This window comes from Cajanus cajan, chromosome 9 (genome assembly GCF_000230855.2).
Source record: "Cajanus cajan strain Asha chromosome 9, NIPB_CcT2T_4, whole genome shotgun sequence".
NCBI lineage: Eukaryota > Viridiplantae > Streptophyta > Magnoliopsida > Fabales > Fabaceae > Cajanus > Cajanus cajan.
In genome coordinates this window covers 28,611,454-28,672,838 of record NC_138525.1, presented here as the reverse complement: position 1 = coordinate 28,672,838, position 61,385 = coordinate 28,611,454, and the positions used below count along the sequence as shown (strand labels likewise).

General features: G+C 31.9%; 1 protein-coding gene, 1 long non-coding RNA gene and 1 pseudogene across 2 annotated transcripts; all 3 read right to left on the bottom strand.

The window, feature by feature from the left end:
* Positions 1-23,400: 23,400 nt before the first annotated feature.
* On the bottom strand, positions 23,401-28,025 carry LOC109788226 (uncharacterized). Its single transcript, XM_020346906.3, has 2 exons — positions 27,677-28,025; positions 23,401-24,248 (listed from the first exon to the last, which is right to left on the bottom strand). Exons 1-2 carry the CDS (start codon positions 27,842-27,844, stop codon positions 23,715-23,717), a joined length of 702 nt encoding a protein of 233 aa, XP_020202495.1. The 5' UTR covers positions 27,845-28,025; the 3' UTR covers positions 23,401-23,714.
* Positions 28,026-41,383: 13,358 nt separating this feature from the next.
* LOC145951793 (uncharacterized) lies at positions 41,384-46,161 on the bottom strand. The gene is made up of 4 exons (XR_014429725.1): positions 45,686-46,161; positions 45,020-45,100; positions 44,467-44,547; positions 41,384-43,887 (listed from the first exon to the last, which is right to left on the bottom strand). It is a non-coding gene; the product is annotated as an uncharacterized LOC145951793 (long non-coding RNA).
* Positions 46,162-57,638: 11,477 nt separating this feature from the next.
* Positions 57,639-61,385, bottom strand: part of LOC145952059 (uncharacterized) — a 20,328-nt pseudogene continuing 16,581 nt past the window's right edge.

Sequence of the window (61,385 nt, the reverse complement as noted above, 5' to 3'; positions counted from 1 at the left end):
CTCATCATATATATATATATATATATATATTTATATATATATATATACCTTTTTTAATATATGATTGTCAATTTTCGTAAAAAATTCTTAAATTTTTGACAAATATAAATTTATCGGACATATTCCATGAGTAATATAACTTTTCCTACGAATTTTCCATTAAAAATATAAATTTTTCGACGATAAATTTGTCATAATTTAAAAAAAAACATATATTCTTTAATTCTGCATAATTCTTACATATAAAAATTTCATAAATAAAATTTAATATTTTGAGAGGGATCAATAATTCCTTACAAATTTCGTAGCTATTTGTGACGAAATTTGTGACAAAATACAAATATTGACAAAAATTTCGTCACAAAATCCGTCACTGACTTATTTATTATAGTATTGTGACGCATTTTTGTGAGGAAATATTTATAGAAGAACTTAATCTGTCACAAAATCCGTCACTAATTTTATTTTTTTATTCAGTGACGAATTTTATGACGGGTTAAATTTTGTCTCTAAAAAATCCGTCACAAAACCCGTCACTAAATTTTTTTTTATTCAGTGGCGAAAATTGTGACGGATTTTTTAGAGACAAAATATAATCCGTCACAAAATCCGTCACTAATTTTATTTCTTTATTCAATGACGAAATTTGTGACGGATTTTTTGGAGACAAAATTTAATCTGTCACAAAATCCGTTACTAATTTTATTTTTTTTATTTAGTGAAGAAATTTGTGATGGATTTTTTAGAGACAATTTAATCTGTCACTAATTTTATTTTTTTATTCAGTGACAAAATTTGTGACGGATTTTTTAAAGACAAAATTTAATCTGTCACAAAATCCGTCACTAATTTCAATAAATGGCATTCCGTCAAAAAAAATAAAATTCTCTCACAAAATTCGTCACTATTAGTGACAATATTTTTTCCGTCACAAAAATTCATCACAAATATTAATTTTTCTAGTAGGAAGTTGTGTTCTATGTTACCTTGGGCACAATTTTGGTATAACACTTCCTTTCACCATAGCTTAGGCATGTCTCCTTTTAAAGCAGTTTTTGGCAGGGACCCTCCTATAGTGCTTCCTTATGAGCAATATGCAAGTGATCCTATAAGTTTGTTGGAGACTTTAAGAGCTAGAGATGTTCTTTTATAACAATTGAAGTTGAATTTAATCAAAGATCATAATTATATGAAATTACAAGCAAATAAGAAGAGAAAAGATTTTCAATTGGAGGTGAGAGATTTTGCTTTGGTGAAGTTACAACCATATAGGCAAAATTTTGTGGCATTAAGGAGAAATATAACACCCCAATTTTTATACCTTATATTAATAATATTTTAGAAATTATTTCAGTATGTTAATGTATTTATTTTGAGATTTTTGGTACTATTTAAGTATTCATATGAGCATTATTTTATTATAAAACATGATTTGTAATTATTTTAGAGTTTTGATATTATTTAATTAATTATATAAGCTCTATTGTATTTACAAAACATGATTTGTGATAATTATTTGGATTAGTATTATATAGGTAACTTTTATGAAATGTATTTTATTAATAATTATGCTTATGTTATTTAATTAAAAGGAAGAGGTATGTTTTAATTATATTAATTATTTTATAGAAGGGAAGGAGGGACGTGGAGGTCTTTCAATATTTATTATTAATATTTATTTTATTAATTGAGAAAAAGGGGGGTTAAGAGAGGTTATCAGAGATTAAGTCATTTCACGTATTCACTTCTTCCTGACTCGTTTTCTTTCTACGCTATCTAAAGACCAAGGAGAACCAAGAGAAGGAGACTAACTAGATTCTGCTTGTGCTTCATTTTTTGCTCATCCAGGTAAGGGGGAGTGAGAAACCTCACTCGGGGGTGTGGGAGTAATTGTTGGGTAGCAGGGTTGACCCCCAATTCCTTGCTTGATGCATGCTTCTAGGAACAGGCAAAATATGAATGTTTTCTGTTTTGATGTATGAGTTTTATGTTGTGTTCTTGGTTGGATTTGATGCATGAATATGTGTTTGATTTCAAAATTAGATAAATTTTGATATGAATTAGAGTGCTCTGTAGGTTCTTGTGGGAAACCCTATTAGAAACAATTAAGGGTATGATCTTTTGACAATATTTGAGGTATTTCATGTAAAATTGAGTATGGATTTATGTTCTAAGTGTTATTTGGAGGATTTTTAGCGATTGATTAATATGATTACATGTTGGTTGTGAAAAATCGTCTGATTGTGAAGTGTAGGTTCGCACTAAGGCCGTCGAGCCCAGTTCTTTGCATCGGGCACAAATTAATAGTTTCCCAGGAAAATTAAGCCAGGCTCAGGAAAGTTGTGTTGGGCGCAGGAAAGCCACACCGAGCGCGTGTGAAGCTGCGCCAGGCTGGATTCTCCGCTTTAGGCGTGACATTAAATTCGTTGCGCGCGCAGGGCGTGATGCTCCGCTTTTAGTGCGATATTTAATGCGCCGGACGCGAGTTGGGGCGCGCCGGGCATGATCCCTATGATGTTTTACCTGCTTTATGTCTTGTTTGATGGTGCAAATTGTGTGCGAATTGCCTTATTACTATGTTAACATAAGTGTTGTGTTTTATGAGATATGATGTGAAATACGTGCTATTGTGAACACTATGAATATGAGAATGTGAAACGTGATGAAATGAGATAAGTCATGAAGTTCCATGACAAGTAAAGTGATGAGTCCATGAAGTCTGAATGTGTGTTACATGCATCATGTGCATCTATGTGACGGGTACGATATGGAGTACACCGTTAGGGAAGGCCCTCCTTGTGTAATAACTTGGGGGAGTCCTAGGGGATAGTGCAGTTTGGATGTCTCGATTCTGTGCGTTTGTGAGCCCGAGACGTAACTTGTGTAGCTTCGCTATCCCAACCAGACCCTAGCAGTACATCTTTCTAGTTGAGAGTGTATGGGTAGCTCCCTACATGTACTCCTAAACTACCTTAGGTGTGTTGTTTAGGCAGCATACCAGTGATATGTGATATGTGATATGTGATTGGCGCCACATGCATGCATTTATGAGTCAAGTCCCTGACATCATTGCATGATAAATGAGTGTGCATGTGATACTGATTATGTATGTGTATTGTTCATATGTGATTTGTGCTTATAACTTGTATTATGTTTGTTGTGTGTTTCCTAACCTTTATTTCTGCACCTGAACCTGAGTGAGATGTTTCTCACTCCCTTGTTGTTCTTTGTATGTGTTTAAATTGTGTTGTAGGTGATCATCAACATGAGGATGTTGGTGATGAGGCTTAGGCTTCAGTTGGGTGTACTATGATAGGATATGTGACATCGGGGCATAGTTAGGCTTAGTGTAGGATTTCACTATTTTTATTTTGTTTTGGAAAAACTCATGTTTCATTTTCTTGTAAATTCCGCATTTGACCATGATTTAAGTTTATAAATGTGAATTCTCTACTCTTATGCTAGTGGAACCATTGTTTCAATTCTAAAGATTTTATTTACTCCAAGAATATATTTTTTATAATTATTATATATGTATGTTGGAGTAGAGGGTGTCACAAGAAATCAGAAGCCGGGAATGCGAAATTTTGGGCCATTTGAAGTAGTGCAGAGGGTGGGAGCAATAGCTTATAAGCTCAAGCTATACCTGAAATGGCTAGAATACATCCTGTATTTCATATTTCGGTGTTAAAGAAGTTTCATGGAAATTCAACTCAGTAGTGTTTTCCTTTACCTTTGAGTACAACTGAGGAAGGACCTATGTTGCAGTCTTTAAAGGTGTTGGATATTTGAAATATAGTGCAGGATTTGCATTAGAAAACTCAAAGTCTTGATTCTGTGGAATGTGGCAGATGCAACTTGGGAAGATATGGAGAGTATCAAATCGGTTTATCCAAGTTTTAACCTTGAGGACAAGGTTGATATAGGTTGATATTAAAGGGAAGGGTATTGTAACATGTGAAGGGAGCGCAGAAAAGGAGAAGGAGGTAACAAAATGAGTTACAGCAGCTAGACACGTGGTAGTACCTGAAAATTTGGAGTTAAGGAGAACCTATAGGAAAAGAAAGAAAAATGTGTATTTAGCTAATTTCATGCAATGAGGAGGAAGTTAGTTGGTCATTGATGTTCTCTCTTTACATGCTTTCTCTATGTAATTCTTTCTACTTCTTGAATTCTTTTCGATATTCTAATTGTTTGGAAATTGATTCTTGATGGATTAAGTGTTGCTTGTTAAAGCCGATTCAATTCATTCAAATTATTTATTGCACTGTGTTGCTAGATTCAATAAAACAGACGTAAAAATTCAGTTGTTTCAGATAGCTTTAATTCATGATGATATTTTATCTTCACGTACGAAATTCTAGAAAACATTTTTCGAACTTTTGTGTATGCTGATGAAGGGTCTTCAGAGGTTTAGAGCATGGGATATAGGAGTACGATTTTTCTTCTCTTTACTTTTGTTTAGATAATATATATATATATATATATATATATATATATTAAAATTAGATAGCTTAGTTGTAGGATGAAAGGGACATTTATTATACCTTTGTTTTCTTTAATAAATATGTTTTATTAAAAAATATTAAAAAGGGTTTTAATCATTTGTTTCTTTATTTTTTTTACCCTACATATCTATTTCTTTTATAGAAAATAAAAATAATTTTGACTTATACAATAATTTGTAATATTAATTGAGTTTCTATCTTTTAAAATTATAAAAATTTATAAAATAGTCATTTATTATCGTGAATTAATAACTTGATATTAAATATTTAATGAAAATGTTAATGTGGTGGATGAATATAGACATGGATGTGAAAGTTAATTCAGATTGGACAATTAAAATAATTGGAATTAGGGACGTTTGAAAGGTGGGAGAAGGTATAGGTAGTATTTATTTGCTACATCTTCTGTTGAATAAATATTTATTCTTACATATTTTTATATTTGTACAGTTATTCGTTAAATGGGTATTTACATATTTATTTTTAATATATGTAGATATTTATTAAAAAATAATTTTTTTCAAAAATATTTAATAATAATTTTTTGTTTATTTTAATAATTTATTTAAAAATAATAGTTTAAAAGTTTATATTTAATTTATTTTAATATTATAGACAATTTTATTAATCAAGATTTTTCAATTTAAAAACTAAATTTAATTGTTAAATTACTTTATTTTCATAAGTTTAAACAAGTTTAATAAATTAAATAATTCAATTCCACAATACTAAAATAAAAGTTAAAAAATTATAATATTTCAATCTCACAAGTCTAAATAAAAGAAATTTAAGTAATATATGATATTTTCACTTAACCAATGATATATATTTTAACAAATAAATTTAAGTAATTTTATTATAATAGATATTTAACAGGTACAAATATATCAATTTAAATTATTCATGAATACCTATTTAAATGTTCATTTATTATTCATTATAAATTTTAAGCTTAAAAATATTTTTAGTCCCTCAAATTTAGGGTAATTCTGTTTTTGGTCCCTCAAATTTAAAATTGTTATTTTTAGTCCCTATAATTTCAAAAAATATTATTTTAGTCCTTATATTCAAATTTTGTTAAGAAATTTATCAAATATTATTGCATAAAATCTACCTATTGGTGTCCTTATTAGTAAAAATATCACATTAAATCCGGTTGATATTTCATAACTGTCTTAATTAGATTAAAAAAAGACTTTTAAAAATTACAGGGACTAAAAACAACAATTTTAAATTTGAGGGACCAAAAACAAATTTGTCTTAAATTTGAGAGACTAAAAACATATTTAAGCCTAAATTTTATTTACAAATATATGTGAGCCGGGTATAAATTTTTTTGTCATCCATAATTATAATCAAATTTGCAAAAGAAATAAAAGGCTCAAATTCGAGAGACATTAATCCTCTAATAGTAAGATCATAACTAAAATCAAACTTTTACTTTTTTATTTCTTATATTTTTTATTATTTTATTTTAGTCTATTATAATTTAAAATAAATATATTTTGTCTCTATACTTATTATTTTTTAATCCTTTTTAGTTTTTATAGTTTAAGACAAATTTATCAAGTCTCTATAATTACAGTTTTTTAATCTTTTAGTTCATGTCGGTAAATTTTGTTAGCAACATTGTCTATTTTGTATTGATATAATCAAGGTATTAATTTAATTATGTGTCTTATGTTAAATTTATTTTTGTCATAATTACTCTAAATTAAATTTCTTGATGCTTTATACCTCTTTTAAACCTTCACATGCAAGATTTGTTGTTGGGATACATCTTCTTTTATTCTTACAAAATTGAATACCTCTAAAAGGGATTAAAAACACATAAGGCTCATTGTTGAACACCTTGTTTTTACATGCCAATACAAACACACAATATTACAAAAATTAACAATAATAAAAGGATTAAAAAATTGTAAGTGTAGAAACTAAAAAGTTTTATACAAAATTACATGAACTAAAAAATATTAAAAAACATAAGTATAAAAATTAATTTCAACTATGAAGACTAAAAAGTAAAATAAATGAAATTATAGGACTAAAATAGCATTTTAACCTATTTTGTTTTAGAACTTTTCAAAATTATACTTCATTTAAAAACTTTCGTTCTTAAAAGTTAAGTTAAATGCTATCTAAATAAAATTAAAACTCTTTGATAAAATATCTTTCTTTTTTTTTCCCTATAGAATATATTATTTAGAATTCCTTAAGTACCTCTTGTTTAATATGACCTCCCCTAAATACCAAAAAATTTTGTTAAAGAAATGGTAAGAAACTACATTCTTAATGCCATGTATATTTTTTCCCATTGTTCACACCAAACCTACACAAAACCGTCAAAAATGAAATTCATAGAATTTAATTAATTTTTAATAAAAACTTTAAATTAGGATAAAACTGTATGCCAAAGTCAAAGGTATCTATCAATTTCTTTTTAAAATTTTTAATAAAATTATAGATAACTTATTTCATCTTCAATATAAATTTGTATGAAAAAATATAAAATAAAAAAAAATTGATCTCAAGTATTAACTAATACAAATAGATAAATTTAACTATATGTATCACTGATACTAATCTCGAATGATAATTTTAATTTAGCTTGTGTTTAGTAGAGAAGAAATAGGGTGGAGATGATGGAAATAAAAGAGTATAAATGAGAGAGATTCTTTGCTTGAAGAGAAATAGAGATGAGAAAAATTAAAAAGTAATAGATTCTATCTTTTTATTTATTTATTTCTCTCTTCTTTCTCTTATATATATCATCTTCTTCTTCTTTTATTTATTTTTTTTATACATATTTCTCACTTATTTTTCTTTAATCAAATAAATAAATTTTTATTTTATTTCTTACATATTTTTTTTATTTTTTTATTTTTCTTTACTTTATTTTTTATTTTTTGTTTTTCTTTATTTTATTTCTTATTTATTTCTTTCCTTTCCTAAATAGAACATTAAGGATAGGAATGTGTCACTTAGGTGCGTCGGATAACACGCAATGCATTGTGCATTAGGTAGCCCTAACAGTAACTAGCTGCCAAACATTGTGGTACATATTGCGTATGGCATCAGAATAATTTTTGAAAAATATTCTTAGATATTATTGAATTTTAAGAATAAAAAGCATTCATATTTATTTCATTTCTTATTTTCAGCGTAAAAAAAAATATCTTGTATTTATATATATATGAGAATAAAAATTGTTTTCTTCCATGACTACCAATTACTTTATTCTTCTATATTCCTTCTTTTATTTATATTTCTTAATTAAATAACTTTTTTTTATGAAATTACTAAATTCCAAGAATAATATTTTTAGATATAATATTCTTAGGAATCTTTTTTTGTCTATACCAAGTATATTTTTCAATGAAAGTAATTATGTTTGATTCTTCTATGAAATTACTAAATTCCGAGAATAATACTTTTAGATATAATATCTCTAAGAATATTTTTTTGTCTGTACCTGGTGTATTTTTCATTGAAGGTAAAGGTGTATTTTTTATTTGAATGTAAATTATGTTTGAGTTAGATAGAATTGTACTATATATATAATCAACAAAATTCTTCCTATGAATGATTAACATAATTATACATCTAAGATTTGTATTTTAGATTATCGGAAAAGTTAGAAAATTTTTATATTGGAATTTTTACTATTACAATATCAATTATTATCTATTTATGAAGATTATTTTTCTTATAGTTATTTTAGTTAGTTAAAGGATTTTATAGAATATTATAAAGGTTTTTAATAATTTAAAGAAATTCTGTTTCTTTAGGTTGGAACGGACTGTTCCAAACAATGAAAATATACTGATTTTGAAGTGGCAGAATAGGCCGTTCCAATGTAGTAAAAAGACTCATTTTGATTTCTCCAGAACGGGCCGTTCCAAATGTGACACCCTCTACCCCGTTATTAATATACAACAAATGTAACAATAAAATATTTCTTATCTTCTTTTTGGGTAAATAAAATCTTTCATAGTTGACAAATATTTCAAATATAACAAGGTAGAAGATTCACATTCGTAACTCATAAATCATAACTCCAGTGTAAAAATTATAAAAGAAAAGAAGTTAAGATTTTCAATACAATTTAGTGTAACACAAGAAATCATATATATACAAATAATAATAAAGGAAATATAAATTAACTCCAGTAAAGGTGGCAGTGCCTCCTGGTTAGGAATTAATTTATACTCCCAAATCATATAATAAAAAATATAACAAAAATGTACATCTTGGTCTTTTATCAAGAACGTTCAAATTACAATTCTTAACATATATTTTCCTTGAATTATATATGTTATCTACGTTATTTCTTCGTTAGAAATTACAAAAGAAGAGAAACTAAAGTTATAAAAACAATAACATATTAAACTAAAATAACTATGCCCCGATGTCACATCCTATCAGAGCATGCCCAATTGAAGCCTTTAAGCCTCATCACCAACATCCTCATGATGCTGATCACCTGCAACATAATTTAAACATATACAAAAACAACAAGGGAGTGAGAAACATCTCACTCAGTTACAGGTGCAGAAATAAAGGCTAGATAGCACTCACACACACAACAAATATAAGTCACTTATAAATAATACACATACATCATCAATATCACATATATATTCATTTATCATGCAATGATGTCATGATCTTGACTTATAAATGCATGCATGTGGCGCCATAAGGAAGTTTCACATATCATCACTGGTGACCCTAAGGCACACCTGGTTACATCACTGGTGACCCAAAGGTACACCTGGTTACATCACTGGTGACCCTAAGGTACACCTGGTTACAAGTTACATCACTGGTGACCCTAAGATACACCTTGTTAGCATGTTACATCACTGGTATGCGGCCTCAGCGGCACACCTGTAATAATATATGCATATGATGCATGTCATACCATCATAATCTCATTGACTCAATATTTAACTTTTTACATGATTTCATTTAGTACATCATGTCCTCATTTGTCATAGTCTCATAATCATAGTTTGTCTCAATAGTCAATTCTTAGGTCTCATGTCATTTGTCCATATTTCACATGGTCATGTCATCAATACTCCTCTTAAGGTCCGCATAGGTATTCACAGAGATCCAGAGAGCATTCTTATTCATATTAAAACTCATTTATTATTAACATTAATTTCATATTCATTTATTACTTTCAACAAAGAACAAGGTAGAGTAAATAGAAAATCAGACAGAACAACGGCACTTTCAACAAAAACAAAGTAGAATAAATAGAAAATCGGACAGAACAACGGCACCTTCAACAAAAAGCAAAGTAGAGTAAATAGAAATTTAGACAGAATAACGACAAAGGATTGGGGGCCAATCCGACAAACAACTATCCAACAATTATCCCTACACCCCTGAGCGAGGTTCTCACTCCCCCCCTTACCTGGATAAGCGAAGCTGAACTTAGGCAGAGCCTCCTCCTCTGGATTCCCTCTTCCTTTCTCTCTCTCTTTCTTTCTCTTTCTTTCTCTCTCTCTCTCTCTCTCTTCTCTTTCTCTCTCTAAAATTTCACTTTCTTCCTCTGTATAAAAAAATTTCACCCCCCTGCCCCTATTTATAGGCAATCTGACGCACCCGGAACGGCCCGTACTGATTTCGGAACGGCCCGTTCCGGATCCTTCAAATCTGGGCAAAATTTGTAACTGGAACGGCCCGTTCCAAAATCGAAACGGCCCGTTCCCAAAAAACCAGAACGGCCCGTTCTGAAATCAGAACGGCCCGTTCTCAATCTCAGAAGAACGGCCCGTTCTCCTTCCGGAACGGCCCGTTCTCCATACCGGAACGGCCCGTTCCAAGGCCGTTCTGGGACTACAAAAACCTCACATTTTCAACATTTGGAACGGCCCGTTCCACTTTTGGAACGGCCCGTTCCAGAACCCAAAATACCCCTATAACTTTATTAAAATTACGAAAATGCCATTAAAATAATAATAAAAATTTGGGTGTTACAATTCTCCCCTCCTTTTAGAAATTTCGTCCCCGAAATTTACCTGAAAACAGAAATGGATGAGCTTCTCGCATCTTGCTTTCTAATTCCCATGTAGCACTTTCTTCAATATTTCCTCCCCAAACGACCTTAACCAAAGGGATTTCCTTTCCTCTTAGTTGTTTCACTCTCTTGTCATCAATCCTTAGAGGAACCGTTTCATAAGTAAGATTATCCTTCAACTGAATGTTGTCAGACTCAATGATATGGGAAGGATCATGGATATACTTTCTGAGTTGGGAAACATGAAAGACACTATGGAGATTTGAAAGAGATGGAGGCAAAGCAATTTGATAGGCCACTTCACCGATTCTTTTAAGAATTTGATAAGGACCAATGAAACGTGGAGTAAGCTTACGGGATTTCAGTGCTCTGCCTACTCCTGTCCAAGGAGTGACTTTAAGGAATACATGATCACCTTCTTTAAACTTAAGGTCTTTTCTCCTCTTGTCATTATAACTCTTTTGCCTACTCTGGGTTGCTCTCATCTTCTCTTGGATCATCTTAACCTGTTCAGTAGTTTGTTGAACTATCTCAGGTCCTAACATGACATTCTCTCCAGGTTCTACCCAACATAAAGGTGTTCTACATCTCCTACCATACAGAGCCTCATATGGTGCCATCCCAATACTAGAATGGTAGCTATTATTGTAGGTAAATTCTATCAAAGGTAGGAAACTATCCCAACTACCCCCACGTTCTAAGATGCAAGCCCTCAACAAGTCTTCCAAAGATTGTATGGTTCTCTCAGTTTGGCCATCTGTTTGGGGATGGTAAGCTGAACTCAATCTAAGCTTAGTGCCTAAAGCCTTATGCAAACTCTCCCAAAATCTAGAGGTGAACCTAGGATCTCTATCAGACACAATACTAGTAGGAACTCCATGCAACCTCACGATCTCACTGATGTACAACTTGGTTAACCTCTCCAAAGAGTACCTAATATTAATGGAAATAAAATGGGCAGACTTAGTCAATCTATCCACAATGACCCATATAGCATCCAAGTTCTTCACAGTCTTAGGTAACCCAACTACAAAATCCATAGAGATGCTATCCCACTTCCACACAGGCACATCTAAAGGTTGCATCAAACCTGAAGGTTTTTGGTGTTCTACCTTAGCTTTCTGACATACTAAGCAAGCATACACAAATTCCTCCACTTCCCTCTTCATCTTAGGCCACCAAAACATCTTCTTAAGGTCTTGGTACATCTTAGTGGCTCCTGGATGGATACTAAGGATACTCTTATGACCTTCTTCCAGGATTGCTCTCTTAAGTTCTGGCACACTAGGAATGCACAACCTATCCTTAAATCTTAAAACTCCATCCACTCCAATTCTAAACTCACTTTTCACAGCTTGATTCAACTTCTCTACCCGACTCAATAAGAAAGGATCCATCTTCTGACCTTCTCTAATCTCATCTATCAAGCTATTAGTCACTCTTAAAGCTCCCAACTTAATACTCTTAGAGGTCAACTCACACCCTAAGCTCATATCCCTAAACTCCTCAATCATTTGCATTTCCCTAATCATCAAGGAAGACATTCTCAAAGATTTTCTACTCAAAGCATCAGCTACAACATTAGCCTTGCCAGGGTGATAATTTAATTGAAAGTCATAATCCTTAAGAAACTCTAACCATCTCCTCTGCCTCATATTCAATTCCTTTTGGTCAAACAAGTACTTAAGGCTTTTATGGTCACTAAAAACCTCAAATCTAGACCCAAACAAGTAATGTCTCCACAACTTGAGCACAAAAACTATTGCAGCTAACTCAAGGTCATGGGTAGGATAGTTTTGCTCATGAATTTTAAGTTGTCTTGAAGCATAGGCTACTACCTTACCCTCCTGCATAAGTACTCCTCCTAAACCCAATTTAGAAGCATCACAAAATACCTCAAAAGTCTTACTAGGATCAGGTAATACTAACACAGGAGCACTAGTTAATCTCCTCTTAAGTTCTTGAAAACTTTCCTCACACTTAGAATCCCACACAAAAGGTTGGTCTTTCTTCGTCAGCTTAGTCAAAGGAAGAGCTAGCCTAGAGAAATTCTCTATGAACCTTCTGTAATAACCAGCTAGTCCTAGGAAACTCCTAATCTCAAATACTGATTTAGGTGTTCTCCACTCTAACACAGCTTCTACCTTAGCAGGATCTACAGCTATTCCACCCTTGGATATCACATGTCCTAGAAAGTTCACACTATCCAACCAAAATTCACATTTTGACAATTTAGCATACAACTGTTTCTCCTTAAGGGTTTGAAGAACGATCCTAAGGTGCTCAACATGCTCTTCCCTAGTCTTGGAATACACTAGGATATCATCTATGAAGACCACTACAAATCTATCCAAGTAAGGGTGAAAGATCCTATTCATGTAGTCCATAAAAACACCAGGTGCATTAGTCACACCAAAAGGCATAACTAAATACTCATAGTGCCCATAGCGGGTTCTAAAGGCAGTCTTAGGAACATCCTCAGCTCTCACTCTAATCTGATGGTATCCTGACCTTAAATCTATCTTACTGAACACACAAGCTCCAACTAGTTGATCCATAAGGTCATCTATCCTAGGCAAAGGATACTTATTCTTAATGGTCACTTTATTCAGTTGCCTATAGTCTACGCACAACCTCATGCTCCCATCTTTCTTCTTAACCAACAAAACAGGCGCTCCCCAAGGCGAGACACTAGGCCTAATGAATTGTTTTCCTTGTAATTCCTCTATTTGTTTCTTAAGCTCAACTAACTCTGTAGGGGACATCCTATAGGGTGCTATAGATATAGGTGGGGTACCTGGTACTAAGTCTATACTAAACTCAATCTCTCTCTCAGGTGGTAAACTAGACACATCCTTAGGAAATACTTCTGGAAATTCTCTCACTAAGGGAATCTCATCTAGCTTACTATCAGTCTCAAGTGTTAAAGAAGCTAAGATCATGTACACTTTTTCATTGTCTTTTAAACAAGTTTTAATGTCAGCAGCACTAAGAAATTCCGTACTCTTACATTCACCAAAGGAAATAGATTTCTCAAAGCAGTTTAAAAGGACATGGTGAGAAGATAACCAATCCATACCAAGAATTACATCTAATTGACTAAGAGGCAAACAAATTAAGTCAACTAGAAACTGCTTATCAGAAACTGTCAAAGGACATTTCAAACACACTAAGGATGTAGTCACAGGACCATTAGTAGGGGTTTCCACAACTAAATCAAAATCTAACAAAGACACAGGCAAATTCAATTTTTGGACACAAGAGACAGAAATAAAGGAATGAGTTGCACCAGAATCAAATAGTACAACAAAAGGAGTCTCAGCTATGAAACAAGTACCTTGTATCAAATTTTCTGACCGAGAAGCTTCAGCACCACTAAGAGCAAATACTCTCCCCACAGTCTTTGGACGCTCAGTTTGCGAACCCGATCCCATAACACGTGTTCTTTGTGATTCAGGACATTGGGTACTGATGTGACCTTTACCATTGCAGTTGAAGCAGGTAACTTCCCTGTCACGACACTCAGACTGATTATGACCAACAAGTCCACACTTCCAGCATCTTACTGAAGGAGTGGACACAGACCCTCCAACACTTCCAGTAGCACTAACAGTGGATCCTCTAGTAAGCAACTTACTTTTATTAGCAGCAGCTTTACTCCCTTGAAATCTATTAGAAGCGAAGTAAGGCTTACTCCTTCCCGAAGTACTAGAACTCACAGCACGGATAGGACCTCCAACTCCTTTATAAAAAGCAGCACGAGCACGGTTGTCATGATCATAAATGCTGCACTTATTGACCAGAGTGGGAAAGTGATATATCTCCTGATAGTTAATTGCAGTTTTCACTTCAGGACGCAGACCATTTACAAATTTTATGCATTTAGCTCTTTCACCACCCTCACCATGGTAGTGTGTGCAATAACGAACCAAAGCATCAAATTTGGCAGCATACACAGCCACTGTGTCGTTCCCTTGATTCAGCTCAAGGAATTCCATTTCTTTCCGACTTCTCACATCATCCGGGAAATACTTCTCAAGAAAGACCTTCTTGAAGTTGTCCCAATTCAAGTGCACCCCTCCATCAATCATCCTCCGAAGTGCTCCTTCCCACCAAAAATGAGCATCAGCAGTCAACATGAATGTGGCCAACTTCACCTTCTGAGCGATGGGACAATCCATAACATTGAAAATTTTTTCTATTTCTGTTAGCCAATTCATAGCAGCATCTGGGTCATATCCTCCTTTAAAGGTAGGTGGGTGATTTCGTTGAAATTGCTCCAACCAGTTAGGAGCGACCTCAGTCCTATTGTTATTATTCATAGCTTGTGCTAATGCTTGAAGAGCATCGGCAATCGCACGATCATTTCTACCAGCCATAGTCTAAGAAAATAATACAATCAATAAACATAATCAATCATCATACTATCATACCAACAAGTTTTACAATCAATTCAGTCCATCATTCATGTACCAAATAAACATAGTAAACCAAATAAGCATAGTAAACTCATAACTCACGGTCGATTAGATCGACCTGCTCTGATACCACTAAATGTGACACCCTCTACCCCGTTATTAATATACAACAAATGTAACAATAAAATATTTCTTATCTTCTTTTTGGGTAAATAAAATCTTTCATAGTTGACAAATATTTCAAATATAACAAGGTAGAAGATTCACATTCGTAACTCATAAATCATAACTCCAGTGTAAAAATTATAAAAGAAAAGAAGTTAAGATTTTCAATACAATTTAGTGTAACACAAGAAATCATATATATACAAATAATAATAAAGGAAATATAAATTAACTCCAGTAAAGGTGGCAGTGCCTCCTGGTTAGGAATTAATTTATACTCCCAAATCATATAATAAAAAATATAACAAAAATGTACATCTTGGTCTTTTATCAAGAACGTTCAAATTACAATTCTTAACATATATTTTCCTTGAATTATATATGTTATCTACGTTATTTCTTCGTTAGAAATTACAAAAGAAGAGAAACTAAAGTTATAAAAACAATAACATATTAAACTAAAATAACTATGCCCCGATGTCACATCCTATCAGAGCATGCCCAATTGAAGCCTTTAAGCCTCATCACCAACATCCTCATGATGCTGATCACCTGCAACATAATTTAAACATATACAAAAACAACAAGGGAGTGAGAAACATCTCACTCAGTTACAGGTGCAGAAATAAAGGCTAGATAGCACTCACACACACAACAAATATAAGTCACTTATAAATAATACACATACATCATCAATATCACATATATATTCATTTATCATGCAATGATGTCATGATCTTGACTTATAAATGCATGCATGTGGCGCCATAAGGAAGTTTCACATATCATCACTGGTGACCCTAAGGCACACCTGGTTACATCACTGGTGACCCAAAGGTACACCTGGTTACATCACTGGTGACCCTAAGGTACACCTGGTTACAAGTTACATCACTGGTGACCCTAAGATACACCTTGTTAGCATGTTACATCACTGGTATGCGGCCTCAGCGGCACACCTGTAATAATATATGCATATGATGCATGTCATACCATCATAATCTCATTGACTCAATATTTAACTTTTTACATGATTTCATTTAGTACATCATGTCCTCATTTGTCATAGTCTCATAATCATAGTTTGTCTCAATAGTCAATTCTTAGGTCTCATGTCATTTGTCCATATTTCACATGGTCATGTCATCAATACTCCTCTTAAGGTCCGCATAGGTATTCACAGAGATCCAGAGAGCATTCTTATTCATATTAAAACTCATTTATTATTAACATTAATTTCATATTCATTTATTACTTTCAACAAAGAACAAGGTAGAGTAAATAGAAAATCAGACAGAACAACGGCACTTTCAACAAAAACAAAGTAGAATAAATAGAAAATCGGACAGAACAACGGCACCTTCAACAAAAAGCAAAGTAGAGTAAATAGAAATTTAGACAGAATAACGACAAAGGATTGGGGGCCAATCCGACAAACAACTATCCAACAATTATCCCTACACCCCTGAGCGAGGTTCTCACTCCCCCCCCTTACCTGGATAAGCGAAGCTGAACTTAGGCAGAGCCTCCTCCTCTGGATTCCCTCTTCCTTTCTCTCTCTCTTTCTTTCTCTTTCTTTCTCTCTCTCTCTCTCTCTCTTCTCTTTCTCTCTCTAAAATTTCACTTTCTTCCTCTGTATAAAAAAATTTCACCCCCCTGCCCCTATTTATAGGCAATCTGACGCACCCGGAACGGCCCGTACTGATTTCGGAACGGCCCGTTCCGGATCCTTCAAATCTGGGCAAAATTTGTAACTGGAACGGCCCGTTCCAAAATCGAAACGGCCCGTTCCCAAAAAACCAGAACGGCCCGTTCTGAAATCAGAACGGCCCGTTCTCAATCTCAGAAGAACGGCCCGTTCTCCTTCCGGAACGGCCCGTTCTCCATACCGGAACGGCCCGTTCCAAGGCCGTTCTGGGACTACAAAAACCTCACATTTTCAACATTTGGAACGGCCCGTTCCACTTTTGGAACGGCCCGTTCCAGAACCCAAAATACCCCTATAACTTTATTAAAATTACGAAAATGCCATTAAAATAATAATAAAAATTTGGGTGTTACACCCTAAGGGAAACAGACCGTTCCGGAATTCTAAAAATGTCTAAAAAGGTTAGTTAGAAAAGGGGCGTTCCATTAAAGGTCAATGTGTGTAAAATGAACTTCAGAACGGGCCGTTCTAATTTTAGAACGGGTCGTTCTGCTTTTTGAAACGGGCCGTTCCAGTTGAGAATTTTGCATATGTTTGAAGGATCCGGAACAGGCCGTTCCGAAATCAGTACGGGCCGTTCCGGGTGTGCCAGGATGCCTATAAATAGGGCATAGGAGGTGAAAAAATTTATAACTTAGTGAGAAGGTGAAAATCTTAGAGAGAGAGAGAGGAAGAGAGAGAAAGAGAGAGAGAGAGAAAGAGAAAGAAAGAGAGAGAAAGAGAAAGAAAGAGAGGGAAAGAAAGAGGGAATCCAGAAGAGGAGACCCTGCCCAAGTTTCAACTCCTGCTTATCCAGGTAAGGGGGGAGTGAGAAACCTCGCTCGGGGGTGTGGGGATAATTGTTGGATAGTTTGATTGTCGGATTGGTCCCCAATCCCTTGCTTGTTATTCTATTTTACTTTCTATTTGCTCTACTTTGTTCCTTGTTGGAAGTAATGATGAATATGAAATTATGTTAAAAAAATAAATGAGTTTTAATATGAATAAGAATGCTTTCTGTGAATCTCTGTGAATTCCTGTGCGGACCTTATGAGGAGTATTTATGACATGACCATGTGAAATATGCACAAATGACATGTGAATGGACTATTGAGACATAGACTATTGAGACAACTTGTGACTATGAGAATATGAAAATAATGACATGATGTACTAAATGAAATTTTGTAATAAGTCAAATGTTGAAGTCCATGAAATAATGAATGTATGACATACATCATATGCATATATTACTCTAGGTGTGCCGTTGAGGCCGCATACCAGTGATGCTAACAAGGTGTACCTTAGGGTCACCGACAGTTGTAATATATTAATAAGGTGTACCTTAGGGTCACCGACAGTTGTAATATGCTAATAAGGTGTACCTTAGGGTCACCGACAGTTGTAACATGCTAATAAGGTGCACCTTAGGGTCACCGACAGTTGTAATATGCTAACAAGGTGTACCTTAGGGTCACCAGTGATGATATGTGAAACTTCCGTATGGCGCCACATGCATGCATTTATGAGTCGAGTCCATGACATCATTACATGATAAATGAGTGTATATGTGATATTGATGATGTATGTGTTAGTCCCTTAGCCTCAATTAACTTAAGAGGGGGGGTGAATTAAGTTTACTAAATTTCCTCTTATAAAAACTTTTCCAATTACTTCTTAATCAATTTATTTCCTTAGACAAATTTGTATGTAAAGAATGAATAATGATGCAAACTACACAATTATAATTAATAACAAGAAATTAAAAGTGTAGGGAAAGAAGAATTGCAAACTTGATTTTATACTGGTTCGGCCAATCCTGCCTACATCCAGTCCTCAAGTCTCCCACTTGAGATTTCCACTACTCTTGTAAACCTTACAAGAAAATGAATCCTCCAACACCTCGGAACTCCCTTTCCTTGTGTTGAGATTCAAACACCAACAAGGAGAAAAACCCTTTCTCCTTTACAGATCCAATGATCTATTAAGTATTACAGAATAACTCTCTTGAAGAGTGGATATTACACTTTCATGATCTTTGATGAACTCTTTAGAGATTTTGCAAATGATTTTGGCCAAGTGATTTGTAAAGATTATTTTCACAAATAGAGTTCGTCACCTTTCTCTGAAAAATTATATGTATTTATAGACAATTATTTCTTAGGTTATGTCTTTTCATGAAGAGTTGTAACTTTCTATAATTTTTCAGAAAATAGGCTCTGGTAAGTAAAAATGTTTTCAAAAGACTTAACAAAAGCTTTAAAGAATAGTTCAAATCATTTCTTAAAAGAGATTTGTGAAAGAAATTATTGAGATGAAGTTTTCTACATAAAAGTTTTTGAAACAATAAAAATATGTTCTGGTAATCCATTACCAGACCTTGTAATCCATTACCAGAACAGGAAATTTCAAAGTTCAAATTCTGAATACAAAATGTGTTCTGGTAATCGATTACCAGACCCTTGTAATCGATTAATCGATTACAACGGTTAAAGTTCAAAATGATTGAAACGTTGTATAATTTAAATTCAAATTTTGAAGTTTTATCTTCTGGTAATTGATTACAAGGGTCTGGTAATCGATTACCAGAACACATTTTGTATTCAGAATTTGAACTTTGAAATTTCATGTTCTGGTAATGGATTACAAGGTCTGGTAATGGATTACCAGAACATATTTTTATTGTTTCAAAAACTTTTATGTAGAAAACTTCATCTCAATAGTTTCTTTCACAAATCTCTTTTAAGAAATGATTTGAACTATTCTTTAAAGCTTTTGTTAAGTCTTTTGAAAACATTTTTACTTACTTTCAAAAGATTTAAAATTTGTTTAAATTTAAAGAGATTAATTTGAGATTTTTGAAAACTTATTCTTAAGGCCAAACATACTTGCAATTTCAAAAGATTCTTTTACATACTTAGCTAAGTTGACAAGACTTATCTATTTACCAATTGAGATCTTGTTCTTGCATCAACTTGCTTTAGCTCAACCTTGATTCTTCTTCAATGCTTTATAATCACTTTGGCATCATCAAAACATTTGTGCATATTTTCTTCCACAGTATGTGTATTGTTTACATGTGACTTATATTTGTTGTGTGTGTAGGTGCTATCTAACCTTTATTTCTGCACCTAAAACTGAGTGAGATGTTTCTCACTCCCTTGTTGTTTTTGTATATGTTTAAATTATGTTGCAGGAGGTCAGCATCATGAGGATGTTGGTGATGAGGCTTAAGGCTTCAGTTGGGCATGCTCTGATAGGATGTGACATCGGGCATAGCTAGGCTTATTTTTGGGATGTTATTGTTTTAAAAGCTTTAATTTTCTCTTCTTTTGTAATTTTGAACGTTCTTGAGAAAAGACCAAAATGTACATCTTTGTCATACTATTTTATTACATGATTTGAAAGTTATAAATTAATTCCTAACTAGGAGGCACTTTGCTGAAATTAATCTATATTTTCCTTTATATGATTTCTTGAATTTTGATACTTACGTGTTGACCTTTTTATAATTTATGAGTTACGAATGTGAATTTTCTACCTTATGATAATTGAGACAATTATTTTATCCATGAAAGAGGTTGTCAACTATGAAAGATTTTATTTACTCAAAAAGAAAAAGAAAAAAAATTATTGTTTACATTTATTGTGTATTAATGTTAGAGTAGAGGGTGTCACATATTATATGATCCATGTGCTCGATAATAATATTCCTAAAAATATAATTAGTAAAAATATATATCAATATAATATCATTTGATTTGAAAGATAGCATTATCTCTTCAGAATGTTGTTAGATATTTGATATATATCCTAATTCATGCACATATTGGTTAAATTATATTTTTAATTTTTTATTCTCGTTAATCCTTAAAATATAAATAATTAGTTTCCCTAATTATAAAATTATGAAATTTCATTATTCTTTATTAAATAAACATTTATTAATTATCATATTTTAATATTTATCTATATTTAAATAATATGATATTTAGTAACTACTATTTAAAGAAAAAATTATTAAAAATATGCAAATAAAGAGCTTATATGAGTAACATTATTTCTTTATTAAATCAAGGTAGTCATACTTCTTGGAAAACTTCATTTATGCATGTGGCCACAAGCATATATGCGTGCGTGGCCACTCTGAATATTGAAATTAGTGCAAGAGTAATCACTATGGCCGACATCGATAAAAAAGACTTTTAACTTAAAAAAAATGGCATTGAAATTTGAAACGTAAGCATAATCTAGGTATTAGAATAACCCCTCCATATTTTTTTTATTTGATGTTTAAGATTAATATATAAAAATTTTAAAAAATATTGATATTTTAATTTTTAAATATTTATTATTTATTTTTCTATTATATCATTTAGGTGGTTAAAAAAATAGATATATTAAAAATAAATAAATATATTATTTAATAAATATACATTAATTATTAAAGATAAAAATGAAAAAAAAATTAGAAAATAACAATAAAAAAATAGTCCCAAAATCACTATAAGAAAAAAAAACGAGGGAGTACGAAGTAAACAGTCGATTTAATCTGATTGAAATTTCCGACTCGGAATTAGTTTTTAATTTTTTATGCTTGCATGCATTTAAGAAGGATTCCCATTGAAACATATCATTTTATATTCAAGTTAAGGTGGGGCTCATAATACAAATTGTATTGTTTTCAAAATTGCTCTAGATCAATAAAATTTATCATCATGTATTATAATTTTCAAATTTTAAAATATTTGATAATGCAAAAGAAGTTACAAAATATATATATATATATATATATATATATATATATATATATATAGTTTATTTATATTTTATGATAATATATTAATGGATTCATTTATTATTCACAATTTTAATTCCTCTAGTTTAAAAATATAAAATTTTATTCTCTCATTAAATTGACATAAATTTTAATACAATATTTAATAATATGATATTTAAAAAAATCATACAAATAATATTTTTAATAAAATAAATATTAATTATTTGTTAAAATATATATAATTTTATATTTTATTTTATTTTATTTTATTTATCACATCATTAAATAACACATTATTTAATATCTTTATTCTAAAGGTGAATTAAAATTTCAGATTAAAAATAAAAAATATATAAAAATTTAATTTAACTCATTAACTTATAATAATAAACAAAAAATAGGTAGCCGGTAGTTGTACGAATTATATTAATCTTTTTCAACCAAATTTTACTATCATAGGCTCATTAAACAAAAATATCCTGGAACGATAAAAGAATTATTGATTCTTATATCTTGAAAATATAACAATAGTGTAAGACGTCCCTCATTGATTAACCAAATACTAAATATATTAATACTATATGTTCTGATGTAAATAATTCATAATCCCTACAAACCTGTGGATGTGGAGATTTGTATCATCTCTACTTTAGCCATGACACGTCAATTTGCTTGAGTTTTGACAAGAAATTCTACGCCATGTTGTTGCTTAATTTGTGTACTCCACTAATATATATCTTTTATAACTATATATTTAAAGTTGTGTTTAGTCAATTTAATATTTGTCAACTTAAAATATTAAAGAATACCCTTGATAAAAGTGTTCTATAATAACAATATTAAAATTAATTTAGATTAGTCTGAAAAAAGGGGTACTCAAGTCATTGGTAACCACATTAAATTTAAAAGTTAAACTAAAATCAATTTTAATTATTTTTTTGATATAGGTTTAAAGTATGAGATGATATGATTACATGAATATCATCTAAATTCAAACTACATATCTTAGAAATCCGTCCACTAACAAATGACCCACTACTACATATATAAAAGCACGAGATTATACTGTCTCTAGTATTTTGCTTCCAAGTTCCATAACCTTTTCTTTTTTCAAAAATACTCATTTTTTAACATTAAATTAGTGTGGCACCTTATCACTCTAACCTAGTTTAAATAATTGGATTATGAATACTTTTTTTAAGGAAAAGTTACATTTTTTCTCTAAAAGTCTTAGTGCATGTTTAGAATAAATTTCCCTAAAAATATTTTTTAAAAAATAGAGGAAAAATCAAAAATACATTTTTCATAAACTTATGTATAAATTAAAAATGATATTTTGAAAAAATAAATAAGAGAGAGATTTTACAAGTTAACTTGTGCATAAATTAATTTTAACTTATGAAAAAATTTATTTAATTTTTTATTTTACTTTTTTAAAAAAAAAACTTATTTAATTAAACAAACCCTTCATCATTGTCAGATTGATTCTTGGAAGTAAGAAAATTTTTCAAGCTAGTCTTTGAAATCTCTAATTATTTCATTTACATCCTTAAACATAATTACTTTATGTCATTTTGGATCATAAATATATGTTAATATTAATAAAAGTTACATTATTTTCATAATTTTAAACTAATATAATTGACAAGATATGTTTTCAATTGCTTTTTAATTTTTTAATTTCACAAACTAATATAATAGTCTTATACACTTAAAAGCTAAAACACAATAAAGATGTACCTTCCGATATAACCTTTTTTTTTTTCATTAGAAGCATATATTGCAATTTTTATTCATCCAAACAACCAAGCAAATCAAAACTATGCACCACGTATGCTTTTTATTCACAACGCAACTTATGGAAACTACTGGATTACAGTGGGTAGAGCATACATATGCATGCACATGTTTTCATAATCAAAATGAGAAAAAACCCTACTTCAATATATTCTCACTTTCACTTACCCATAAAACATGTTCAGACATAGGTATAGAAGGACATTGACTTTTAACGACTTCACTAAAAAATATTCTTTATTTTTCATAGAAAATATCGTATTGGTCCTTCTAAACCATATCCAAACAGATTCATAACCGATTGTTACGGGTTCCATTTTTTTTAATTTCATACAAAATCCCCGTTTTGATTGGCATCCCCCTTAACCCCTTTCCCACTGGTGAACACAACATCAAGATTGTAAAGCACAGGGACCATAGTGAGGGAGCACAGGAACACAAGAACAGGACCAAAGATCCAAAGCAAGAGAGGCAAGCCAGAATAGAACAACCTGTTTCCCACAGTGTTCAAGATGAAGCCCTTTTCCAGGATCTCATTGATGTACTGAGGGGTGACAAGGGACAAGGGGTCCTGTGGGGTGTTGATGAGGATGTTTACTTGGTTTATGAACCTTATGGAGAGGGAGTGGCAGAAAAATGAGAAGAGGAAAATGGTGAGGAGTGTGACATATTTGAGTGCCACCATGAACTCACCATGTGCCCCATACACTGCATCATTCAGAGGCTTCTTCACACTGTAGGTGCTGCTTATCACTGCTGCTAGGCCTGAGCATAGGAGGATTGAGGTTGTGGCCATTAGGGTGGCACCCATGATTGTGTTCCTTAGTGATTGAACAGCCAGAATGTTTTTCTTGTCATTGTCCTGCCACAGTCAACATACGTATCTTAGATTGTGTTTAAGAAAGTTGTGAAAATTATTAGATTATGTGTATGATTGATTATTGTTATTCAATTATAATTGAAATATATTTTGTTAAGGTAAATTTGATGAAAAGCGATTTTGAAATGTTTAATTTTATTTTGATATTACAAAAAGTTAATTTTTTATGTAGCACATTATTGTGGGAGAGAAAAATCTATTGAAAATTAATCATCAGAATCAAATTTTTAAATTAAAGAAAATAACTTACTTTTCTAAAAGAAAAGAAAACCCAGTTATTTTCGAATTCAAGGTTTTGTCTTAAACAAGCATTTTTTTGCAAACAACTTTTTTCTTTTAGAATTGTGTAAATTATGGGAAAAAAACAGTTTTTCCAAATATGCTCTTAATTATTTCCTGTGGCAGATCTAATTATTTTTAGTAAAGTAAAAAAAAAAACCTTTAAATTTTTAGGGAAAAAATAATGCAATATACGCAATCTTATGAAAAATAATTCAAAATATCTAAACTATATACATAATTAAATAAAAGAAAAATTCTTGCGGAGAAAATTGCCCACATAGATGTATATATACATCCACCCCTGATTATCTATATGAGATCATTAAAATGTCCTCTCTTTTTTTTTTCATTTATTCTTAATTTATTTTAGTTTACAATGTCGTACTGTTCATGTATATTATCCTACTAGCTACTAAACTTACCTTAATGTTCAATTGTTGTTAATTTCATGAAGCACAAAATTATTAGTATTAATCATTACTGTAGAAGTTAACATTATATAGTACAAAATAATTTATATATAATTTTAAAAAGATCGTCACCAAAGATTCGTGACATCAGCCTAAGTAATGGAAAATCATTTTTTAATAATTTTGATCGCTAATTCGTTGATTTATAGTACTGAATTGAATTGAAAGCAAATTTGCCTGTAGAAGAAAACGAGAGAGAAATGTTATTAGCGTACTATTTAATAACATTTTTTTTATTTGGCAAAATATATGTGATCCTGTTAAATAAATAAATTTTCATTGTCTTTTTTAACTAGATAGCATTATTTATTATTTAATAAGCTATATAATTTTTATTCAATATAAATAAAATATCCTAAAAATGTGTTGCTAGCGTTATTGTTCCGGAAAATAATAACCATGCTTTGCTGATGGAGAAATTTTGTTTATAAAGCTTTTTTATGGTTAATAAAATGTAGGAAGAAATAATAAATATAATATAATAAGTGATATTATATATAAAAAAATAAAAAATAAAATATAACTCTTATTAATTAATTCTTAAGAGGACATATTCTATTTACTGCTATGAATGATGGAAAGACACACGGAATGTTCTTGTTGGGGAAATACATATGACATGAGTTGGCAAATAAGATATAGTAAGATTTAAGATATGAAATTTTGTTTTCGTATCATGACAAGACTTTTTATATGCATATACTTATTCTTAAATTTTCTCTATTTTAAAAAATACGCCGATAATAATTAAACTTGTATTATTTTCTGATTTATTGGATCATGCAATTGTAAATAAAATTGTAGAGGAACCGATACTAATTAAATTTATAATTTTTAGTATTATATAATATTTCAAGCAACAAAGTAAATTTAAATTATAAGAAACTAATATATAAATGATTAAATCGTAGTTAATTTATATTTATAAATAATATTAATATAAAATAATTTACATTTATATGTTTTTTAAAATTATTTTTGTTTATCTTAAAAATTTTAAAAGTAGAAGGTTTTAAAAAATAATGGTCAAAATCGATTGTTCTATTCTATTTATTTTATGAGTTTAACTAGTTCCTTATCAATTTTCACCAATTCTAAATCTAAGGTTTCAAAAGAATGCTTTTTGTTGGTACCGTGGGACATTGTTTTGTTTGGAATATAATATATTACGGAATAAGGAGGATTGTATAAAACACCACATGTTATTCACCACTCAGCACGCACTAAATTAGAATAGTGATGATTTGTTTTTTCGGAGGTTGTGAAGATATGTTATACAAATGATATGTCACTATGGTACGGATTAATATATGAAAATTTAAATTAATTAGAAAACTGAATATAACTAGCCACATATATATCTTAGATTGCACATAAAGTAATTTCTAAAATAAAATAAATAAAAAAATATGCACAAATATATTTCTTTGAAAAAATACGTGGATTTGTGATGCACATTATATATCTAGGTTTACCTAGAAGGCACTTGCATATGGATATTCACCTAATTATATCTCAAAGAACATTCTGTCATGTTTTGTTAGTGCATGGTTGTTAAAATGGAATTTATTCATCGGAACAAGAATAAATTAAGAAAAGCAAATGCCAAGGAATATAGAACTAACATGAAATATTCTATTGCGAATAAGATAATTAACTTTTTCAGTTTAAATTATTCCACTGCCTTCTTAATTATTCTCCCATGAAATGCTACATGATTAAAATTCCAACACAAGTTTGCAGAAGAGTTTTCATCGGAAAATAAAAAATTGATAGAGAAAAATACGGTTCCTGAAATGCTACATGGAACATGCATCAAGGCAAAATGTTTAATATATATTAATAAATTTTAGAACCAGCTGAAAACTAACGGTTTAAACTTAATTTTCTGTATAATTTTTTTCCACTGTTATGAATTTAGTATAGCAATACATTATCGAATTTTATAGTTTAGTTTTTGATAAATAAATATAAAAAAAAACCTATAGTTTAGTCTCAGGTGTTTTAATAATCAATCTTCAACTAAAAGTATTTTTTGGCGGTGGTTATTATTTTTTGTTTTGGTAATTAATTATTATGCGTTTTAACAACAATGAAAATGACAGTTAGAATTTTGATCAATATATCTAAAAGTAGTAAAAATTAAAATTTTTACCCATACTTACAGAAAATGTCAGCAGTAAAAACCATTTTATTGCAAAAGTAGTAAAAATTAAAAATATTACCCGTAATTACAAGAAAATGTCAGTAAAAACCCATTTTATTGTTGGTATAATAACTTTTGTCTTTCATAAATTAACTTATGGCCAGTTAATGTTCATTTGCCGCAAAACATTGTAGTTCAAGATAAGTTTTACCATTTCCACTACATAATCGCCACTAAAAATAAATTTTATTGTAGCAATAATTTTAAAAAAATATGTTCAAGTTAATTAAAAAATTAAATTGTTGGCAAACCAGAACTAAATGTGTGTAACAACATAGTTTTTCATGTACACTTGTAAAAAAACATAGAAACAATAAGAATTTTAGAGACTTAATTGATGAGTTGGTTGAATGAGGTATGTGAATTATAAATTTCATCGAGTTTAATTCTATAAATAAGAAAGAAAAAAACACAAAAGTAAATACAAAAATGAAGATAAGATAGTTGGGTACCTTCATCATGGCATTAACCCAATTCCTACGACCACTAGCATTGATGCCAATGATGGTTGTGTGTGGCTGAGTTCGAACCCTATGCCATAGCCAGAAATGGTAGCCAATGCTAGTTAGAAATCCCAAGGGCACCAATATGACATCCAAGTAGCACTTCCTCCATTCCATATCTTTCAAAGCTCAAGAGAATTAGATATAACTTAACTAGGTAATATATGTTACTTGCACTATCTATCTTCCTCTTTTTATGCAAGTGCAATATGCGTTTAAAATTAGTGTCACTCTTCTCTTCTCTTCTCTTCTCTTCTCTTCTCTTCTCTTCTCTTCTCCATGGCAAGTGCTAATGAAGGGGGTATATAAGCACATCACAAGAGATGTACGTGGACTTCTTTCAAGGCCTTGTTCTAAGAATAATCAAACACCCCTACTTTATCACTAAATTACAAACTTTGGACTAATTTTTTGTGGGGAAGTGGATGGCTTTTCCCACGTTTGTCGCCTGCTTTTTCGCACAATTAGTTCAACTTTAGTTCTTGTTTATTTATTACCCGCTTTCCCCCCACATTTTGAGAAATAACAATGGTTTGTGCGTGAATCAATTCATGAATCAATTAGTAAGTGATTGTTCTAAGTTAATTAAGATATCGAGTTTGAATATTAAATGTGTAATTGTGTTGAATATTCAGAAAGAGAACTTTGTCTCGTAATTTCATACACTAAAGAAAACTGCCTCTAGTGCATGATATTTGTGGTATAGTAGTTAGATAAAAAGTAGTGGTTTGAAATTATGTATATTAAGATCAATTATAACCATACAGGTAGTATAAGTTGTTATTTGCTGGATTGTACTTTGCTTTAATTTTTTTTTAAATTTAAATCGTGTCTGATTAAAAAAAGGAAAGTAATTTTAGTTTCTTTAGTATTTTCTCTTTATATATTTAATTAGAATTTGTAATTGAAAGATTTTATGGGATGAAAAATTGTGATTGGAAGAGAAAAAATATTTTGAGGTTGTTTTCACTTGAGGTGAAATTATATACTTTGCTTGATGAATTTTATGTAAAAGAAAATCTAAAATCATTCAAATTGTGAAAATTTGGAGTAGAAAATGTGAATTTATGAGTTTTTCAAGGTAATAAATTTAAGTGCGTTAATTAAAAATAAATTAATGAAGGAAACAAATTTGTTTAATCTTAAAATTAAAAATGACGGGGAACTAAAATTATTTATTCCATACTAAATTAATTTAAAATATTTTTTTATTCATGTTATTTGTGAGAAATATTTATTGACTTTGCATTAAACTTCTTATCTCAATCATTTTTTTTTCCATTTACATAATTTGAATCCAAATTATTTTTAAGAGAAAATCAATTTTAATTTCACATATACTATCAACTTATTAATAAATAATTAAAATTATAATTAAACTTATAGATTATTAAAATGAAAACATGTCCAAATCATTAATTTCTGACTCTTTTAAAGCATCTTCAATAATAAAACTCATTTCAAATTCTTAATTCATTTTTGGTGGATCCTTCAATGCAATTAAGATTTAAAAAACTTGTTTTACTTTTATTTCAATGGAAGAACAACCTGGCTTGAGTTCTTAATTCACATTATGGACACCACATTTATTTATTTATTTATTTAAGTAAGAATAATAAAAAAAATATAAAAAACCGATTCTTAGGATTTTATATAAAAACGATCCTCACACTGTATTATTTACGTTACCATGCTCTCATGCTAAAATTTACAAAAATCGATTATTATGTTTACAACCATGTTAAAAACTTTTATCGAAAATGATCACTATGTCCAAAAAAACAAAACATGAAATCAAAGATTAAATTATATTATCTCCATTTATCTCACATTAATCACCCATAAAGCATGTATCAATATCATGAAATTATTCCACTTATCTTTGATCTTTCTCATTTTACCTCCAATTTTTTCTATCCTTAATTAAAAACCTCAAAACAGTTAAGATACATTATCATTTTATAAATAATAATAATTTAAAAAAATAAAGAATTCGTTTACTTTAAGAGTAAGTTTATCTTGACTTTCTCTTTTTAATAACTCATGTTTTATATCAAATTTCAATAATTCAATTGTTAAATTTAAAATTCTTAATACATAAATTAAATTTATAAATTTTTTAAAAAATTTAAAAATTATTCAAGATTAAAAGAAGAGTGAGGCCCAAGCATAATGGCAATTGGGTTATTTAAGTGAAGAAGCAAGGTTGAGAAGGGCAATGAAACCGAGTTAGGAAAATGGAATGTGAGTGAGATTCTGACAAGGCGCATTTTACGTCATAGTAAGAGGGGATAAGATATGCAGATATGAACCCAAACACGACACACGCTTCCCTCGTGATTTTTGAAGCCACCACGCAATTGCGTTTGCGGTTTCATCTAACTAAACGCTGCCGTTTGCCTCACACCTTCGCCCTAAACGACAAATTCGCAACCCCACTTCAAGTTAACAAACGACGAAGCGTATTCGACATTCACGGTTACTCACTCATTCACGTTGCCGTTGCTACTCACACACGAGGTTTATGCATAGGTTGTTCACATCGATATACTTTTCATCATTATCTGTTGTGTAACTCTACCTCGTATTTCTGTTGTCTTTGCTTTATAATGTGAAATTGACGTGCTTCCATAAAATGTGTAATAATAAGTAATGCAATGCCCAAATAAAATAATGTTTTTAATTAATATGGGTTGTACCTGCACGAGGGTATTCCGGTAATTTTGCTATTCCTGCTTGGTCTTCATCTTCCATGATGTATCCTAGGGAAAGAGAAGGGTACACTCCAATATTTAAGTTAGTTTTCGGTCTCGGAGATATCAATGCTAATCAAACTAGTAATTATAAAAATGTATCTTTATTTGTTACTAATCATACTTATTTATACTAACTTTAATGGGTTTAGGTTCATATATAGGCCCATAAGAAAATTCATTAGTGCTTATCCGTAATAAACAGGTTTTAAAGCATGGTTGCACCAAAAAAAAAAAAAAAAGGGAATTCATGGTGTATGATTTTAAACCAACGTACGTGAACATATACGATTGAGTTCTTATATTCTATCTTAATCCGAAATTAAGGTGAACAAGTTAAAATAGTTAAGAAGGTGAATTGTTAAATAATTAGGTGTGTTCTTTCTGTATGTGGGAATATTTATCACACTTTTTTCATTTAGGAATAGTTACGGTTGATAATGGGAATGATGATGATCCTATTCAATGACTTGTATAAACACTAATTAAGGATTGTTTGTGTTATGGTCTTTGCCTAACCCAACTTTAATGAGATTCATTAGGTCTTATTTGATCACAAATAAGTATCATGATCTAATACGTTTAAGAAAAAGCTACCGAGACAGGACAAAACGCCTTTAGTAAAAATTGGAGGATAATTCAAGTTAAGATCCTAATTCTCCCACTAAAAAATAATTAATTATCACAAGGAAGGTAATTACATTGCAATGATTTTATCTATCAATTGTACACCAAAAAAGGACTTGTAAAGGACTTCACATATCACATACAATTATTTTCTACCCTAATCACCTTTTATCTGTAAACCAAAATGACTTTGATGAAAAGTTTTAGAAATTTAAAGAATTTAAAATTATTAAAATTTAAATTATTTTGATTTCAATTTTTATCATTCTCTAAATATTTTATTTTGATAAGTCAATTCTAATTTTTGAATTCTTAGTTTGAAAATCTAGAATGACACTTATCTGTGAACTTAATTTTTCTCCTAGTACTACTCTTATTATATGATGTGAAAAGAGTAATTTAAGTATTAAATGTTGGATTAATTATTTAATTAATATAATTTTGTGGATTAATATTAAATTAATTATTAATAAATATTCTTTAATTTTTAATGTTAATATGCCATGACTATTTAGAACATCTAATTATTTGATGATATTGTGTTGGGCTATTGTTCTAAATAATACATGAAAAGTTGGACTATTCACTTGATGTTTAATGAGAGATCCTTACTTTTATATAATTAGTTATTTAATCATTATTATTAGACGGTTAATACCTGTTTATTGAGTTAATTGTGATTAAGGGTAATCATTTCTCATTCAAGTTTTTCATATATGATTTATTTAGATCTCATGAAGATGAAAATTCTTTATGAAAAATGCACAAATTATATTATAGTGTGTTTCAATGGAATAATTTATTGTTTTGAATAATTTTAAATATCTTAAGATAAAATGCTCTGTTTAAATGAAGAATTTGCAAACAATTTGAAATTTAAATATTTGTAAAAAAATTTAAAATAATAAAATTTTAAATTTTCACAAAATAGCAAGAATTTAAAATTCTTCATATTTTTTTCTTCTTATTTCACCTATATAAAAGATATCAATAATTTTTTAGTTACTAAATATTTAAAATATTTTTAAATTATTAAATATCATTTAATATTAATTTTTAAAACTATTAAATATTTAAAAATTAACTAATATTTATTTTTATAAAATTTAATCTTAAACACTCTCTCTCACTATATATATAAAATCAATTTTACTTATGGTGGAAATCAATTTATCATTGTTTTATTACATTTTGAAATGTATGTATTACATCAATTTTGTTTTATAAGAATATGAAATATCAAATCATCTTGGATTAATATAAAGTTATTGAGGAGTGTAATACTTAGTAAAAGTTAGACCTATGTTGTTTGAACCCTCCTCATATATATATATATATATATATATATATATATATATATATATATAAAGGGTTATAATTACACCGGTGTAACTTTTACTTAGTATTACACCACTCAATAACTTTATATTAAATGTGAATTTTATCAATCCAACTGTTAGATTGAAAGTTCTTTACTCTTAATTAGATCATATAAACAAAATTTTATATTAATCCAAGGTGATTTGATACTTCATTTTTATAAAACAAAATTGACGTAATATATTCATTTCAAAATATACTAAAATATGAACACTTTGATTACCTTCAAGTTGTTGTTCAATTTTAACAAAATTTGATATACACGTATAAAGTGATAAGAGTTTTCAATCTAACGGTTGAATTTACAAAATCACATTTTATATAAAGTTATTGAGCGGTATAATATTTAGTAAAAGTTACACCGGTGTAATTATAAACCCCCTCATATATATATATATATATATATATATATATATATATATATATATATATATAATAAAATATGAATATTTTGATTACCTTTAAGTTGTTGTTCAATTTTAACAAAATTTGATATAGACATATAAAGTGATATGAATTTTTAATCTACCGTTGAGTTTATAAAATTCATATTTAATATAAAGTTATTGAGCGATATAATACTTAGTAAAAGTTACACCGATATCGTTTGAAACCTTCTTTCTCTATATATATATAATTTTACTCAAGGTGGAAATCAATTTATCATTTCAAATTAAAAATTTAAGAAATTTAAATTAAATTATCCAAAAAAAATATTTAAAAAATAATAAAAATTGAAATCAAATTAATTCAAATTTCAAAAATTTCAAATCTTTAAAAATTTTCTAAAATCTCCCATTCAAACACAACACTATGTCATTCTTCAACATGCTATAATTTTGTATTCACATGATCTTTGTTTGATTAAAATTTATTATAAATTTTCATCATTAAAATCTATCCAAATTTATTTTAGGTCTTACTCGTTGATGGAACAACCTTGCAACTGATGGACTCTGTCTCATATGGTGAAACAAATCCGAAAACCGTGTAAGAACAATGCTCAATAATGCAAGTCCAACTCTTAGTTTTTAGAGAAAACTAGTTCCTTTCCAAAACCTGAAATGCTTGTATCAACATTTATAAACTTCAAACAATTTTAATTAAGATTCAACTTGTTAGTATATATTTATTAAAAAAGCACTTGTAATATATATGGATGTTTTCGAAATTGGACTTAATTGACTTGTTGAAGATTCAATGATTAAATTATAATTAAAGTAATTAAATAGATATTAATAAAATGATGATAATAATAATAAATTATTAATATCAAATAGTATTAAATAAATATAATATCATAATTTTAAAACAGTATAAATTAAAATAAAACGTTATTTATAGGTTTTAACATTTAATACATACCTAAAATTTTAAACTGAATATAATATAATATTTAAATTTGAATTTTACTAAAATATAATATTTTTTATTACTAATAACAAGATTATATCTAGAATAAAGCATATCAAATTATAAAAAGTAAAAATATTAAAAATTACAAATTAATATAAATAATTAAATTATATTTATAGATAAATATTAAAAATAATTTATTTTAACTTATAATTTTATTAAAAATATTTTAAATTAAGTTTTAAAAATTAATTTTTTATAATAGACCAATTTTTATCAGTTTTGACTTGTTCTAATGATTCTTGCAAAACAGAGTCAATCAAACCAATTTTTTTTTTTTAAATTAACCATATTATTATTATGATGTATCTATCATTAAAAATAGTGACCAATTCTTATAAAATAAATTATAAATATATACAAAATAAATATTTTTCTCTCAATATAATAACCAAACTAGTTCACGTCTCATTTTAATAGACATGATATATATGATCAAGGTGAGAATAGCAAAAACAAGTACACATTTAAAGTAATGCACATGTAAATTTTACTATTAAAATTTCTCTTATTACATTAGACTTTTCATATAAATTTTGTATTAAAATTCGCAGCAAACATTATTCTTACAAATTTTTCTGCGAAATTTTATCTGCAGATAATACCTTCGTGGATAATATATATGTTTTTACGAATTTTAAACTTGCGAAAAAAATTCGCAGGAAAGTATCATGCAAAAAAAAAATCACAGGAAAGTTTCTTGCGAATTTTTTCGCAAGAAATTTTGCAGGAATATTTTTTATGAAAAAAATCAAAGAAATTACTACAAATTCTAACAATAATTCTTCAACTTTCAAATGCTCTCAATGAATTTATCCGAAACATTTGTTCTCACGCCTCCAACATGTGATACATAATCTTTTAAACTCTTAGATTGTAGATTATAAGCCTAACACTTAACCATACAAATCAACTTGTAACATAAGTGTTGCCCCAACTTATATGCTCTTTAATTGTTTTATTTTCAATTGATGAGGGACTTGAAATTTTTTTTAAAATATTAAACTTATAAATTTAAATATTTTTTTTTTAATTTTTTTTGCGGATTAAAATTGGTAGGAAAATTCGCAAGAAAAGTTATCTGCGAAATTTTTCTACCATTTAGTAAACATTACTTGAGAATTTATTTTTGCAAGAAAATCTACAAAAAAATAAAATAAAATTCGTACAATATTTTTTGCAAATTTTTATCATGAAAAAAAATTTCTATGATCATTAAAATTGTAGCGAAATTTGAAAAAATTTATTGTAGATTATTTTTCATTAAAAAAATTGTAAGAAATATCTGTAAATTATTTTTCGTAAATAAATTCGTAAATTTTTTTGTAAAATTATTATTGCAACAAAATTCGCAAAACATTTCTGCAAATATTTTTTTAGGAAAATTCGCAAAAAAATGACACTTTTCTAGTTGTGGTTTAATGTATCTCATTTTACCGATTCAACAATTTTTTTTTATTTTAGAACGAAAAATCATATTTTAAGCTTAATACTTTTAATAAGCAAATAATACCAAAATACAATATCACTGTACAAATTATTAATGATCTCTCTGCGGTGAGCTAATTATATTAATTTTTTTTTTCATTTTACACACATCCACAATCTTTTATTATGATCAACGTTACTCTCAACTATTCATTTTATTTTTTTTCAGAAAAGAAAATGCAAAAACTTGCAATCAACCTAGCTAGCTGCTTTAAAAAAAGTTGGTCAAAGGAAACAAGAAGAGGAAAGTTAAAGAAAAAAAAGACAGATATAGAAAGTACAGATTTTATTTTATATGATAAACTTGTTGCATTCATGAAGTGATATGATATTTCCAGATGTTTCATTTATAAGGGAATATAATATGAATCTGTCATTTTCTGGCAAAGCAAGAATTGGACAAGAGGATAGTGTCATAGTGGGATGTGCATAATTGTTGAGGACATTTGTCTTTGGAATTATAAATCCCCAAAGCCATGTAGATACGCTAAGAAAGGCTTTAGATAACAATTTTCTATCATGAATGGAGAAAAACCTAAAGAAAAAAAAGTGATCAAATGTATTATTCAATGAAAATGCGAGTGAGTTGTCCAATCAAACCAAAGGTACACGTAATGGGGTGCCATAAGAAGTGGGTTGCCAACGAGCCTTTGCAATAAGTGGATACATTGATGTCCACCTACGTCCACTGTGTGCCTAGTGCCCCAAGACCAAGAGACCAAGCACACAATCTTCTTCCATGTTAATGCTTTAAACTCACATTACATTCTAATACTTTCTAACACATTTTTTTTATGTTAAATTTTGTTTAAAATTTCAAAATGATGAGAGATTTATTAAATAGTGTGAAATGAGTCATTGAATCAACTTGGTGTATATTTTACTATCAATTTAAAATCATATTTAATATAAAAAATGTGATTCAATAACAAAAAAAATAGTTTGAGTGTAACTTTTTTTAATTCCAATTGAATTCAACTCGGTTAATTTTTAAACACATCCTTAATAGTAGGAGTTGAATATATATATAAAGTCATATGTTCAAACTTTGTTGTCATTATTATAATTTTTGCTTGTAAAAAATAGTGTGAGATTTATCAAATTTTGTGATTTTTAATAAACTTTAATCAATTATAAGGAGTATGTTACTTGTATTCAGTTCTTGCCATAAACCAAATTCTTTTGGACTAATGATGTTCACAGTATCATGAGCAGAATTAATTTCTGATTAGTAGACTATAAAATATCCATGATAGAAAAAAAAAAAGAGAGGTTCAATTACTGTCTAGATCTCTATAGTTTCATAAACCTTATCTTTTAATCCATATATATAATTAAAATTAGTCTATTTTAGCTTCTAAGCATGCTATTTTTATTTTCTTAGTTCATATAATTTTATAAACTTTACTTTTTATTAGTCTCTATAAAAATAGAAGACAATGACTAAAAAGAACAAAAGTGACATGTATAAATGAAGCATTGTTGTTTCTATAATTTCATAAACTAAATTTACTTTTTATATAGGAAAAAAGAGTGAGTGTTTTCATGGCATCTCTCTTAATAACATTTGAGGCTTACACACCCATTTTAATTATTTTTGCTTTAGTTGAACCCAATTGCTCCAACATACCTAACATGAGCACCCAATTCTTGAGGAGGCTCTATCAGATTAAAGAAAGGAAGATAACCAACAAATGGGAATATGCCTCTTAAGATCCTTAGCTTAGCCAATTACATGAAGTTGCTTCAAATTGCAATGTTATATTGGTATCAAACGCATGGTTAAGAAACTTCAAAGTATTTTTACATTAAATTTGTGTTTTGTCTATATCGTTACACCTTGGTTCTTAGTTGGCATGCTAGTTTTTAATTCATTAACTTTTTGAAAAATTACTTGGCTAATGCTCTTCGTTGCCTCAACTCTCTTCCATGAGGAAAGAGACGTGACTCTTAAGCTCTAAAACTAAATTTAAGAAGTAATAAAATGTATTGCGAAATTTGTCATTAGTACTTATCCTACTTTTCAAAGATTTAATTTCCCATTTTTTTCTTTCCTAAAAAGGAGAATCAATATGCACTCGCGTCCCATGTCTTTGTCCTTCTAGCTTTTCTACACTCAGGTGGAAATCTAACGTGTTACACTTCTAAATTGATGTTTTGAGAGCGATCTAAAGTCATGAGAATTGAAGTTGTGGATTAATTACGTGAGTAAAGATATTCCGTACATGTGAATGATGAGGATTATTATCTAAGTAAAAAAAATTATTAATCTGATTCGTAGAATCGTAGCAACGATTAACTTCAAATTCCAGCATCTCATTCATGCTTAAAATGATTCTAGCTAGATCATTAATTAAAGGTAGGTCAATAAAGACATGATCTGAAGAAAAGCAAAATCAATTCGTAACCCCCTTAACATTAATGTGCATTTTATCGATCGACAACCAAAAATTAAACTATACAGAAAGTTTTCATCAATTTTATTAGATTTTATAAGGTAGAGGTTAAAAGGTTTTGTATAATGACACAATTAGCTAAATTTCTTTATTTTTACTAACTAGAACTTAGGATGTGATCAAATCTGAACTTCTTTTTTTTATTTTTTATTTTTTATTTTTTATTTTTTATTTTTTATGTTTTATATCCTTTTATAAGAATTTGTATTAGGAGTGAAGTTGATAATCTATAATCTCACTAAAAATCCTCCAAGAATCTTATGGTTGACTTTTGTTTTGTATGAGGTTGTCCTAATATAAACTTTTATACTCTAGATAAAAGGTAAAGCCTAAAAGAAAGAAAATTAAATTGCATAAAAGCTTCATAGGATGGTCTTATATATTATTAAAACATTATTGTATTTACGCTAAATTATATTTTTAATCCTTTTATTTTTGTTAATTCACAATTTCGGTTCATCTACTGTAAAATAGAAAATTTAGCTCTCCTATTTCTAAAAATATAAAATTTTGATCCTCTTATCAATTTGATATGTTTCTTGATTATTAACTTTTAATATTGTTTGATAGTGTGTTAATATTTAATAAGTGTCGTAATATTTAACGACATGACATATATGAATAAAAATTAAAATATAACATATAACATATCTTTGGTTATATCTATTATCACAAGAGACTGATAATTATTTTATTAATAAAAATTTTATTTGCATATTTTTATAATTTTTTATTTATAATTTTCATGTTACTAAATTTTACATCACTTAAATACGAGTAAATTTTAAAACTTAACGATTAATAAATGTCAATTTTGTAGAAAGATCAAAATTTTATATTTTTAAAATTAAAAAGACTAAATGTCACTATTTTAAAAGGGATCAAAATTAAAAATTATCTGAAAGTGTAATTTACTCTCTATTTAATTTAAATATTATTTTATTTTCCTAAAATAAGATAATGAGCTTATTGAGTCATCCTTACTAATTATTAAATCATAAATGTATCCCTTTAGCGATTGAAGATATCAATGTAAAAATTAGAATGTTTATCTTTTATCTTCCTTATATATATATATTTTTTTTAGCTCTTCATTACTAAAATCTTAAGAGTAGCGTTAGAGCCGTATTTTTCTCTATCAAATGATGTATTCATCATTAAACTCCCCTCCACCAACATTCATCAGCACCCTAGTTTTTCATACTTAAACAGTCATGTGGTTTAATTGAATAAATATTTTGGGAAGATTAGGGTTACTAAAGAAGGGTTTGTAATTAAAAAGGCTTTTAGAAAACAATGATAATTCTAATAATAATAAAATTCATTTTAAAGCTTTTGGACTTTGGTTTTCACAAGCCCAATAAGCTCTCTTTTAAAGAATCTATTAAGTCTGAACTTAATACCCTCCTTTTGTGTTTATTGTCTTAATTAGAACCCTACCGTTAGAGTATCTTGATCTCGAAGAGGAATGTTGAGGATGTTAGAACAAATGCGAATTAATTAAGACCCCTAAAATTATGCTCTAATAATAACAAACAAGCATCTTGAAGTAAAGAAAAAACATGTTTAAAATGAAATTCTATAAACTCTATTTGTTACGTATGGTAAAGACTAAATACTTAGCAAACGAAACATATTGTCTGTCAACTAATGATACTTCTTTAAATGACTATATTTATTGTTCCCTTTTATGTTATAATCATCTATGTTTACTATTTGTTTCAATAAGGTAATAAAATGAGACACTTTGGGATTAACAATTGTGTTAAGGAAGTAAAAGGAATATAAAACAGAAAACTATACACGTCTACTCCTTGAGAAAAGACGTGCTCAAAAAAGATTAATTAGTTGACATAAACTCTGCCACGTGCTACAGTTCCTTTGATCTCTTTTTTAGGTAAAGATGATAAGTAGACCTAAATATCAAATAATAGGTAAAAATTTGGTGACACCAAGGAATATTTCTTCACCAAAGAATATAGACGAAGCAGTTCGTGAAGCTTAAGTTGAAAAAAATCTGCAATATATGGTCTTCTTCAAGTAGCTGAGTAAAATACCAGAACAAGAAGTCTGATTAAAGAGAAGACAACAGAAGAAATTCATTCTTTTTATGCATTTAATCCATAAAAAATACTCTCTTGTAAGTTTCACTGTACTTCATTGTATGTCTCATCTTGTAAGATTATTATGATAGTAACTTCACAATATAAACTTTATGTTTTAACTAGGGTCGGCCTTGAATTTTTTTTTAAGTTATGAATAAACCAAAAACATGATATGTTCTCAATTATTTTGAATATTGTCTTTCTTGTATTTTTATTACAAAATTATTATGATATTAAAAATATCTAATAAAAGATAATAGAAGATAAGATATAAAGATTATTTGTTAGTTATAATTAGATAGCTTGTTAGTATCTTTTTTATTTTATCTCTAAAGTTTGTTATCTTTTCTTTACTTCTATATATTTGAAAGGCACGCTGTATTTTCATATATTAGTTAAAACAATAATATAATTTCTTTAATACAATTTTTTAATGCTCTTAGAAATTTATCATGACATTTAATTCTGAAAATAAGTCAAGATGAATTTACCCACTTCAACCTATTATCACTATAAAAAAAATGTGATTTGTGACAGTTATTTTGACGATCACAAATTGTATTACTAGGTCACAAATTATATTACTAGCGTCATTAATAACTATCAGATTCACAATCGCAAAAAATAATTTGCGAGACATATTTTATAAACGTTGGGTGGGAAAGTTCAGTCACTTTAAAATTAATTTTAATGTTACTTTCTTTACTTTACTGTTTTTGATGGTTTAAAACTGCCATAAAATTCATCTAGTTTTTTCCTAATTTAACATTTTTGGCGGTTTTAAACCGCCACAAAATTACATTTTTTTTTAAAACTTTTCTCACATTTTCCGCCAGTGATATATATAGCATATACTGCTTTGTGACATAACACATATGTACTTATAACCCCTATATAACTTTAGGTTGAAGGGAGAGATTCAAGAAAACAGGACGTGGGATGCAAAAATTATGGAGCACCAGGTTCGTTAGACTTTGACTCCATAGTACTAAATATTCCACGGATTTCAGTTTCATATCAAACCAAAGCTTAGCAAGTATTAGTAGGACTATAAATCAAAGCTTTAAACAGGGAAAATAAGAAGTGGAATGAATAAAAAAGCCAATGACTAATGGCATGTTTGAATCATTGGACGTAAAAGCTATGGAATTCGGGATTCAACTAAAACAAACACACTGTAATTCATAGAATCATACCTTTAATATGAGTTCTGAATCGAGTTTAGCAGCAACTCATTATGCTGGCACCCAGCATGTGGAAGCATACAATATGCGGCCTTTCCGACCTTGAAGCATCGAGTTGTTATCTTCATCCAAGACAAAATATCTGGTACCATTCCTTTAACTTAGTCTTGAATTTGGCCATTAATTCACCATTCAGTGGGAGCTGCTTGAAACCAGCCCTTGTATTCCTAACCTGCCACTGTTTGTATGTCTCAAGTTTCTCAATCCTCTCAGAACCTTCAAATGCAAAAACATTTTTTTCTCCGCCTCTCTTTTCTATGCCTCCAGCAAAGCAATTTAAGTGCTTTGTTTTGAAGTTAGATAAAATTAACTTTAATAAATATAATAGTAAAGTTTGTCTAACTTAAACTCAACTGTAGATTACTGAAACATAGGAATTGATTTTAGAAGTCAAAGAAACATGCACACATGATGTGTTTCCCTGCTTTTTTCATTAATCAACGATAATAAACCAGAGTAACTTTTGATCTATCAAGTTCTCGAGGTATTGAAAGATTATTTGTCTGGAAAAATATATTCAAGAGACGTCAAAATTTCATTCATTTTTCAATTAAGTTTCAATAGTCTGAAAGCATTGAAAGAAATTGCCAGCTCCATCTAAGCAATTCATGTCATGAATATTTCACAATATGAGCAACACCCAACACATTAATTGGCAAGCATGAAAACAAACCACAGGGCAAAATTTTCAGGTACAAGCAAAGTGGTTATGTGAATAGGCCAGATCACTTTGGCAATGGTTACTTAAATAAGAAAGCATCTTAGCTAGCTGCATCAAAAACAATACTTTATCCATTAATAGCAGTTAATTGAAAAAATAATAAAAATTGTGCAACCAAACAGCATGCAATATACAAGATCCAAACAAGTTATATTTTGGTAAGCATTGTTAAAGTTAAAACTTATTTTTGGTAGTGCAATTAAGGTGGGGATAGAAGGCTAGGTGAAGCCGGCATTTGTCAGCATTCTATCATATCTTACTAGCAATAATAATAATAATAGATACAAAGATCTTTAATTAGTGCAACAAATTACCAGCCATTTTTAGAGATGCTAAGAGTGGAAATTATGAATTTCACAGTCGCTGAAATAAAACAGGATTGCAAGCAAGAATATCAACTGAAAAAACACACTGAAGATATTTATCTGGTACAAATCAATAGCATCTTGTCAATTCAGTAGCTAATTTGGTTATGATACAATGTACCCTGCAAAAACATTTTATAAATTTACCTACAAGGATGTGAAATTCCTAACACACATTGGTTAGAAAGAACATAACTAACAGATTTATGGAGCACCAGTTTCATATTCTGTTAAAATTATTAAGACATTGCCAGACAACATTTGCACAGATTTGGTAGGAAAAAAGGGTAGTAGTGTCTGTGGAATGCAATTGATGCCATAATTTACATTAAAATAAATGAAAGCATAATTTAGCCATACAAATTGAATCAATTGATGCCATAATTGTCTGAAGTTTAGCAAAGAAAGATTAATATGATTCCAAAGTGTTCAGGAAGTGAAATAATTGATAGTATGTTACGAAATGTCTTGTAGATTTGTGTATAAACGTAATGTCAATTATTTCAGAATTGATACATTACAATTATCATAGTAAATAATACCATACAGGTACATATTTATCCTTGTGTGTCCATTCCATCAACAGTCCCTATTTTCATATAACCCAAAATGACAGAAGCATCTATTCAGAAATCAGAACTAATTCCCCAGCCAATTTTGAACAATTAAGAAAGCCACAATATAGCGTCAGTGGAACCAAGCCATTTCCTACAACTGGGGATGGCAAGATAGATCAACTAAAATGACTGAGGTCTATCAAAATCCAAAAATTCAACAGACATATTTACATTAAGATATTTTTTATGGTTTCCCTTAAAGTTTTCCTTGGCCTTACTCTGCCCTTTTCTAGTTTTAATAGCATCAATAAGTTATATAATCCACCACAACATAATATTACTAAGTTATATAATCCTACATCCTAAACAATCTGTGTTAGTAACACACTAAAGCAAGAATTTATCGGAACTCAATTCTCATTTAGCAGTGGTATACAAAAATGAGTCCACAAGCAAACTCTACAATTATTAGTTCCATCTGACATCTAACTGAACTAATACTTTTTTGTCTTCCAATCAGTAAAATTTATACTCAAGCATGGAAGGATATGATATAGAAGGAATAAGTCTGCACACACCCAAACAAACAGAGAAAAGGAATGTTAGTTTCATATGATACAAGGAAGTTGTATTTTTAACTTGAAATATAAGCTATGAAGCTAAAATAAATTCTCAAATAATTCATAGTGAGGCAATAATTCATTTTTATGATGAGACATTCACTAAGACAGTGAAGAAACAAACAATGGATACAATTATGCAAAGAGTTGGGTTTTGAGTCAAGATTTGAACCTATAAATGTATATGTAATCAAATCAAATATTCACATGACATAAATCTACAAAAACCTTTGTCAAAAATATCATACGACATTGTGAGCATTTTAGAATCTAAAAACAAAACCAGAGGCTGGAAAATGAGAATCCAACTAAGTTTACATCTAATAAGATTCTTTATACCTCCCAACTCTTCTCACAATGCAGCCAAGAGATTTAGTAGAAAAACGATGGGTATAATGAACTGCTGTCTCAAAAGAACCTGTGCCAAACTAAAGGAGTTGAGAAAGAGTTAATTCAGTATAGGAAAAGATGATTTTTTGTTGTCCTAAATAATTTGCAATATATCAAATTAAAAATACATCTGAAGAATATGCTTCAATGTTCTAAACAATGAAAATCTGTCAAAATCTGTCACCAATATAAGAAGAGAACTGACATGTACCTGATACATTTTTTCAGCAAAACAAGAAATTTAAAGGAGTTTCAGTAAGGAGTCAAAATGTCTCCTATTTACTTAGTTGCCTGATTATTAAGGTCCAGATTCTTAGGCTACTCACTGCAAAGTGCATAGAGTTTATTGGCTTAATAATAACACGTATTAGTGAAATTTTACAGTCTATCTATCTATATCTGCATAGGAATTCAAATTGATAGTTTAATAAAGCAAAATAAGATCAACCTTGAAGACCCAAAATCAAACTAAACTAAAACAAATATATTAACCAAAAATCAAGCACTTAAAGTAAGCGCTAGAATAACATCAGTATTTTTAGTAGGTATCCTCTAGCATGCTACAAGATGGTAAACCAAAACAAGCACAAAATTTAGCATCCACTGCATGTCTATACCTCCTTTTCAGCAGTACTTCTTCTGTGTTGCTCTGAAAATCTGGCTCCCATCCCCATTTCTTCAAAAGGATCCATAAAAAGCTGAAAGTGGAGAGCAATAAACATAGCTATACCAAAACAATTGATTCACAAATTAAGACAGCAATAAGACCAATTTACCAATTTTAGAAGATAATACTAAATAGTAATAATTCTGAACATGTATTAGAGATGTTCAAATCCAAATCATTACCATTATAAAAATAGAAATTTCTGAAATTCAAGAAGTAACACCTCCTACATTACTATCATACTTCAAATAAAATTGCTGAGGAACTTTCATATCTCCCACGGTTTAGATGGATTATGCCAAGAGTCAAACTTAAACTTGTTCATATATCAAACATAAATCACTTGCGATAAATTGTGTACTAAGGATAAAATGTTAACTAAAAGTAATGTGTCGTATAACTCCGCATAACCTTTACTAAAATAGAACAGAATAAGAGTTAAGTAAAAAAATAGAACAAACACCATATCACATAGGATAAGATTAGACGTATAGGATACAAACCGCAATGGATGCTCAGATGTATAAAACTGTGGTTTGTTGGCCTTAGCAATCACAACATCAAACAGTTCCGTCCAGCAGTCTCTACAATCCATAATAAAGAATAAGACCATAACTTCCCTATTCTCCAGATTTTCTGATAAAGTTAGATATTCATCTTTACAAGTTATTAAAATAAAATAGTGCATGAAATCAGCAAAAAAACTGAAAAGTATGTACAGTGGACCTCCATTCTAGACTCTTTCATCATCTAAACGTAAATTACAAATTACAATCATCATCTAAACGTAAATTATAACTGATCGAATTCATTATTCCACCTATACACTTTTTGGAACTCTTTGAAAAATAATTTGCAACAGGATGAAAGAAAACAACACACATGCATTTTAGAGTTGGAGCTCTACAGCTAGTGAATCAATTAAACCAAATACGATTTTCAAGCGATGTTGGGCAATATCACTTTCCAAATTAAGAAAAAAATATTAAATTTCAACTGGTACAGTGAAGTCTTCCTGTACCAATCAAGTAGACTAGAATATTAAATATTAAACTGAATCAAGTAGAGGGACTTTGACCCAGTATCATGTTCTCCTGAAACCTGTAGACAACATATATGATTTCTCAAATAAACTCATTGCACAGAAGATGATGATCCAAAATTCACACCTTGGTTCCAAGTAAGAATCTGTTGGAAAGACGAGGACTAAACAATGGCTGAACCAATCAATAATGTACAGTGGGTTCAATCAATATTCTCCGAATTGGCACTCCACTCTAGAACAAAAGCCAAGAGAATCCCATAAAAACCATAAACAGGGAAAATTGTAAGAAAATATCACAGGGTACAAATAATAAAATTAGGTCCACACTCTTTGAACTGTGGCCAACATAATAACATTTACCTAGTACGGCATCAGAATGAACAAGCAAAGTGCGCAGGTGTTAAAGAACACTCTATTCATATTACGTAAGCAAAGAATTTAAACTAAACAAAACTAAACAGAACATTGTCATTACTTTTTATTTGGTTAAAACCTTAATTTAGTCCCTTATAATATTTTTTTGTTTCAATTTAGTCCCACTTTAATTTTTTGTTTCAATTTGGTCCCTAATAATTTAAATTAGTGCAATGTCGGACTTCCATCCAAATTATTTAAACGAAGTTAACTGTTGGTCACATAGATACCACGTGGATGCCAGGTAGATGCCACGTGGATGCCAGGTAGATGCCACGTAGATGCATAGGTGGATGCCAAATTTCTTTAATGCACCTGGAACTAGAACGGTCCGTTTTGATACCAGAACGGCCCGTTCTGGTTGCACATGTTGTGTGTTAATTTTACATATGGAACGAGCCGTTTCAGATGTAAAATTAACACTCAACGAGTGCAGTAGAACGGGCCGTTCTGGATTTAGAACGGGCCGTTCCAGAATGCCAACCACATACGTACATTCAACAAAATGTCGCACTGTGGTTCAAAAATTGAAAATAAAAATTCATAGCATAACATAAATTCAAAGACAGAAATATGGTTCAGAGAAAACAAAAATTTATAACATAACATATACTAAGAAAGTTCAAAGAAATTACTGAGAAGGAAAATCATCTGGATAACGCTGAAGGTGCCAATAATACATCTTATCCACCATATAACACTGAATGGCTGATAGGATATCAACATTATCTACTTGTACATGTGGTTGTGCGATGAAATGTGGGTCCTATGTGTCCTTTTCCTCTAATTCAGGTTGTACCTCCTCAAGAACAAGTTGTTGTTGTTGGGGTACATCGGTCAATGACTTCAAGGGAAAACGCCATGTCATTTCATTCTTGACTGTATAGTGTCGATTTGGTAATAAGTGGTTCACTCCAGTTTGACTAACAATAAAATAAAATCTGCTACCATTGTCCTTAGTGATACATTGCATTGTCCTTAATGATACACTGCATAGCCCAAATGTTTAGCAATTGAAGTTATCAATCCCCATTGACAATATTACCAAATCCTGTGTTTGAAATGCTTTGTACCTTGGGTCTTTTTCCTTACACGATTCACAACTGTGATTAAGAATCACTAGCGTGAACTATAATCATCCACCGTTTGTGTTTGGCATTCTGGAACCAGAACGACCCGTTCTGGTTCCAGATGCATTAAAGAAATTTGGCATCCACCTGTGTATCTACGTGGCATCCACCTAGCATCCACATGACCAACAATTAACTCCGTTTAAATAATTTGGACGGAAGTCTGACATTGCACTAATTTAAATTATTAGGAACCAAATTGAAACAAAAAATTAAAGTGAGACTAAATTGAAACAAAAAAATATTATAAGAGACCAAATTAGGGTTTTAACCCTTTATATTTCAAGAAACCAAAATATAAATTACCTCATCATTGACACACAATAACGGTTAAAATACAGAAATACCTTTATTTTTTCCTCATCTCCAGCACTTCTCCTACAATGTCATTATAAAACGGTTTATAAGTAACGTAGTCATGCACTGATAATAACTTGCAACACTCAATAGTGAAGACACTACAAAATTCAATGCAACAACTAACTCGAAACCAAAGCCAAGTGCAGCAAAGTCAATCCAACCACACATACACACATAAGCAAGAGAAGACTCTAACTAAACAATAAAAAAACAAACACACTTGGAAATATCGGAATAGACAGCTTCACTCCAGTTTGTGCAATCGAGCCTGAGCTTCTCGAACGCTGTGGACACAGGAGAAAAATTATAGTGCATTACATGGAATCACAAAAACGTAGACGATGGATGCGGAATCAGCCACAATACCTTTATTGAAGGCGAGACGCTTTTCAACGCGGTGCGAATCCATGATAACCCTAAAATAGCAATAGAAAAGAGTTAATGAACGCAAGAAGCGGAATATCAAGAGAGAATCGTGGAGCGCAGTGAGAGTGGAAAATGGAATGACTGACCCATCAACTTCGAGAAGGACGACGAGGTATTTAGAAGAGTGGTGGTCGGAGGATGAAGCGGAGAAGACAGCGAGGCGCGGAGAAGATTTAGCGGGAAAGTTGGAAGGGGAAAATGTGAAGTTGTAGAAAGTGGAGTGAAAGCGAATGCGGCATGACAGTGTATGGGAATGGAGAATGGAAGATGCGAGTGTTCGTGGTGTTGCCATGGAGTGGAGTGGACTGGAATAGACTGAATTCCAAACTCGCTATGATGATTAAGGTAAGGAGAAGCCCAAGCTTGCCAATAATTGCATAATTTTTTATAGTGTTAACTCCGCGAGTGGTAAAGACTGGAATAGACTGCCAGAAAATAACCGTTGTTAATTACATAATTTTTTGTAGTGTACCTCAGATAATCCTAACACTCCCTTTGTTGTTGCAACCCTCAATGGAGCCAACTATTAGACGTGGGCACGCTCGATCAAGATTTCCCTGCGTGCAAAGATGAAATTGGGCTTCATTGACGAAAGCATCAAGAAACCAAATTCAGAAGCTACAAATTATGTCAACTAGGAGAAGGTGGATTCCATGGTTATGGCTTGGATCATTAATGTCGTTGACCCTAGCCTGGATGGAAGTATTTCATATGCCTCCATAGCAAGAGATATTTGGGTTGATTTGGAGGAAAGGTTTGCACAAACAAATGCACCACGTATCTACCAGGTTTGGCGCACACTTTGCCTAATGGAGAAAGAACCAGAACTAAGTAAGTGATTTCTACACAAAATTCAAGAGTCTTTATGATGAATTGGATGAGCTTCAACCCCTTTTTGAGTGCACTTGTGGAGCATCCAAGAAAATAGTGCAAAGAGAAGAAGATCTGCATGTACATCTCTTTCTTGGGGGTTTAGATAGTGAACAATATGCACATGTCAAGACAACCATTTTGAACTTAGAACCTTTTCCCTCTTTTAGATGCGTTTACAATAAGATAATAAGGGAAGAATCATGCCTTGCTACAGATAAAGAAAGAAATGTGAAGACTGAATCAGGAACTGCCTTCCATTCCAACCATGGTAAACAAAAGTGGAAACCAAAGGCCTAGGTGTGGTCCCTGTGGAAAAATAGGACATGTCAAGCAAAAATGTTTCAAAATAATAAGGTACCCATCCAATTGGGATACGTAAAGGACTCAACATGGTTCAAACTGGTAAGGAGGCCAATCTACAACACACATGGCACGGTCAGATGAACAACCTAGTGCGCATATGAGTCATGTAAAGGACAACACCAAGAAAGACACTACATAAGGAACAACATCAGGACACACTTTTCATGGAATTCACATGACAAGACCACATGATCACATGACTGGTAATGTTGAGTTACAAGAAATACAATAGGTCTTAGATAGTGGTGCCTCACACCACATGACCCCTGTCTTCTCCATAATGAAAGGAGTATGCAAGATTGACAAACCTTTTTACATCATAGTACCCATAGGTAGTGCAATACTTGTTGATAAAATGGGATATGTAGATCTTGATACATCAAGTTAAAAAATGTTTTGTTTGTTCCCAAGTTCAGCTGCAACTTGATTTCTATACATAAGTTAACACTACTAGAAAAGTTTCATTTTCTTGCAAATTTTCCTGCAAAAAAATATTCGCAAAATTTTTTTTGCGAATTTTCTTGCAAAAAAATATTCGCAGAAATTTTTTGCAAATTTATTTGCGAAGAATAATTTACAAATAATTCTTACAAATTTTGCTACAATTTTAATAATCATAGAATTTTTTTTCATGGTAAAAATTTGCAGAAAATATTGTAAGAATTTTATTTTGTTTCTTGCAATTTTTCTTGTAAAAGTAAATTCGCAAGTAATGTTTACTAAATTGTAGAAAAATTTTGCGGGTAACTTTTCTTGCGGATTTTCTTGCAAATTTTAATCCGCAGGAAAAATAAAAAAAATATTTAAATTTATAATTTTAATATTTTAAAAAAACTTCAAGTCCCATATCGATTGAAAATAAAATAATTAAAGAGTATATAAGTTGGGGCAACACTTACCTTACAAGTTGATTTATATGGTTGAGTGTTAGGCTTATAATCTACAATCTTAGAATTTAAAAGATTATGTATCACATGTTGGAGGCATGGAAACAAATGCTTCGGATGAATTCATTGTGAGCATTTGAAAGTTGAAAAATTATTGATAGAATTTATAGTAATTTCTTTAATTTTTTTTCTTAAAAAATATTCCTGCAAAATTTCCTGCGAAAAAATTCGCAGAAAACTTTCTTGCAAATTTTCCTGCGAATTTTTTTTTGCAGGAAACTTTCCTGCAAATTTTCTTTTGTAGAAAACTTTCATGTGAATTTTTTTCGCAAGAAATTTCGCAGGAAAGTTTCCTGCGAATTTTAAAATTCGCAAAAAAATATTATCCACGAAGGTATTACATGCAGATAAAATTTCGTAGGAAAATTTGCAGAAACAACGTTTCTTGCAAATTTTTATGAAAAATTCGCAGGAAAAGTTGCATGTAATAAGTGAAATTCTAGTAGTGTAACTCATGATTCAAATTGTATAGTGACTTATGATAAAAATTATTGTATGATATAAGACCAAACCACGAAGAAGATGATTGGATTAGGTGATTTGCATGATGGGATTTACTTGTTCAAGAAACTAAAGATAGGATCATCTTGTGTTGTGGATCAAAAGGATTCCTCTAAACTTTGGAATTCAAGAATGGGACACCCGTCTACACAAGCCCTCCAACAGATTTCACATTTTCTTAAGTGTAATTTCATTTTGAGTAAGAATGAGTTTTGTAAAGCAAGTCACAAATCCAAGCAAATGTAGGCTTTTTTTTTATCATGACAAGAATAAGGCACCACAACTCTTTCATCTTATACATAGTGATCTGTGAGGGAGATATCATACAATGACACATAATGGCTTCCATTGTTTTCTTACCATCGTTGACGATTTTACTACAGGAACTTAGGTTTATCTCATGAAACATAAAGGTGAAACTGTGCAGCTTCTCATGAATTTCTACAACATGATAAAAAAAGGCAATTTAATACAAATGTAAGCAAATTTGAAGTGATAATGGCATTGAGTTCACCAGCTATCCTTTACAAAAATTCCTTTTAAAAGAAGGAATCATTCATGAAACATCTTGTGTAGTTACATCTCAACAAAATGAGTGTCACTACAAGAAAAATGTCATTTTCCTACAAATTTTTCTACAAAAAAAATATTCGTTAAATTTTTTTGCGAATTTTCTTGCAATAATAATTTCATAAAATTTTTTTACGAATTTATTTGCGAAAAATAATTTACAGATATTTCTTACAATTTTTTATGAAAAATAATTTACAAGAAATTTTTACAAATTTTGCTACAATTTTAATGATCATAGAAATTTTTTTCCATGGTAAAAATTTCCATAAAATATTGTAATAATTTTATTTTGTTTCTTGCAGATTTTCTTGCAAAAATAAATTCACAAGTAATGTTTACTAAATGGTAGAAAAATTTTGCAGGTAACTTTTCCTGCGGATTTTCCTGCCAATTTTAATCCACAGGAAAAATGAAAAAAATATCTAAATTTATAAGTTTAATATTTTAAAAAAACTTAAAGTCCTACATCGATTGAAAATAAAACAATTAAAGAGTATATAAGTTGGACAACACTTACCTTACAAGTTAATTTGTATGGTTGAATGTTAGACTTATAATCTATAATCTTAGAATTTAAAAGATTACTTATCATATGTTAGAGGCATGGAAATAAATGCTTCAAATAAATTTATTGTGAGAATTTGAAAGTTGAAGAATTATTGATAGAATTTATAGTAATTTCTTTAATTTTTTTCGTAAAAAATATTCCTGCAGAATTTCTTGCGAAAAAATTCGCGGGAAACGAATTTTTTTCACAAGAAAATTTCTTGCAATTTTTAAAAGTTGAAAAAATATATTATCCACAAAGATATTACCTGCTGATAAAATTTCGTAGAAAAATTTGTAGGAACAACGTTTCCTGCGAATTTTTATGAAAATTTCGCAGGAAAAGTCGCATGTAATAAAAGAAATTCTAGTAGTGTATGTAGAACATAAGCATAGGTACATCCTCAATGTGGCATAGGCTCTATGTTTTCAAGCTTATCTTCCCTTACATTTTTTGGTAGTGTGTTTTGGCTGCAACTCGACAACTCATCTCATTAATTGAACCCCTACCATTTCCAACAAGGGAGTAACCTTTTATGAATTGCATTTTGGAAAACCAACGAACTATGCTCATATAAGAAATTTTGGTTGCTTATGTCATGTGAAGAATTTGTCCAAGAACAAGGACAAATTTGCTCCACGAGCTGAAAGATGCATGCTTATAGGATATCCACAAGGCCAAAAGGGATGGAAAGTGTACAATCTGTCAACTAAAGAAATTTATGTTGCATGGGATGTAGCTTATTTTGAACACGTATTTCCTTATAGCTTGCATGAAGGGAATGACAAATAATCTAGAATCCACTTTTCATGACACAACTCAATAGGTGAAAAAAGCATATCCTATGCACAATGATGATGAGCCAGAAATTGAAAATTCATATAACGAGTTAGAAGCGAACCAAGATGAAATTATTAATCATGCAGATCCTATTAGTGTGGAGGAAGAAGTAACGAGTGAGAGGGAGTAATAAGAAGTCTCTAAAACAGTTCTACGAACGCAACAACCACTAGCTTATCTTAAAGACTATTACTGTCATGCAGCTATTGTAAAACCATCATGCAATTCTTCCAAATTCACCCTTTCTTCAAGTATCACCTACCTTCTCTGCAATTTCATAAACTGTGATCATTTTTCATAAAAATATCAAGCATATGTTGCAATAATAACATCCCATGAAGAACCAAAAAATATTCTCAAGCCGTAAAACAACCAGAATGGTGTGGTGCAATGAGCCGAGAACTTCAAGCTTTATAGGATACTAAGACATGGGAATTGACTTTTCTCCCTCTAAATAGAAAAATCGTAGGGTGCAGATGGGTATATAAAATCAAGTACAAGGCAACTGGTGAGATAGAGATTCATAAAGCTCGTCTTGTGGCCAAAGGTTTCACACAAATTGAAGGAGAATATTTCAATGAAACTTTTGCACCAATAGCAAAGATGACAACAATTAGGTGCTTATTGACTATTGTTGTTGCCAAAGGCTAGGAATTACATCAACTGAATGTAAGTAATGCCTTCTTACATGAAGATTTAGATAAGAAAGTCTATATGGACATCCCACAAGGATCCACAACACCAAAAGAAGGCATGGTATGTCGTTTAAAGAAGTCTTGTATGGTTTGCGACAGGCATCACACAATTGGTACACCAAACTCTCTCAAGCCTTTACGGAGTATGGTTTTTGTGAGTGTCATGCAGATCACAGCCTTTTCACGTACTCACATAATAATGTGTTTCTTGTGGTTCTTGTGTATGTAGATGATCTAGTTATTACAAGCAATGATACTGTTACGTGTGCCAACCATACCTGTTTTTCATCGACCGAGGTTGGGGTCAGTTCGGCCACGAAATATGCCAGGCATTGAGCTTTTAGGGGACCACAACTTTCGCGTTTGATGCTAAATTCTGATAGCTCTACTGACCATGCTATCATTCGTCCGGCAAGCTCCAGCTTTCTCAAGATCTGCTTGATCGGGTAGTCAATTTTGACGACCACCTGATGGCTTTGAAAGTAAGGTCGGAGGCGCCGAGCTGCGGTGACGAGCGCTAGTGAGAGCTTCTCGATCATTTGATATCGCTTCTCCATGTCTTGAAGGACTCAACTGATGAAGTAGATCGGTGTTTGCACTTTGTGGTGTTCTTGTACGATGACCGCGCTGATGGCACTTTCTGCCACGACTAGATACAGAAAGAGGTCAGAGTGATGATCTGGCCTATGAAGGACTGCGGAGTGGTGAGGAATATTTTGAAGCTCTTGAAAGCTTCTTCACATTGGTCAGTCCATTTGAAGTTCTTCGACTTTCACAGTAGGGTGAAGATGGGCCCTGCTTTCTCTGCCAACCTGGGGATGAAGCGAGAAAGGGAGACTAACCTTCCTACCAAAAGTTGGACGTCCTTGACAATTTGTAGACTTTTCATCTGTATGATGGCTTTGCACTTCTCTGGGTTGGCTTCTATTCCCCTGCTGGTGATCATGAAGCCAAGAAATTTACCTCCCTGGATGCCGAAGACACACTTCTCTGGGTTAAGGCTCATGTTGTGTTTTCTGATCTGGCTGAACACCTCGGCCAAGTCAACGGCATGAGCCTCGGCTGAAGTGGTTTTGGCCACCATGTCATCGACGTAGACTTCTATATTTCGTCCAATCTGTTGGTGAAAGACTTTGTCCATCAGCATTTGGCAAGTGGCTCCCGCGTTTTTGAGGCTGAATGGCATCACGCGGTAGCAGAAGTTGGCATGGTCAGTGATGAACGACGTGTGCACTTCGTTCGGTGGGTACATCATGATCTGGTTGTACCCGGAGTAAGCATCCAGGAAGCTGAGAAAGGCATGCCCGAATGCTCCATCGATCAGCTTGTCGATGCTCGACAAGGGGTATGAGTCTTTGGGGCATGCTTTATTCAGGTCGGTGTAATCGACGCACATACGCCACTTTCCCAAGCTCTTTTTAACAAGTACCACATTCACTAACCACGTGGTATACCGGACCTCCCTGATGAATCCTGCCTTTATTAACTTTTACGTCTCGGCTATGATAGTTTCTCGCCTTTCACCGCCGACCTTCCACTTTCTCTATGCCACCAGTTTTGCCTCTCTGTGGATTGGCAACCTGTGACAGATAAAGTTAGCGTCTATACCTGGCATGTCGGCGCTGGACCATGCAAAAAGGTCAGCGTTCTTGGAGATTTTGGCTTCAAGTTGCTGCCGTAACTCCGGTTTCAGTTATTGGCTTATTTTTGTGCACTATCCAGGGAGTTTACCGACTTGAAGGTAGTCAAGCTCGTCAATGGGACTTGGCCATTCATCATGGGATTCCGACCTTGGATCCAGGTCAGTGATGTCAACCTGGGCTATGTGAGCTACGGTAGGAGGGACACTTTTGTGGCACTCTTTGGATGGCGAGACCTTCAAGCTTTCGGCATAGCACTGCCAAGTTGTCTTTTGATTTGCTTTGACTGAGATGATTTTCCCGTTATTCCCTAGGAACTTCATCGTCAAGTGTGGAGTGGACACCACAGCTCCTAGCTGGTTCAGGGTAGGCCTGTCGATGATTATGTTATACGATGTATTGGCCTCGACGAGGAGGTATCTGACCATGATTCTCCTTGAGTCGGGGGGTGTCCCAAAGGTTGTCAACAGGTCAACATATCCGCGGTTGTGGACTCGCTCCCCTGCAAAACCGAATAATGGTTCCGTGTGAGGTTGGACAAGGGAGTGGGGAATGTCTAACCTTAGAAAAGTCGGCCAGTATAGGACGTCAGCCGAGCTCCCCTGGCCGATCAACGTCTTATGGACTTCCCAATTGGCGACCTCCACGACGATAACCATAGGATCATCCTGGTTCGGACAGATGTCAGTGTAGTCATCGTCGGTGATTGTGATTGGTGGTGTGTTGTGGTGTGGGGCCGAGGTGGCAGAATGGACATTGTTGATGCTGCGCAAATGTCGTTTGCGCGCCGAGTTACTAGAGCCTCCCCTTACGAAGCCACCTGCAATTATATTGATAACTCCGCGCAAGGGAGCTGACCTTGTGTCTTGACTTACCTCGGCCTGCACTACACTGCCAATGTTTTGCTGAGAATCGGAGGGTTAGTCCGTACGTGTCTCGGATCCTCGGCCTCGTCCTCGTCCTCGTCTGTGGTAGCCTCCTCTGTGACTTTGCTGCCGTTGGACGTATTGTCCGAGGTGCCCTCCCTGGACGAGTTCCTCTATGCGATCTCTGAGTGTGCGGCACTCCTCGGTCGTGTGACCATAATTTCTATGGTACCGGCAATGCTTGGATTTGTCCACATTGTTGGGACTGTGTCTAGGTGGTGGTAGAGTGAGCAGATTGTTGTTGCTGGCCTCTTCCAGGATGTGTACTCGGGGCCCATTCAAGGGGGTTTAGAAGTCATACCTCCTTCCTTTGTTTGCCCTAGCTGCCTTCTTGAACTGGCTGTCGTTGGTGACTTTCATCTTGTCTTTGTGGCCGTGGTCCGGCTTCGCTAGTGCTTTTCCACGGACTTGGTCACGGAAGGCGGTGTGTTTTTCCATCTGAATGTACCCTGCAACTCAGGCACGAAGTTCGTCCATGTCTGGGGGAGGTCATCGACATAGGCTGTCCACGAAAGGTCCTGGCTTGAGTGCCATGAGCATGGCGTGAAGGGCGACCTCAGGATTTAAGTTGCAGATCTTGACCGAGGTGCTAGCGAAGCGCTCCATGAATGCCCTCAGCGATTCGTCGTCGCCCTGTCTGAGGCTGGCTAAGGCGGCTGATGTGATGTGGTGAGGCTGACTCGTTGCGTACTACTTCGTGAATCGTCTCACCAGAGTGTCGAAGTTGTCAATTGATCTCGCCAGCAATTGAGTATACCAGGCGAGTGCTGCTCCTTTGAGCGAGGTGGGAATACACAGAATAGCATCCTCGTTAGTGTATAGGTTTACCTGTTTGACGTACAAATCGATGTGCTCGTCTGGGTCAGCAGTGCCATTGTAACGGTCGATGTTGAGAGGCTTCCATCCAAAAGGAAGGGGCGTCTCCATGATGCCGTCAACAAAAGGATGGCGGCGGATGCTCGCCCTATGCCCTGGAGCTTGGACAGGCGCATTGCTGACTTCGTGGTCTGACCTATTCGTCGGCGCGTGTGACCGATGTATAGTAGACTTGTGGGTCGGTGCCCTAGGTGTAGTTGGTGGCTGGGAAACCGAGTGCCCCTCTTCCTCGTTTTGATTACTCGGTTGAGGGGGTTGATCCGAAGGGCGCCGAGGAAGCTGGGCGCGAATGCACTTATTCTCAGCGCGTAGTGCTGCTAGGTCAGATTCGTGCCTAGCACGGATGTTCTCTAGGTCGACAGCGTGTTGTTGTTGTATTTGTTCGACCTGCTCGATCAGTCTCCTCAATGTTGCTTCACCTTTCATTCTTGTTGCGCGATCTAGGTCGTCTGTTGCTCGTCTACTATGGCTTCAGGTGAAAACCATAAGCGTGGCTGATAAGAGATGTCTTGATCAACCCCACGGTGGGCGCCAAATGTTCTTACCGGAGATCGGTCGTAAGGATGATCTGCTGGGCAAGATTGGTGAGCCTCCTTCTGATGGCAAAAACTAGGAGAAGTGATAGGTGTTCTTCTCCTCGGATTCACCAAAGCTTGGACCTCTTCAATGGAGCTTGAAACCAAATGGATTGAACACTTTGAATGGAGGATTTCTTCGGATGAAATGGCCTAAGCCAAGGATAGAAGCATCCAAGCTTAAGCAATCAAGAGATTGCTCACTTCAAGAGGTAGGAACTAGGTAAGTTTCTAGGGTTTTGTAGGCACTCTCTCTCTCTCTCTCTTTCTCGGTGACTCTTGAGGGAAATTTGGCAAAGAAATGCTCTCAAATTTCTGAAGTTCAAAAGTGAGTACAAAGTGTGAAGGAGGGAAGCTTATATGCAATCCGGAATTAGGGACACTTGGCGCCAATGTGGAGGCTTCACATGTGGCGCCAAGTTTTGAATTCAAATTTTGAATTTGAATTCAAAACTTAACACACATGTACAAGTCCGGTTCACATTAGTGCTAGGTGTATTTAGGTTTGATTTAGTGTGCATTTAGGGTTGAATTTGAGTCACACATGTTTAGCCAAGGTGGCGCCAACCATGTGACTCAAAATGCAACTTAAATGCATCCTAAATTAAACCTACTTTTGCCTAATTCAATTAAACTAATAATCCTCCTTAATTCCTAATCTAATGACCTAAATACAATGGTAAAAGAAATACAATGAATAGGAAAAAATTATAAGAAAGAGAATGAGCCCAATATTGGGTATCAAAAGCCCAAAGCCCATGAAGACCAAATACAAGCCCAAGGTTCACAAACCCTAATCTATGGTCAAAATACAAGACCAAAAACAAAGTAACTTCCTATTCTATGAATGTACAATAAAACATGGTGTTTAATCAAGTAAAGCCCAAGTGAGAAGCACCCTAGGCCCACCAAGCCCATTGGGCCCACTAAGCTCTGAAGCAGACAAGTCTTCAAGTAATCTCCTGCCCATAGCTCTAGTGGTTGGACCCTTGGTCCATGCTCTTCCATCATTCCCTCCCTCTTGAAAAGGATTCGTCCTCGAATCTAAAGACTCCTCCTCATCATCACTAGCACCTACAAAAGGTTTTAAATCACTAACATTAAAAGTAGGGCTAACTCCATAATCAGAGGGTAAATCAAGCCTATAAGCGTTATTATTGATACGCTGTAAGACCTGAAAGAGACCATCTCCTCTAGAACTGAGTTTGGACTTCCTTTGTTTAGGAAAACATTCTTTTCTTAGATGAAGCCAAACCCAATCACCTTCCTCGAAGATCATAGTTCTTTTGCCTTTATTATTTTGTTGAGCATACTTCTCATTTTGGAGTTGAATATGAGTTTTAATCCTTTCATGTATTTTCTTAACAAATTCAGCTCTTGATGCTCCTTCCTTATGAATGAAATGCTCAACATTATGAAGGGGTATCAAATCCAAAGGAGTTAAAAGATTAAACCCATACACAACTTCAAAAGGAGAAATATTGGTAGTTTTGTGAACTACCCTATTGTAGGCAAATTCAATGTGTGGCAAATACTCATCCCAAGATTTGTGATTGCCCTTTAGGACTGCCCTAAGCATAGTAGATAGAGATCTATTAACTACCTCAGTTTGTCCATCTGTTTGAGGATGACAAGTAGTTGAAAAGAGGAGTTTAGTTCCTAGTCTTGACCATAAGACACGCCAAAAATGGCTTAGGAACTTGGTATCTCTATCTGAAACTATAGACTTAGGAAGTCCATGGAGTTTAACCACATCTCTAAAGAAGAGTTTTGCAATGTTGCTTGCATCATCTACTTTGTGGCATGGAATGAAATGAGCCATTTTACTGAAATGGTCCACAACCACAAAGATAGAATCCATTCTCCTTTGGGTTCTAGGTAAACCTAGCACAAAGTCCATGCTAATATCTACCCAAGGGGAAGAAGCAACTGGTAAAGGTGTGTATGTACCATGAGGCATCACTTTAGACTTGGCTTGTAAACAAGCCAAACATCTAAAGCAATGCTTTTGGACATCCTTTCACATATGGGGCCAATAAAACTTTTCTTTTAGCAAACTAAGGGTTTTATCAACCCTAAAGTGCCCCATAAGCCCACCTTCATGACTCTCTTTAATTAATAGTTTCCTAATGGATCCTTGGAGTATACATAACCTTCCTTCTTTTTACAAATACCCCTCAGCTATATAAAAACCATCAAAAGTTTTTTGTTGGCATTTTTCATAATTAACACCAAAGTCAAGATCTTTCTCATACAATTCCCTAATATTATCAAATCCAAGAATTTGAGTACCTAGAGACATAAGCAAAGTATGCCTTCTAGATAAAGCATCAGCTACAATATTTGTTTTTCCTTTCTTGAATTTAATAATATATGGAAATTGTTCAAGGAATTCTAGCCATTTGACATGCCTCTTATTTAACTTACCTTGACTTCTTAAATATTTGAGTGACTCATGGTCACTATGGATGACAAACTCTTTGGACACTAAATAGTGTTCCCAAGTTTGTAAAGCCCTAACCAATGCATACAACTCCTTGTCATAGGTAGGATAATTGAGGGAGGCACCTTTTAGTTTTTCATTAAAATATGCAATCGGGTGTCCTCCTTGCAATAACACAGCTCCTATGCCAACTCCAGATGCATCACATTCTAGCTCAAAAGTCTTTTCAAAATTTGGCAAAGCTAGTATGGGTGCATTTGTAAGTTGATCTTTAAGAAGTTTAAATGCATGATCATGCTTTGAAGTCCATTCAAAAGAAACATCTTTTTTGACAAGCTCATTCAAGGGTGACGCAATGCTAGAGAAGTTAGGAACAAATCTTCTATAAAAACTTGCAAGTCCATGAAAACTCCTAACTTCACTAACATTCTTTGGTTTGGGCCACTCTTGAATAGCTTTTATTTTCTCGGGGTCCACACGAACCCCTTCTTTACTCACAATGAACCCTAGGAAAACCACATGATCCACACAAAAAGTACATTTTTCAACATTTGCAAACAAGTGGTTTTGCCTAAGGATCATCAAAACTTCTCTACGATGTCCTATGTGATCATCTTGAGATCTACTATAGATTAGAATATCATCAAAATAAACAACAACAAATTTTCCTATACATTCTCTCAAGACATGATTCATAAGCCTCATGAATGTACTTGGTGCATTAGTTAAACCAAAAGGCATAACTAGCCACTCATACAATCCAAATTTGGTCTTAAAGGAAGTTTTCCACTCATCACCCTCTTTGATTCTTATTTGGTGATAACCACTTTTAAGATCAATTTCAGAAAAAATAGTAGCACCATGTAATTCATCAAGCATATCATCAAGTCTAGGGATTGGGTTCCTGTACTTGATTGTGATATTGTTAATGGCCCTACAATCACTACACATTCTCCATTTTCCATCTTTCTTGGGCACTAACAATACAGGCACAACACAGGGACTCAAACTGTTTTGCACCCACCCCTTGTCCAACAATTCTTGAACTTGGTTCTCTATCTCCTTGGTTTCTTGGGGATTTGTCCTATAGGCTGGTCTATTGGGTAGACTAGCCCCAGGCACAAAATCAATTTGATGTTCTATACCCCTAAAAGGTGGAAGGCCCTTTGGACCCTCACTAGGGAATACATCATCAAATTCTTTTAATAATTGAGTAACACCAAGGGATAAAGAACTAGGTTCAAGACTTAAATTATGACAACTAAGCATACCTCTACAAAGAAGAATGTAAGAAGGCTTTTCAACAAGTAAAGTTTGTTTTAAAGTTTCTTCTTGTTGAATTCCTTTTATTGGAAGAGGTTTCTCTCTCTTCTTCTTCTTTGAAGATTTATGCTTCTTTTCTTCTTTTTTTTTTATCAATTTTTTTTCTTCCTCTCTTTTTAGTTTCATTTGTACTTGATCCTCTATCACTTGTGAAAGAGACAAAGGATGAAGTACAAACTTTTTTTCTTTATGAGTGAAAGTAATTTCATTGGTAAGGCCATTATGCATGGTTTTCTTGTCAAATTTCCATGGCCTTCCCAACAAAATATGGCAAGCTTCCATGGGAACTATGTCACATACCACATGATCTTCATAGTTACCAATGGAAAACTTGACTTTCACTTGCTTGTCCACAATGATATCCCCATCTTC

Coding starts and splice junctions, on each gene's coding strand:
- LOC109788226 (XM_020346906.3), bottom strand. CDS start 27,844: ATGGAATGGAGGAAGTGCTACTTGGATGTCATATTGGTGCCCTTGGGA. Junction 24,249..27,676: donor GGGTTAATGCCATGATGAAG/GTACCCAACTAT, acceptor TGACTGTGGCAG/GACAATGACAAGAAAAACAT.